The sequence below is a fragment of the Myodes glareolus genome, chromosome 3, assembly GCF_982192425.1.
Source record: "Myodes glareolus chromosome 3, mMyoGla1.1, whole genome shotgun sequence".
NCBI classification, from domain to species: Eukaryota; Metazoa; Chordata; class Mammalia; order Rodentia; family Cricetidae; genus Myodes; species Myodes glareolus.
The window spans coordinates 64613458-64684323 of record NC_142028.1 but is presented as its reverse complement, the minus strand read 5'-3'; the positions used below and the strand labels follow the sequence as shown (position 1 = coordinate 64684323).

At 48.1% G+C, this 70866-nt stretch overlaps 1 protein-coding gene and 2 long non-coding RNA genes across 3 annotated transcripts in view; 2 read left to right on the top strand and 1 right to left on the bottom strand.

Moving 5' to 3' along the window:
* The window catches only part of LOC146895189 (uncharacterized), a 20536-nt gene extending 5470 nt beyond the window's left edge, over positions 1 to 15066 (bottom strand). Inside the window, exon 1 of the long non-coding RNA XR_015000938.2 lies at positions 14717 to 15066. This is a non-coding gene — a long non-coding RNA (uncharacterized LOC146895189). The remainder of the gene's footprint in view (positions 1 to 14716) is intronic.
* Positions 15034 to 20947, top strand: LOC146895190 (uncharacterized). The gene is made up of 2 exons (XR_015000937.2): positions 15034 to 16934; positions 17064 to 20947. It is a non-coding gene; the product is annotated as an uncharacterized LOC146895190 (long non-coding RNA).
* A 19982-nt stretch (positions 20948 to 40929) lies between these two features.
* On the top strand, positions 40930 to 69409 carry Spocd1 (SPOC domain containing 1). Its single transcript, XM_085685918.2, has 14 exons — positions 40930 to 41691; positions 58898 to 58939; positions 59982 to 60125; positions 60545 to 60602; positions 60785 to 60863; positions 61591 to 61750; positions 61859 to 61975; positions 63676 to 63801; positions 65703 to 65886; positions 66027 to 66177; positions 66506 to 66641; positions 67079 to 67168; positions 67791 to 67977; positions 68677 to 69409. Exons 1-14 carry the CDS (start codon positions 40930 to 40932, stop codon positions 69312 to 69314), a joined length of 2874 nt encoding a protein of 957 aa, XP_085542044.2. The 3' UTR covers positions 69315 to 69409.
* The last annotated feature ends 1457 nt before the right edge of the window (positions 69410 to 70866 follow it).

Below are 70866 nucleotides of genomic sequence, written 5' to 3'. Positions count from 1 at the left end.
TTGCAGAGCAAGTGTAGATTTATTAGAGAAAAGCCCAAGTCTGGTAAAGAGCCAGCTGTGTAAGCTTTGGTCTACTGAGACCGATGGGAACTGGAGACCTCGTCTGTGGATGAGCATTCCCAGGGAGAATGGTGGGAATAGGTGTGGGGGGGGGCTCCCCGAGAAAGGAGAGATGCTAAGACTGGAGACCAGGAAGAAGCATGAAGCCAGAGGTGGGAAGCTGGAGGTGTGAGAAGCGGCAGAGACCAAGGGAAGGGCGCTTCCTGAGCCAGGAGGAGGGGGCCAGCTTCAAAGACTAAGCCATGTGCCTTGAGTTTGGAGGTCAGGCCAGAGCAGCTGTGCTGAGGGAGCAGCCACACAGGAAGCTGAGGAGCTAACAGGCCGGGGAAACTGGGAGCCGTGGAGGGAGCCCACTGACAGGCCTGGCTAGACTGGCTCATCTCTCCACCCCTTGCCAGTCCTGGATTCAGCCAATTTTTAAATGCTCCGCCTATCTCTCTCCATGGAAACCAGAGCCTTGAGCATGCTGGGTAAACACTGCCACCAAGCACCTACTAGCCCTCTTCCCATATTTGACAAATTGAAGTGGCTGTTATTTTATTTTTATCTTGCAGATTAGCAAATTTTGTGTGTGGAGGGTTGTTTGTTTTTGAGACAGAGTTTCATGTATCCCAGGCTAGCCTCCAACTCCCCACGTAGCTGAGGATAGCCATGATCCTCTGCCTCTACCTGCTGGGATGACGGGCATACACAGCCAAGCCTGGATTATATGGTACTGGGCACGGGACACGGGACCTTGCGCATACTAGGCAAGGATGTGACCAGCTGAGCTATGCCCCAGCCTTTGTTTTGGTATTTTTTGATATTTTTGACACCTTGGGGTTCTACCAAGTCCATGAGAAGTTGCCTATCCCAAGGCTGGCTATTTCCTCGCTCCTGAGATTTGTGTGGTCCCATGTAAACCAACCAGTTGGAAGCTGTAGAGTATCTAACATCCTAGGACCCACAAGCTCCCTGCCCCAAATTACCATAGGGCCTAGGATGGACAACTTAGGACCATCCCTGTAGCCAGCCACCTCTGAAGTTATTCAGACCATTCAATCCTAACCTGCTGGCTCTTTCCTGTCTCGCCCATTCCTTCCTGTGAAAACCGTAAGAAAGGCTGGAGACCAGGCTCTTCTCTTGTCCCTGAAGAACCTGCACGACCTCAGAACTTTCCTGTATGGCCTGCAGGGTGTGGTGGGTTTTTATCTCCAGGAGTCTGTACACCAAACTCTTTTCCCACACCTGTGTGTTTCCATACCCTAATCTTCCTCTGCCAGCTCTTCCTCCCTCCCTCCCTCCCTCCCTCCTTCTGTCCCTCCTTTCTTTCTTTCCTGAAGACCAGAATGCAAAACAGCCACACTAGTCAGCCATACAGGCCCGGCAGTGGTGGCACACACTGTTAATCCCAGCAGTCACACTAGTAAGTCACAGAGGCTGGGTAGTGGTTGAGCACAGTTTTAATTCCAGCACTAGAGAGGAATGAGACAGGAAATCTGAAGATTTCGTAGAGGTAAGTGTTTGGTCAAAAGTGACACCCCTATAGCCAAGGACTCTGGGATGTTTGATTGAAAGTGAGATCCCAGCCCTCTAACACCCCTATATCCAAAGAGTCTGGAATGTAATATTAAGTAGGAAGCGTCACCCTAGCCTCTGCTTTGGGGCACCAATGGAGTGCCAATGGAGCAAAAAAGCTCCATCTCAAGCCCCTCCCCTGGGATATTTGGTTCAAAGCATCACCCCAGCCCCTCCCCTTGGGAGTTGCCTTGGGCCGAACTCCACCTCTGGGAAAGACTGCCGAACGCTGACCCCTCCTCAGGGAGGGTCAGGACCACTCTCACAGGCTATTTAGAGTTTTGTGTGTCTCCCACTCTGTCTTCCCCTGCGTTGCTCCCATGCCCTCCCGGGAGTGTGGCATTTATTAAACGGTGGGCATTTTTGATTTGATCTAACCTGATCTAATTGGAATTACTTTCTTTCGGTGGAGAGGCTCTTCTTAAGATTTTTCCTGAGAGTAAGAGCTCTCCAGTGGCTTGGCTGCTTTGCTTCTCTGATCTTCAGGTTGAACCCTAATATCTGTCACTGGGTTTTTATTATTCTTGCTACATGTGTGCATGTGTGTATCATGTGTAGCTTGATGCTGATGTGTGGGTTCACGTGATTTTGTGAGATGAAGACTCAGACACATTGAGAATGAGCTTAACCACTGTGCTGCAGGGGGCTCAGTGCTTTCCCTTCACCTCTTGGCATCTTTATTTTTCCTGTATTTACACTTTAGCTTGTAGATTTCCACTTCTCAAAACAAACTGATTGAAGCTTCCCACAATACAATGCCAGGTGCAAATATCTGATTCATGAGGTGCCATGGTTTTCCAGGTTTCCTCTAAACCAAGTTTTGCATAGGCTTTGTATCCATGGGAAACTCACAGTCAAGATTCACATCGGGCAACAAAAGGTATTTGTAACACAAAGAAAGGACTGGAGGCTGCGTGAAAACTTCAGAGCCAGGCCAGGTATAACCCAGTGGGGTTTCATGGCTAGATGAGGTTGCTTACTATCCCTTTGGAACCAGGCCAGCGGGACATTATACCACATGTGTGCAAGCATATATATGTGTGTGTGCACTCATGCATGCACGTGTGTGGGCCTGAGTGCAAGCATGTGTGCATGTGTACAAACATGTGTGTGTATGTGCATGCACACACGCATTACATGTGTGCAGGCACTCGTCAGTGTTAACAGAGACTGCACTTTCATGTCCCTGCCACCCAGACCTGAATAATCACACAGAAACTATATTAATTACAACACCGTTTGACTCAGACGTATTCCTAGCTAGCTCTTACATCTTAAATTAACCCATAATTCTTGTCTATGTTTAGCCATGTGGCTTGGTACCTTTTATCAGTGAGGCATTCTCATCTTGCTTCCTTTGTGTCTAGTCGGTGACTACTTCTCTGCCTTTTCTCTTCCCAGAATTTTCTTAGTCAGGTTGCCTCACCTATACTTCCTACCTGGCTACTGACCAACCAGCGTTTTATTAAACCAATATGAGTGACAAATCTTTACAGGGTACAAGAACATTATCTCACAGCATATCAAGACCAAAAGAGGGTGTCAGGGCTCCTAGAGTTGGAGTTACAGGTGGTTGTGAGGAACCCTACATGGGTGCAAAGAATTGAACCCAGGTCCTCTGGAAGAGCAGCAAAAGCCCTCTCTCTGGTCCCTTTGACTTTTATTCCTACAGGTTTATTGTTCAAATTCTCTTTAGAATCACTTAGCCAGCTTCTAAGTTATGGCCTTTGGGAATTCTGAATATGACATTTGTTTGAAGGAGCTAGATTATGATTCTATTTTGTTTGAGACAAGATCTTACCTGGTTGGCCTGGAATTCACTATGTAAACCAGGATATCCTTGAACTCACAGAGATCAGCCTGCCTCTGTCTCATGAGTGCTGGGATAAAAAGCATGCACTAGCATGCCAAAATTTTGTTTTGTTTTTTGACACAAACCTCACATAGCCCAGACTGGCCTCAAATTCATTATGTGACCATGGATAGCTTTGAACTTTTTTGGTGGGAGTAGGGGGCAGGGGGCCAGTTGAGCTAGGGTTTCTCTGTGTAGCCCTGGCTCTCCTAGAACTCACTTTGTAGACCAGGCTGACCTTGAACACAGAGACTTGCCCAACCCTGCTTCCCAAGAGCTGGGATTAAAGGCCTGTGCCACCTCCGCCTGGCGAACTTGAACTTCTAATCTTCCTATCTCTACTTCCTAAATGCTAAGATTACAGGTCTGTGCCACAACCTGGTTTTATGTGGTGGTGCTGGGGATTGAACCCAGGTTTTTGTACCTGTTCAGCAAACACTCTACCAGCTGAGTACTTGACTAAGTTTAAGTGCCAAGCTGGCTATCTCCAAGTCTTCATGTCCCGCCACGGAATTTTTCCCTATAAATGCTTTGCACACTGTAGTAAGTTTATTTTCTTTTTTATAAACACATTTTTTTGTTTGTTTCTGTGTATATAGGTATTTTGCCTGCATGCATCTCTGTGTGTGATGAAGGAGGCAGAGGATGGGGCCAGATCTCTGTACCAGAGTTAGAAAGTCATATGCTGCCTGCCATGTAAGTGCTGGGAATTGAACCTCCTAATGGTTGAGGCATCTCTCCAGCACACACTTTTTTTTTTTTTACTTCCTTTATGCCTTTAAGATACTGTGAATGGACTCGTTCTGTCTCATATTTTCTAAGTACTTTTTATTGTTTGATTGGAATACTATTGATTTTTGTATATTTATTTTGAAATTGGCCAAGTTCCTGGACCCAGTTAATATATTTAATGGATTTCTGGGAGGGATTTCTAGATATTTAATCATACCAACTTTAAATAATGATTACTTTGCCTCCTCTTTTCTAATATTTATCTCTCTTTTCATGTATTTCTCTAATTAAATTAACTAGGACTTCTGGAACAATGTTAATTAAGAGCTGTGGTATGGAGATGGCAGGAGCATCATGTGTTTGAGGTCAGTTTGGACGATGAAATGAGATTTTGTTTTTAGAAAAGCTACTGTAAGCGCTCTTTCTTTCTCTCTCTCTTTCTTTCTTTCTTTCTTTCTTTTTCTCTTTTTGGTTTTTCAAGACAGGATTTCTCTGTATATCTTTGGCTGTTCTGGAACTAGCTTTGTAGACCAGGCTGGTCTTGAACTCACAGAAATCCGCCTGTCTCTGCCTCCCTAGTGCTGGGATTAAAGACATGCACCACCACGCCTGGGTGTAGGCGTTGTTGATTGTTTTTCACCTAGAAGAACTATTTGTATAGTATTTATATAGTTTTGTACACGCACACGTACACATACACACACATATATAAATACATATACATACATACAAGCATATACAAGTATATATGTATATATATGCATATATATGTATATATGTATATATATAGGCATATAAACACCATTTGATGTATATGCTTACAGCTACCTTGGTATGTTAGAAACTGTGTATCATGGTGCATGCCTGTAAACCAAGTAATCTGGGATGTAGTCACAAGAAGACCAGAATCTCAGGGTCATCCTCCGCACAGTAGAGACCAGAATCTCAGGGTCATCCTCCGCACAGTAGAGACCAGAATCTCAGGGTCATCCTCCGCACAGTGGAGGCCAGAATCTCAGGGTCATCCTCCACATAGTGGAGGCCAGAATCTCAGGGTCATCCTCCGCACAGTGGAGGCCAGAATCTCAGGGTCATCCTCCGCACAGTAGAGGCCAGAATCTCAGGGTCATCCTCCGCACAGTGGAGGCCAGTCTGAACTAGATATCCTGATTCATCAGATTCAGGATCAGTGAGGGCAGGTGGGATACCTCATGGGGAAGTTGCCAACTGGCAAGCCTGAAGACTTTGATCCCCAGGACCCAAATGGTCAAAGAAGAGAACCAACCCCCACAAGTTGTCCTCTGGCCTCCACAAATCATGTACACACACACACACACACTAAATATATAAATACTTAAGTGTAATAATTAAAATAGGTCTGGCAGGATGGTTCAGTGGGCAAATGTGCTTGATGTTAATTAAGCCTGATGACCTAAGGTTGACCCCTGGCACCCACAGGTGGAAGAGAGAACTGATTTCTGTGAGTTGTGCTTTGACCCCTGTAGGGCAGGCCTGTCCACACACACAAATAAGTATATGTAAAAACATTTTAATGTATAATTTAAAAGTGTCATTTTTATTTTGGTAAGAGTTTAGAAGCTTAGGACTACTTATATTTATCAAATATATTTTTATTATCTTTATAGAATGGTTTTCTTTTTCAAATTATAAATCAAATAAATTATATCAATAGATTTTTCTAATATTGATCTATGTTTTTATTCTTGTAATGCATGCCACTTGGCCTTGGTATATTTTTCTCTTAAACCATTACTGTAGTCTACTTTCTAGAATAAATTATATTAATCGATTTATTAATATTGAGCCATCCTAACATTCCTATAAGCGATACCTCTTTATCTGTGTATTTCTCTTCTCATACATTGAGGCTGTCCTGCTAATATTTTATATGAATGTGGTCTATAAAAATCATTTGTACAAGAAACCTCACATTCTCCTGTGGTTCTATTAGGAGTTTTGCACCAATATAAACCAATATAAGAATGGATGATTGGCCGGGCATTGATGATGTATGCCTTTAATCCCAGCACTCGGGAGGCAGAGGCAGTTCAATCTCTGTGAGTTTGAGGCCATCCTGGTCTTCAGAGCAAGTGCCAGGACAGCCAGGGCTACACAGAGAAATTCTCTCTCGAAAAGCCAAAAAACAAAAATTATTTTCATTATGGGCATGGGTGTTTTGCCTGCATATATGTCTGTGTCAGAACTTGGAGTTACAGACACTTGTGCGCGGCCGTGGTCCTCTGGAGGCGCAGTCAGTGCTCTTGACCACTGAGCCTTCTCCCCAGGCCAAGGGTTTTTTGACTTTGTTTTTGTTTTCAAGACAAACCCTGCCTGTCTGTTTGAAACTCGTTCTGTAGACTAGGCTGGCTCAGATCTGCCTGCATTTTTTGTTTTGTTTTGTTGTTGTTATTTTGAGAAAGGGTTTCTCTGTGTAACAGCTCTGGCTGGGATTAAAGGCATGCATGAGCCACCACTTCCTAGAGACAAAGTCTTTCTAAACATCATTAGAAATGCTTTTTCTTCTTTTTTCCTTTTTTTTTTTTTTTTGTCTGTTCTCTAGTGTAGTTGTCCACGCTAACCGATGAAACTATCCGAAATGTAGGCTGCATTATTCTCATCTGGCATCTGAACAGGATGAGACCCACATCTATCACTGTGGAGCCTGGGAGATGCACTTTGCTACTGAGGGGCAAGGCAGCTAATCTGGCTGGGTGTTTGCCTTAGCTGTCTGTGCTGTGCTCACAATACACTTGCCGGGTGTGGTGTCACACGCCCGCCTGCAATCCCAGCACTTGGGAAGCCGAGGAAGGAGAGCCTGGAATTCAAGGTCATCCTGGCTGTTTCCAAACTCAAGACTGGGTAACTTACAAGCGAAAGAAAGGAGGAGTGGGTGTCTGAGACACAGCCGTGGGTGTGTGGTTGACAGCCTGTTCCGTTTCTAATCTATATTCACACAGGACCGGAGGAGGAAAGGTCAGAGGGTTAGCTAGTTGATGAGATGCTGTGCCTATTGTGGAGTGCAGTGGGCTCATGACTCGATCACCTTCAGCTTCACCTCTTCAAACCATTGCCTTGAGGTTTCAGTTCACATACACGTATTCAAACCACACCAGTGGTTCAGTAGGGCTGTAGGGATAGGTTAATATGGCAAGTGAGCTGGTACGGGACATGGAACTATCAGGGAGCCTCCTGAAGTCCTCAGGAGCATCTCACAAGGCGGTGTGGAAAGGAAGAACAGGAATGTCTTGCCCATGGTAAATGTTAGAGAGACAGGCTTTGAGAACCAGCAGGGTACAAGACCAAACCAAGAGGCAGGTTAGTCAAGCGGGCATCAGGAAAAAAGAAAGACAGCCCCAGCGGTTCTCTTTCTGGGGGGAGGAAAGCCTCAGAATTCTAATCTGCTTGTGGCAGTACCTTCTGGATCCCGCACCCCTTGCCAGGCTAGAGATACGGGGGCCCCAAAGTCAGCTTTCTGCTTACCAATTTAGACTTGCCTAAACCTGGGTCCTATATACATCCCCTGGCCTGAGGCTGTATTGGAAGATTTGCTTAGCAGGGAGTCGGGGAAATTCATGTTTACACCGGTTTGTCTGTAATAATGTAAAAGTGGTTGTGAATTTTGAGAGGGTGGATAAAGCAGAACCTACTTACGGGAGAAACTGGACTCGCTGAACTCATAAGGTCCTCACAGTGTAGCTCTGATTGACCTGGAACTCGCTCTGTAGACCAGGTTGGCCTCAAATTCAGACAAATCAACCTGTCTCTGCTGGGATTAAAGACATGTACTACCATACCCAGTCTTTTTATCTAAGTTCTTAAGTTACAAATTTAGTTTATTTATTTTTAGCATTTTTTTTACAGTGAAATAATTTGAAGATGTAAATTAACTTCTGAATACTGATCATGCCTATGGATTCTATAGGTTTTATGTTATAAAGCATTTCCATTTTAATTAATGTGGTTATTTAAATTTCTTATATGTTTTCCTTTAAAAAATATCTTTAAATGGGGGAAGCTAAGGCAGTTCTCCACTACCACAAATCACGTGTTTGAATTTCCCAAATTTGAAGAAATTCAAGGGATCAGGACAGCCTGAGTGCACTGGAGAAGCCTCACTCTGGGAAAACCACCTTCTTGAAAGTAATATGGCCTTTGCTGCCACAGTGAGCTGGGCCTTCAGCTTAATTACAAATCAAGACCCTCTCCCTCCGACGTACCCATTGGCCAGTCTGGTCTGGGTACCTCTGGACTGAGACTCCTCTGCTCAGATGGCTCTAGGCTCTGTCAGGTTTTCAGCTAAAACTCAGTAGGCACCAAGGTTAGCTTTGAATATCTGGTTTCCTTGCTTTCACATCCCAAGTGCTGGGACTACAGGCATGTGCCCCTACATCCAGGACTACAGGCATGTGCCCCTACATCCAGGACTACAGGCATGTGCCACTACACCCAGTTTCTCACTGGGAACTGTAGAAGGAGCTGACACTTCTTAATGAGTATGTGACTATTTGTGTGATTATCTGTGTGATTATCACTCGAACTTCCTCCCCACACTGAGCTCTTGAACGAAAGGATCATGTCTCTCTTTTTCACTGTTACGCTTTTGGGAAATAGACAAGTGCCTGACACTTAGTAGGTATATGATATGTGTTTATTGAATGAATGGCTAAAAATGGTTGCTGTTGTAAATGTAAAATAGTACAGCTCACTTGAGGGGGGGACTTAAAATGTCCTAGAAGAGAGAGACAGTGTTACCTATGCATTTTCCCTTTGACGCAGTAACCCTACTTCCAGAGTTCTCAACTGAAGGGTCACTGGGAATGCAATACCAGAACGACTTCCACATGAGGTTGTTTGTTCTGAATTATTTGAAGCAGCAAAACATTGCAATAATCTAAATGCTCACCACTAGACGATTACTTGAGCAAACTGTTGTCTACTCTCACGATGGAAAGCTTTGAAAAGAGGCATGGAGGGTGCAGTGAAATACCATGGCTTCCAGGATGTTCTGAGAAGTGAAGTGCACAATGTGCAGGACTGAACACACAGCACGGTGTCCTATAAAACAGCAGGGACAGAGAATGCCAGCCTCCACCACTGTGACAAAATACCTGGGGCAAAAATACTTAAAGGAAAGAAAGATTTGTTTTGGCTCAGAAATTCCAGCCCATGGTTGCCAGCTCTGTTGCCTAGAGCCTGTGACGAGGTGGGACATTATAGTAGAGCATGTATGTAGAGCCTGTGACGAGGTGGGACATTACCGTAAAGCAAGTCGAGCCTGTGACGAGGCAGGACATTATAGTAGAGCATGTATGTAGAGCCTGTGACGAGGCAGAACATTTCAGCAGAGCGTGTATGTGGAGCCTACAGTTGCTTGCCTTGTGGGGACTTGTAAACTAAGAGAAGAAATATAGACGGATTTTTCTGTCCCGCCAGCTGGCTCTCAAATCCCCACACAGAGACTTAATACTGATTATAAATGTGCAGCTGATGGTGTAGGCTTGTTACTAACTAGCTCTTACAACTTTAATTAACCATATTTCTTTCTTTGTGGCTTGGTACCTTATCTTAGTGTGGCACACTTATCTCCTCCTTCCTCTACTCTCGCTCAGAGACTCCTCAGACCCCACCCTTCTTCTCCCAAGGTCTTCCTAGTCTGGCTCTCCTACCCAATCTCTTCCTGCCCAGCTATAGGCCAATCAGCTCTTTATTAACCAATGAGAATAATACATGTTTGCAGTATACTGAGATTGTTCCACAGCAAGGAAAGACCAGGGTTCCAATATCCCCAATAACCTAACTTCCTTCCAGAAGGCTCCACCTCCAAATGGCACATGCCCTGTGCCATCAGCTGGACACCAAGCCTTTAAAACATCAGCCTTTGAGGAACGTTTGCGACCCAACCCAGAGCAGAGGGCTATATCTGTGTACACAAATGATTTATATTCTCAAGAAAAAGGTCCTGTCAGGATAAACAATTGAGCAGAAAGCCATAAAAAGGATTGGTTACAAGGGAAGGAGCCGGGTGGCAGAGAGTGATGGAAAATGGAACTCTCTAGATACTTTTATGTGGTTTTGACTTTGGAATCATATAAATATTTAATAGATTCAAAATAACATTAAATCAAAAGGGAAGGAGGGGGAAAAAGCAGCCTCTATGGTCTGAAGACACTCTGAAATGTAAGCCCTTCAATGTACAGAGAGCGGGTGATGTAATCACCCGGCGCAAATAGCCGGCTTGAGTGACTTTACCTCACACGTCCTTAAAGAAACGTTTCTGAAGAGAAAAAGAGCTCCAAAGGAGTCTTAAAACTTTGTTTGAAATTCTTACTGTAAGAGAAAAAAAAATAGTGTTGCTATTTTTGAAATTTTATAAAAAAAATCACAGGGTAATATAAATAAGTAATTATGCTAATACTGAAATCCGAGCTCGTCAGTGTGCGAGAGAGGAGATCTGGGGAAAGATCAAAAAGACTAAATCAAACCTTGAAATGTTATATTTGACTTGGAGAGACCAGCAGGCATGCACCATCTTTTGGCTTTCTTGTTTGAAAGTGCATGGATTTGCTGTCTCCACCCACAACCTTGAGAAACAGTAAAAATCCAGTCATTGGGCACAGTCTAGGTCAGATTGTTCTCCAAACATCAGGAACCAGGGCTCCTCGGAGGAATGCCTGAGTCCAGGGCTGGGCCAGGAGGTAAGCTGTGGAAGCTTGAGATATCTCACTGGGCCAGAAAGTGAGGACACTGGTCAAGGTTGACAGAGCCACACGTTAAGGACAGAGGACCTAAGAAGGGATGCTCACTGGGGAGGACAGAGGACCTAAGGGAAGGGATGCCCCCTGGGGAAGGACAGAGGATCTAAGGGAAGCTGAGCCCATGTGGCAGGAAACAGTGTTGTGCCTAAACACACCCCTGCTGACCGGAAAGCAGAGTAGATCAGAGCCAAAGTTAGACTCTAACCTTCAAAGGCCTAGTCCTAGTGGCCTTCTCCTTTTTGTTCTAAATACTTATTGTTACTATTAGCATTAGCATTATTCTTACCATTGTATGTGTCTGTGCATATATGTGTGAAGGTCAGAGGTCAATTCCACGGGGTCAGTTTTCCCTTTCCACCTTCACTTGATGTATTGGTTAGTTTTGTCAGCTGCCCACACACTAAAGTCATACAAGAAGGGAAGCCTGTAGATAAGTCTGTGGGACATGTTCTCGGTTGATGATTGATGTGGAGGGCTCAGCTTACCACGGTGGGTAGTGCCACACCTGGGCAGGTGGTCCTGGGCAGGTGGTCCTAGGCAGGTGGTCTCTGGTTGTATCGAAAGCAGGCTGAGCAAGCTATGGAGAGCAAGCCAGTAATTATCATTCTTCCATGATTCCTGCACTGACTTTCATCAGTGATCAACTGTGATTGGAGCATGGGAGCCAGATTAACCCTTTCCTCTCCAGTTTCTTTTGATTGTGATGGTTCTCACAGCCACAGAAAGCAGACCAGGACGCTCGCTGGACCCCAGGGACTGAATTCGGTTTGTCAGGTTTGCCTGGCACTATAGTGTGAGCTCTCTTGCCAACTCCTCCCCTTCTTTGTGTGAGTTCATGCGTGAGAAGGTCCATGGCGGGTGGGGTACACATGACGTGTGAGCATGTGCATGTGAAGCCAAATGTCATTGCTTAGGGGCCATCCAGCTTGTTTAGTGAGACAAGTTCTCTCATGGACCTGGGGCTTTCAGGTTGTTCTAGACTGGTTGACTAGCCGAGGCCACCTGTCCCTGGGATTACAAGTATTGTCACAGTCCCAGACTTTTGTACATGGGTTCTGGGGACCGAACTTGGACCCTCATGCTTGTGAGACAAGCATTTTATGGACTGAGCCGTCTCTCTAGGCCTTTAGTGACATATCTCTACCAGTTAGGCCTCACCTTCTAAAAACTCCACTGCCTCCCAACGTTGAGCCACCAGCCAGGAAGCGAGCAGTCAGAACAGGAGCCTGGGGGCCACTTCAGATTCAAATCAGAACAATACTGATAGAAACATGATGTGGGGGGAGTGCCTCAAACATCAAATGTCATTATAAATACCACTGGAAGTAACTAGGGCATAGTTCCTCATCTTGAGAATTAGCTATGAGGAAAGAAAGAATCAGGCCTTTAGTCTGTCATTCCTTTACTATTTCATATCAACTTGAAAGTTCTGGCTTATGAGGGAAAGATATATCCCTGCTAATAAAAGCAAAAGGATTGATAGGATTGGAAAACCACTTTTTTATATCCTTTAATAAAATAATTGATTCAGTCAATAATCGCTGATGGATGGGCCAATTAATCAGAGAGGTTGATAAGCTGTGTCCTCTGATTGCATGGACATCTGAGAACTCTGTGTGCCCCTTGAGGTGCTGTGACACACAATGTAAAGAAAACACCTGTAAAGTGTTTTCTAAACAAGAGATCCTAGGGAGGGGATCTGGGTCCAAGCGGCTTATTGGAGAGATGCTCCTAAGACTGAAGGAGAGGGATGGTGTTGCCGGGGAGGACCAAAGCCAACAAAAGAATTACCAGGGCTGGGTGGCTCAGTCATAAAGGGCTCATTAAGAAGCGTGAGGCTCTGGGTTCAGATCGCCAGCACACATGTAAAGCCCGGTGCAATGGGATATACCTGTAATCACAGGTATATATACCTTTGCCTCACAGTAGAGGCAAAGACAGGGGACCCCAGGACCTCACCAGCAGTCAACCTAGCTATATGGGTGAGCTTTAGGTTTGGTGAGAGACTGTGATAGCAAATGAGGAAGACATCCTACATTGACCTCTGGTTCTACATGCTCTCACATGTACATACATACACACACACACACACACACACACACACACGAACACATATGCACACAAACATGGATACACACACAAAAGATTTAAAAAATTAACTATTGAGTGGGTCACACTCAGGGAACTGGAGCTCAGACTACAGAACATTCCAGAAGCCTCCCCTAGAGAGCTAAGGAGGCTGGGGATTTATCCTCTGGTTCCCACTCTGTCCTTATCTAAGTGTCCTCCACGGACGTTAACCTCCTAGTACTTCTCAGGGCCAGAGAATTCCCCTGAGTGGCAGGTTCAGAACACACAGGGAGAGTCTACTAGTGACCTCCAGGACTGGTCAAGGACGTGTGGCCAGGCAGTGCCAGCACCGCTATGGGGCCGAACCTCAGGAAAAATGGGAGGAGGGAGGAATAAAGTGAAGGGCACCATGAATAATGCAGTAGATGCATTCTGACGGGGGCATCTTACAGCACACAACAGGGTGTTCTCTGAGCTGTTCCCACTGAGAGTCCCTGGACTGGATCACAATGGGACCAAGCCTTCACAGGGTGGGAAAGCTGAGGCACCCCTCCAGGACTCCAGTTCAGGCCTCTACTTCCTGGATTTCCAAGCTGCGCCTACTCTGGGTTGAGTGGCTTCCTGGTGAAGCCTTGATACAGAAGAGGTGAGGGGAGCGGCAGGACATGGTCCAAGTGGAGCTCAGGCAAGGGGCAAGCGATGGTTTCCCCAGCATCTGCAGTGTCTTGACAGAGTTCCTCCCTTGGGGGTTTGAAACTCAGTTACTGCAGCCAGGTGCAGCACCTGTCCCCTGAACACCAGAGGGCCCTCACTAAACACAAGCGCTCGCTCCTTCCTTCCTTCCTTCCTTCCTTCCTTCCTTCCTTCCTTCCTTCCTTCCTTCCTTCCTTCCTTCCTTCCTTCTCCCTCCTCCTTCCTTCCTTTTTTGGTTTTTGTTTTTGTTTTTTCAAGACAGGATTTCTCTATGTAGCCCTGACTGTCCTGGAATTAGCTCTGAGACCAGGCTGGCTCACACTCACAGAGATCCACCTGCCTCTGCCTCTTGAGTGCTTGGATTAAAGGCATGGGCTACCATGACTGGCTCATAACTGATGTTTGTATTTTTTCTTTTAATATTAAGTTTTCCTTTCATTTCTTATGCTCATTTTTCTATTGGATTGAGGATCCTTTCATTGATTGGTAGGGGCCTTTTCTAAGTTGTGGAGCTATTTAACCAGGATAGATTTTACCAGGATCTACTACCCTGCACCTAGGTCCAGGCTGTGGGGAGATTTTCACTTCCATACTAGGACTTCTTCTGTGGATATCAACAACTCTGCTCTCTGCTCAGGGAGGCTGAGTGTTCACAGGCAGATGGGCCCCTCAGAAAAGCCTGAGTAGGTAGTTATCGCTCCGTAGATAGTGGAGGGCTCAGTGGTTAGTGTGGCTCGCCCGACAAGGTGGCCGCAGCCACAGCAGGTACGCCGGAAGTGGGAGGAGGGGTGGCCAGGATCCCAGAAGTTTCAGAAGCTCGTGGAGGGGTTTAGTGACCTCTGAGCACTGATGGCCCCACTTTGAAGTCCTGCAGTGCCCATGCCCTCCTCCCACATCCCTTGACCTCTCTCTGCCAAGGTCACTGCTCTTGCTCACTTCCCTTTTCTCTCCCTGCCCGGTGCCCCCACGCACTTACTTCCCCAGGGGCACACAGCCGGGTCTCCTCAAGTGCTGTCCGATCTCTAGTTAAGGCATACATTCATCTCCAGCTTTCCCCGGGGGCCTTCCCTTTTGATTTCAAGAACATTTTCTTCTCTCAGCCAAGCAGTCCTTCCGAATCAAAGGCTTCGCCTCTCTCGGGCGCGGTTTCTGATGTGGACTTCAGTGGACTGGCTGGGAAGTTACGGAAACAATGACACGGGAAGGCTGGCTGTTTCTCTCTTTTTTTTATCATCTCGCTGTAAAAGCTCTAATTCTCCTTGAGGTAAAGTGGAGCCTCTGATTGACGTGAGGAAGCGGGGAAAATGAAAGCCAAATTATTACTATTTCAAGTTGTGTTCTTGCAGCGTTCCCGAATGTCTGCGGCGGGTTCGTGTTCCCAATGTGTTTGTCATCTGTTAACGTTATTCAGACACCTCTGTCATTCGCAAGTGAACCATTTTTATGTAGTCAAGTCTAGATGTGTTTCATGTTTTTCTTCTAATGTTTTTTTTCTGGGGTTTTGTTTTTTACATTAGGCTCTTCGTATCAAAAGGACTTTGTATGGGTGTGGAGCGTGAGCTGGAGTTCAGATTTTGTACTTTTCAAATTGTAGGGCCGTTTAGCCTCATGGTTATTAAACAATAACTTCGCCAAGGGGTTGAAATCCTGCGCTTTCAGAACATAGGTGGATAGATGGAGTTCATCTTGTTTCACTGTCCTCTGAAGCTCTCTGCTTTATTTCTTCTTTATTCCCCCACACAGTCTCTCACACTTCTTTGAGGCAATCTCTCCCTGAGGCTAAACTTCACCTTTTTTTTTTTTTTTTTTTTGACTTCCAGCTAGTCTAGCTGGACAGCTATTCCCAGTTATCCTCCTGTCTCTGACACTCCCAGCCACTGGGATTATAGGCACACGTGGCCACTCCTACTTCTTCGTGTATGTGTGAGATCCTGACTCAAGTCTTCATGCTTTTATAGCGAGCACTCTTGCCTACTGCTGACCCATCTCTCCATCCCCAACTCATTTGCACTAAAAATAAAATGTTTTTGTTTTTGAGATGGGATTTCTTCACAGAGCCCTGGATTACCTGGAACTCATCACATAGACCAGGCTGGCCTGGAACTCACCATGGAGATCGACCTGCTTCTGCCTCCTGAGTGATTCACTCAGCTTCTTCCTTTGTGGGCCATGGAGGCGCATGCCTGCAATCCTGCCGCTCTGGAAGCTGGAGTAAGAGGTGTGCTGAAGAATTTGAGGTAGGTGCATATACTAGGGGCTAATTAGTGAGTCTGAGTCCAGTCTGGATTATGTGGCAAGCACTGTGTCAAAAACCACAAAAACAGGCGATAGCTCAGTGGGTAAGAGCACTTGTGTGAGGACTGGAATTCAAACCCTCAGAACCCACCTAGTCACTTTCTGCTGCCTGGGAGGAAAGGGTTTATTTGACTCATGTGCCCTTGTCACAGTCCTGATGTGGGATGTCTTTCTGTACACTGTGAATGTGTTGCTCTCATTGGTTGATAAATAAAGCTGCTTTGGCCTATGGCAAGTCAGGATAGAGCCAGGTGGGAAATCCAAACAGAGATACAGGAGAAGAAGGGCAGAGCCTGGGAGATGCCAGCAGCTGACCAAGGAGCAACATGCCAGGGCACCACTAGTAAGCTGCTGGCCACATGGAGATACACATATTCATAGAAATGGGTAAATGTAAATGTAAGAGCTAGCTAATAATAAGCCTGAGCCACTGATCAAGCATTTATAAGTAATATTAAGCTTCTGAATGGTTATTCGGGAACTGGTGGGCAGGAGAGAAATGTCTAGTTACCCAGTCCACTGAGCTAAGACAGGAGTTCAGGGCAGGAACCTGAGGCAGAAGCTGAAGCAGAGACCATGGAGGGGTGCTGCTTACTAGCTTGTTCCCATGGCTTGCTCAGCCTTCTTTCTTACAGAACTCAGGTTGGCCTGCCCAGAAGTGGTGCTTCCCACAGTGGGCTGGTCTCTCCCACATCAATCAGTCATCAGGGACAAGCTGATGGAGGTGATTCTTCCGTCTCCATTCCCTCTTCCCAGGTGACCCTAGTTCGTGTCAAGTTGATGAAAGTGACCAGCATGCCATCTGTAGTGTGTGACACACTCCTACAGCCAGACGGAGATGCTCAAGGGCAGTTAGACCCTGTGCACAGCCACAAGACAACCGTCGAACAAAGTGGGAGGTGAGGTCATCCTTTAACCTCCATGTGTGCCCGCATTCACACCCAAAAGTGCATACAAACACACGGACATGCATTCGACATACAAAAATAAATAAAAAGCACACAAAACAATTGTTTTCTTTCTTGCAGGAGGAGTATGGAACGGAAGTCAGTATGTAACAGGCATAGAGTTTTCATTTGGTTCTGGAGACGATGGTGCTGATGACCGGCCGCAAGGCATCTGGAATATGCTGAATGACACAGAGTCACACAGTTTAAAAGGTTAAAATGTGAATGTTATGTGTGTTTTCCTATAGCAGAGCGCTGTATTTTTAAATTTTTATTTATTTATTTTTTACATACCAATCCCAGTTCCCTCTTCCTCCTCTCCTCCCACTCCCCCTCTTCTCCTCACCCTGCTCCCCCATCCCCAGTCCTCAAAGAGGGTAAGGCCTCCCCTGGGAAGTCAACTAAGTCTGTCCCATCACCTTGTTGAGGAAGAACCAACCCCCTACATGCACCCACGCCTAGGCTGAGCAAGGTACCTCTCCATAGAGAATGGGCTTCACAAAGTCAGTTCATGCCTTAGAGTTAAATTCTGGTCCCACTGCCAGTGGCCCCATATACTGCCCAATCCACACCATTGTCACTTGCATTCAGGGGACCTAGTTCGGTCCTATGAGGCTCCCAGTTGTCAGTCCTAAGTCAGCGATGTCCCACTAGCTCAGGTCAGCTGATTCTGTGGGTCTTCTATCACGGTCTCCACCCTTTGTTCATATTATCGCTCCTCCCTCAGAATACTGTATATTTTCCTGGTGTGTTTTATTCTTGTGTAATCAGCTTTGTATTTTTTCCCCTTCCAGATTAACTTGAGAATCAGCTTGTCCCATTCTGTTCAAAGTCCCCTTTGACATCTTTACTGCAGTTACATCAAGTTTATAGATTGCTTTGGGGAGAGCTGACATTTTTATGGCCCTGAACCTTCCCCAAGGTAGAGCGCCTCCCATTGACTGGGATCTCTCTTTATGCCCTTCGGTAAAGCTGCACAGTTTTTTTCCCATCAGCATGTCCTTAGCTGTGTGACAGTTTTAGTTGTTTCTGTGATTTGAATCTTGGGTACAGCACAGGGGCTCTTGCTCCAGTGGCTTCAGCCCAGCCCGGGGACGCATGGCTGACTCCGCTAGCACCTGGGACAGGAAACTCACACTGCTTTTCACCAGGGCCTCCATGAAGGCAACAGGAGGGTCTGTGATGGTGTCATAACAAAGGGACAGTAGGGTTGGGCTCAGCTGAAGGAGCTGGCAAGGTCCAGCTGAGGGGCTTTCTGGAAGGATCTTCTAGGAAGAGGTCATGAAGAGGACAGGACTGAGGTAGGGGAGATTGGAGCTGTTGCTTGTTGGACAGGATGTCTCTCAAGCCGTGGAGCCATCGTGGCCTCGGAGCCAAGAGATCCTGCCATGCACTGAGTTTCTTGGTTTCTCAGATCCTTACTTTCCTCACCAGCAGATAAGGGTGGATTCTAGGAGCAGGTTTCACTGTCTGCATTGGGCTGTCACTGCCTGTGACAGGGACTCTGTCAGTTGGCTTCATTCCTGGCCAGGGTTCTTACCAGTCCCCAGTGGACAGAGATGGCTCTGAGTCCACAGTCTGGCAAACGATAGGCTGGCACTGTGTTCCTACTTACTCTTGGGCCAGGTACCTACCCAGCACCCAGTCTGTGCACCCCATGCTGAGCATACGATGATGTGTGGGCAATGTGCAAAAAAAAATGACTAGATATGGGTCTTTGGAGAAATAAACAAGGTCTTCCCCCTCCCCAAAGGGTCCTAATTTATGCTCCAAAGGAAGCCCCCTGCTTCCTTTTGTAGAACACCATGGAATCTTCCGAGTGTTCAGTTTGTTGACAGTAATTTCTGTCTTGCCCAGTCCTGCAGCCGTTCAGTCCCAAAGAAACACACAGAGGTCTACATTAGTTATAAACTGGTTGGCCTATTAGCTCAGGCTTCTTATTAACTCTTACATCCTACATTAACCCATAATTCTTGTCTGTGTTAGCTGTGTGGCTTGGTACCTTTTATCAGTGAGGCATTCTCATCTTGCTTCCTCTGCATCTGAGTGACAACTGCAGACTGAGCCTTTCGTTTTCCCAGAATTCTCCTGTTCTGGTTGCCCCACCTATACTTCCTGCCTGGAATAATAAATGCCTGGAAGCATTTTTATTCAACCAGTACAACAGACAAACCTTTACAGGGTTCAAGACCATCGCCCCACAGCACCAGTTCATCAATTTTCATTCTCCTTTCTTTTTATGAGGGGTCTCAGGTAGCCCAGGCTGGTCTCTAACTCACTGTTAGGTCTCAAACCTGGGACAAATGGCAGAGGTGCCTACTTAACATATCAAAGCAGACAGTGTCCGGCCAGGTTCTCCCTGTGTGCCTCAGTCCCCACCTATTACAGGGCCCTCCTGGCTGGCATATCCCACGCCCTACCCTAAACTTCTCTAGCCCAGGGGTTGGGCTGCCCTCCCCCAGCTGCCCTTCCCTATATAATCCAGCCATTTTGGTTACCTCTCTCCATTCCCCTCCCTCTCTCCTTATGTGGCCTAGCTCAGGCTGGTCATGCCCATTCTGGACTCTCAGAAATCTCTGCGTCTGGCTGTGCACTCCCTTTTATCTGTGATAAACTATTTCCCCCACATACCCAGGACCAGTTGTGTCCTTTCCTCTATTTCCTTTCTCATCTGCTCACTATATAACCAAGGATGGCCTTGAGCTTCTGAGCCTTCCAGCTTCTGTGGTGCTGGGGATGAAGCCCAGGACTCCATGCATGTTAAACCTGCAGCACTGGAGTTACAGACAAGTGTGAGCTGCCAGGGGGGTGCTGGGTATCGAACCTGGGTCCTCTGGAAGAGCAGACAGTGCTCTCAACCCCTGAACCATCTCTCCAAGCCCCCTATTTGTACAGAAGTTCGGGATGGCATGGGACCTCTGCAGGAATGGAGAAGTCGATGATCTGGGAGGATGGGTGCTCCTACTTACATTAGACTTGGGAGCATCCATGGCATGTTCTTCTTAAGTGAGATGGGAGTCCAGCTTGGTTAACAAAGCTTTGAACAGTCCAGAGACATGGTTATAAAGAGCACCCAGGGAGGGAGGCTGTATGAGACACATGCCCCCTACAGCTGTGGCTGGCAGCCTTGCTACATTGTCACAACAAGGTTGTATAGCCCAACCACCCATCCATACAAGTGTGCTGTCCAGCAGCCTATTGCTTGTCTGGCAAACCTGCCCGTGTTGCCCCCACACTACAGGCCAAGGCTGCCTCCTTTTAATGAAGTGTTTAATGCGGGTAGAGGTTGTCTGTCTTATTCCTTTTAGGAAAATATACCCCTATGCTTATGGCCCTATCTCGAAGGTCCTGTAAGTGATCCAATAGCAAAGTCAAAGAAGCTGTGCTTTGAGTCTGTCCCGTCACATCAGTCTTGTAGGTCAGAAAGAGGGAAAGAAGCCAGGTGTGGGGGTACATAGCTTTAATCACAGCCTTGGGGGGGCAGAGGCAGGCGGATTTCTGTGAGTGAGAAGCCAGCCTGGTCTTGTAGGAGCCAGCCACAATAAGCCAAATATGAACAGATCACTCAAAGGAAGTTCTTTTCTTCCAACCATTATCATCTGCCAGAGTAGGACTCAGTTTAATGGAGGCCTGAGTCTCAGTAGTTTACCCTGAAGCAATACCTGGTTGCAGGAAGGACCATAAGATTACCCGAGCACCACCCAAGAACAGATCATTCAAAGGAAATGCCTAACATTCCAACTGCTGTAGATAGGATCACCTGTCAGCACACACTCACAGGACACCCCTAGGCAAATGTCAGCCAATCAGAACCTCAGAACCCCTCATCCCCCCCCCACCTTAACTACCATAAAAACCCAACTCTAACTGAGCTGGGGCTCATTTATTCCAATACTTTGGACATACGGAGAGTTCGAGTTTGCAAACTTGCATAAAATAAAGACTCTTTGCTTTTACATATGGGACTCGGTCTCTTTGTTGTTTTTTTGGGGGGACTTCGCAGGTTTGGGCATAACATTTGGGGGCCTAACAGTCTACACAGTGAGTTCCAGGGCAACCAGGACTGTTTAGAGAGACACTGTCTCGAATAAAGAAACAACCAATAGAAGTAGAAAGAAAAGTCACAACTGAAAGACAAGGGGGTGCCAGGCCCTGAAGAGCAGAGAGGAGCATTCTAGGCTAGGGGACAAACAAGCAAAGAGGCCTGAGGCTGGATGGTGATTTTTGGTACCTTTGGAGAGCTGAACATTAGCCAGAGTGATTTGCCTTCCATAGAACTATCAGCAAACAGGTGTCCCTCAGGATTCCCGCAATGGTCCTGCCCTCCACGAGCATGGTGAGTGATAAGTTTTGAATTCCTGGTTAATGGGACTCCACTGCTGCCGATGCAATAAACCAATCAAACTGAATTAATAAAGCCAGGTTTAATCTGAGCAAAACACTCCTGGGTGACCCTCTGGAGGGTGGGAGAGGAATCACAAGGCAATTATGTCTACTATAGGTCTTAAGTAGCCTATAGGCATGGTCTTGATCAACCCCAAAGAGGGGCTGACTTTTGGTATACTTTCTTAGGGGCGGAGTTTGAAGAGGGCGGCTCCAGGGGAGGGGCCACGGCTTGGTGCCTGAGGGTGGGGTTTGGAGAAGGTAGCTCCAGGGGGGTGCTGCTCAGGGTGTTGAGGGCGGGGTCTGGAACTGGGCTCCAAGCTGGAGATTCCAAACACCCCAGATTTATTGGGTATGTATGGACGCCGGTAGGGCATCCACCTAAGCAGTGAGTTTAAAAGACCTGATACACACTGTGTTCCTGTTTTCCTTTCCCCAGCCTGTTTATGACATCCCACAGGTCAGGTGACAATCCCAGCTCCACCTGAGCTGCCTGTGAACCCTGTCAACTGGCCAGTCTCCTCCCCCATCTGTAACACGGAAGTAAGACTGGCGGCAACACCCATGAGTCGCTGAAAGATTCTGCCATCAGTAAGTGCAAGGACGGGGGCAGAAGAGCTTGACCAGGCATAAGGCACTTACTGTCACCTGTAAGGACCAAGTTCTACCCTCAGTCCCCCACACAAAAAGCTGGGCATGGTGGTGCCCACATGCAATCCCAGCACTGGGCAAGCGGTGACAGGGCCAGTCCTTAGAACTTGCAGACCAGTAGCTGAGCCTGATCAGTGAGCTCCAGGCCCAGTGAGAGCTCCTGACTCCAAAAATAGACTGCATGGCTTCTGAAGAAGGTTGACCTGTGGCCTCCATGTGTGCAAGCATGCACACACACACACACACACACAATAAATAAATAAATAAATAAATAAATAAATAAATAAATAAATAAATAAATAAATAACTTTGATATAAACAAAAGAAGCACCTGTCTGATACCTCCTTCCCTCCCTTTGTCAGATGGTCTCTTCACGGCCTGGCTATCCTTCCTCTCACCTCCTTCTTGGTCACAAGCCAACTCACCTTTCACCTTTGTAACACTTAGACACAGGACCCAGCACGTGCTCACATCTTCAAGCATCCATTGCAGAGATCCAGGGACGGACCTTGGACTAAAACTCAGGTCACCATAAGGAAGAAGCCGAGTTCTTCCATCAAAACCTCACCATACTGTTCCCCAGGCTCCAGGCTTCCTGCATACCTTTAAATGTTTTGCCTTTTGCTTTTATACTCAAACAACAGAACAACAGTTTGGCTGAAAATTAAGTATGCCTACATACACACATGCACACACACGCACACACACTCACATATGCATGCACACACACGCACACATACACACACTGACACATGTGTGAGCGCACACATGTGCGCGCACACACAGACACACTCACACGTGCATGTACACACATGCGTGCGCACACGTGTGTGCGTGCACGCACACACACAGACACGACTTTGTAGGTTTCACTCTATTGTTTTCTAACACGAGATGCTGCCATGACAGAATCCGAGGCCAGTCTGTGGTTTTCCTTCTTGTGTGTCACTTGTTCCTTTTGTTTAGGTGACCAAAGGATGATTTCTTAGCTTTACAACCTCATAACTTTTTATTACAACTGTTTTTCCAAGGTTTTAGTAACTTTTCAATATACCTCTCTTTTCTCTAAAACATGTTCTTTATGTCTTAGAATAATTATTTTATGTTATCTTCTTTGACTTCTTCAAAGGCTTCTTATGCATCTATGATCCATATTAAGTCTTTGCCACCGTAACAACATACCCAGTCCAGACTACTTTATAGAGAAAAGAGACTTATTTTTTTCCCAGTTATGATCAGCATGGCACAGACTCTGGTGAGGGTCCTCCTGGAATATGTCACAATGCTGATCTAGCTCTGCTTCTGTGTCACCTCTCTCCCTCTCCTTGTGAAGACACTCAGACCCAGGCACGGAATTTTACTCACATGACCTAGTCGGGTCCCTTGCCACAGGCCCCACCTCTGAACACATAGTCAGACTGAGTTTCCAACCCCTTACTAACCCACCACACTGTGGCTTCAACTCCTATGAGTTCATGAGCCTATTATTGTCTGTGTCCTGTGCCGCTGTAACAAAGCACATTATCTGGGTACAGTTTTAAAAAAAGTTGTTTTAGCTCACATTCTAAAGATCCAAGAACATGGCACTGGTGTCTGCTGGCTCTGGTGAAGGCTTCATGGTAGGTAACACCTCCATAGTCAAGCCTCTGTGCAGTGTGCGTTCCGAAACCTTGACTAGAGTCATTGTTGGAATGGAGAAAGGACAGAAATGTGCATGCGTGCGCGCACACACACAGACACACAGACACACAGACACACAGACACACACACACACACACACACACACACACACACGCAGGCACAGTAAAGCCCAGATCAGGTGGGGTTCTGCTGCGGCTACAACCTCAAAACCTCAGTGTCCTCTGTAGCTGAGCAGTCTCCGGCTGTAAACACTGGGAGGAGGAAGCTGCAGCTGCTAGTCTTTGCTCCCAAGAGTCAGTCATTTGTAAACATCAGCCTCTGAGTCCTGCCCTCCACAACCCAACTGCCACCCACTAAGCCCCACAGCACCCAACAGTGTTACACGGAGGGCCGGCCTCCAGCAGGTGTGCAACGTACTCAGAGCTCCCTGGCCACAGCAGTCGCTTTCTCTCTCATCAATTAAACTTAAAATGGTTCAACTTCCTTTTCCCTTCCCCTGAGGGCGGGGGATGGACCTCAGAGCCTCCCGCTGTGCAGGCCCTCTACCACTGTGCTCTCCTGCTCTCCTTCCAGCCCGCTTCCTCCTGGCTTTCCTGTTTTTCCCACCTCCTTTGCCCTGTGTTTTGGCAGTTTTATTTCGTGCTACTTTTTACGCTGACTTCCATTCTGCAGGCACTGTCATCTTCCTTCCGCCTTTTCCTGAGCCCCTTTGTTATCTTGTTATTATCTCGGTGAGCTCTCCCATCAAGCCCTTCAATCCAGGCTTTTGTTTTGTTCTTGCTCTGGCATCCCGTGTTTATTTGGTTGGTTGGTTCCTTTTTCCACCTCCTTGCTTGTCCTTGCCCTCCTTGGCTCTCCTATCTGCAGTCAGATCCGTAGGTGGTTGGCTGTTGATGGCTAATATTTGTGTGATGTGAACTTTCTCTGGGCAAGCGTTGGCAAGAGGTCGTGGTGGGGAGCAGCCAGGTCTATTTTGGGATAGGAGAATTTTCCCTTGCTGTGTGAATTACTTGAGCCTTTGCTTCTCCACACGTAATGATTGCTTGCAACTGAGAACTTCCTCCTCCCCAAGCCTCAATTGTCTCGGTGTGATATTTAATTTATTTTTTTAAGATTAAGTAAATTTAAACTCTCTCTGTGTGGGTGTATGAGTGTGTGTGTGTGTGTGTGTGTGTGTGTGTGTGTGTGTATTTGAGCGCACGTCTATGTCTGGTGTGGATTTGTGCATGTTAGTGCTATGCCCATGGAGGCCAGAAGAGGGTATGGATCCTCTGGAGTTATAGGAGATTTTGAGGCACTCGACATGGTTTCTGGAAACCAAACTTGGTCCCCTTGTAAGATCAGTGTGAGCTCTTCACCCTCAAGCCAGGTCTCTAGCCCTTAGACATGTTCCTTTAGATGCATGTGGATATGTGTGTGCATGTGTGTGTGTGTGTGTGTGTGTGTGTACGTACAGGCGTGTGCAGGTGAGAGAACCTTAGATGTCTTCCTCAGGAATGTTGTGCATCTTATTTTTTCAGACGGAGTCTCTTGTTGGTCTGGAGCTCACCAATGAGGCTAGACCAACTGGCCAGTGAGCCGCGAGGAGTCTCCTGTCCCCACCTCCCAACTACCGCAATTATAAGCAAGCGCTGCCATGTCTTGTGTTTTACTGACAGGGCTGTCCTCAATCATGCACACACACGCGCAGTGACAGCTTTGTGGAGTCAGTTTTCTTCTCCCACGTGTACATGGATTCCAGGGATCAGTATTGGGTCGTTGGGTTTGCCAAGGGCCTTTACCCATTGAGCCATCTTTCTTCCTCCTCCTCCTCCTCCTCCTCCTCCTCCTTCTCCTCCTCATCATCATCTTCTTCTTCTTCTTCTTCTTCATTTTGTTTTTTCAAGACAGGGTTTCTCTATGTTGTCCTGGCTGACCTTGAATTTACAACAATCCTCCTGCCTCAGACTTCTGAGTGCTGGGATTACAGGTGTGTGCTATCTTGCCCGGAATGTGGATGGTTCCTAATTCAGCTGTAGTTCCTCTGTTTGAAAACTGATCAGATCCTGGGAAGCCCCCACACCCGAGGTGGGCCTGCGCTTTGTGCAGCCAGGTCCCCTCCCATCCTGCTCTGAGAGGGGAATTCCCCACCCCGCTCTGTTTCCTTCTGTGGCTTCCCATTGTCTTCCTTGGGGCTACATGACTGCACTCTGTGGACTTCTCTGGCCTCATTTTCTATGGGCTGCACACTGTCCACACTGACTGACAGCCTTCCCTTCACTTCCTGCCTTTATACAGTGCCTCTTCCTGCTTTATCTGGCTGATTCGCTTAGATTCCAGGCCTCAGCTGAGAAGGTGGAGGGGTGGGGTGGGGTGGGAGACAGAGGCTCCCAGCAAGACTCAGCCACCTGCCAATGTCTCAGGACTACACAGACAGGACACGCAGGGCTCTGTGTCCACCTAGTAAGTGACAGGCCTCTTCGCTGTGGTGTTCAGCGTGCACGGCCACTGTCCACCAACAGTAGCCTTGGGAGTCCCACAGTCAGTTCTTGACACAGAAGGAGAGTGTTCCTGAGTAGATGAGGGCACGAAGCAAACATTGCCAGGTCTCCCACAGGTTTTAGTTTCTTTTTTTGTTCCTTTTCTTTCTTTTTTAGGAACAGGGTCTTATAATGTAGCCCAGGCTAGTTCGAACTCATGGTCTCTCTACCTCAGTTTCCCTGTTTCCTGAGGGCTGTGAGTCAATGAAGAGGGACAGAGGATAACACGGGACTGCCTCAGAGTATAGTTCTGGCCTAATTGCGGGTGTTGGAAATGGCAGGCTATGGCTGTGGTGGTCCTGGGAGATCTCTGAGGGAAGAGGGGGACATGGCAGTCTAAAGATGGCATCGGTTTGTTTTTTATTTATTTAGAATTGTGTTTTCATTGTGCGAATGGTATTCAGGCAGCAAATGGCCGCGGTTAAGAAGCAGCAAAAGCCATTGTCCCTCCCCCACCATCTTCTATATCTGATGTGTTGGGAGGAGCCTCGGACCTGGAGTCTAGTACCAAGACTGTCACCCCTCTGCCGGTTCCTGCCTGGCCACCTCTGGCAGGCTTTACCGTCCATCTCCGTGCCTTGCTGCTCCCTGTCTGACTTCACAAAGATATAAGCGAGCTGAGGGAATTACCTGAGATAGTACATTTGTGAGCCCTGGGCGGAGAGTTCAGCCGAGGGTGGGCACTCACTCGGTACTCTTTCTTTCTTTCTTTCTTTCTTTCTTTCTTTCTTTCTTTTTTCTTTTCTTTTTTTTTTTTAACCAAGGTCACTGTTGTCATTTTTCTCCTATTTCCTGCCAAGCTTTCATCAAGTCCAGGTGAAGATTTTCCACACCGTGGCCATGCTTTAAACGTAGCTTCGCCGTTTATCCTTGCTTATAACCAAGGCAATAGCTTCGACATTTTCATAATTATTTCGAGGTGGAATAGCGTGCCCCTGGATTGATCCTGCCTTATTTATGCAGCCGTTCTTTCGCTCTGGACTTTCCTGGTGTTGTAAATATTCTGTGCTGAGGGCTGCACTCTGTGTTTGCAAAGCTTCCGTTTGTACCGCTTGTACGTCTTCTCCTGAAGCTGGACTATTCTGCCCTTCCTAGTTGCTGCTTCTGTCTACTTTCTGGAATTGTCTGCTCATGGCCTTGGGGGGGGACATATTTTAGCAACTCAGATTTTTCCTCTCTCTCTCTCTCTCTCTCTCTCTCTCTCTTTCTCTCGGTGTATAGAATCTCTCTGTAATACAAATGCTCAGGTAAATTTTCATTTTAGGGCTTTTTTTTGCTCTGTATTTTGAAACAGGATTTCTCTGCGTAGCCTTGGTTGTCCTGGAACTTGCTCTGTAGACCACGACTCAGAGATCTCTGTAGACGAACTCAGAGATCCACCCGCTCTGCACCTCAGGTGTTGGGATTAAAAGAATGCTACACCACTGCCCAGCCAAAACTGTTCTTTAAATGTCACCCAATCTCAGACAATTTGTAGACCAGGCTGACCTCACAGAGATCCGCCTGCCTCTGCCTCCTGAGTGCTGGGATAGCAGGTGTCTGCTCCCGTACCCTTCCACCCTTTCTCTCCCTCCTTCTCTCTTCCCTAGTCCTCTCCTCTCTTTCTTTTTGGGTCTTGTTGATCCCACACTGGCTTCAAACTTGCAGTGTGGCTGAAGGTGACCTTGAACTTCTGATCCTCTCACTTCTATCTGCTGAGGGCTCCTATGAAGGGAGTGCACCCACTACACTTGGTTCACGCAGGGCTGGGGCCTGGGCCCAGGACTCTGTGCTGTAAAGATGAACACTCTACTAACTGAGCTACACCTACACCCCAGGCCTAGCTTATGGTTGCGTTTATTGAGTTTATCCAACAGACATTGTGCAGACTTCTGATCTGTGTGGCAGGTGCATGAAGAGGGATGGGGTGACAGACAGGGCAGGTTCTGCTTTGCGGAAGGCTGGGGTACAGCCGTGGAAACCACTGCTGTGCATCCTGACAAACAGATCCAGAAGAGCAGCAGCGGGGGTTGTGGGACTCTGCCAGCCTCCCCCTAAGAGCTGGCAGGTGCTAGCTCCCCTAAACCTCACGGAAATCTTGTGACTGAACAGTAATTATTATTTTTTAAGCCCATTTTTGTCTATGAGAAAAAATGAAAATGGTTACATGGCTTCCCTAAACGCCAAACGTCACAGCTAAGCCAATAGCATTTGAAATCACATAGGGGGACTTCAGAGCATGTTTTCTTTACCAGCTCACCAGCAAGGACGGGCAGCCAGGGGCAGTGGTGGCAGTGGCAAGAGGGCCTCTGGCTGGGACAGCCTCTAGGGAGCGGTGGAGAAGGGAAAATAAAAGAGAGCGTCACAGCAGGCAAGGGACGGGGAGGAGCGGTATTACCTAAACCCGGAGTGCCATCAGAAGGCATGGAGAGCCTTCCTTTGGGACGCCGAGTGGCCAGAGGCACAGGATCCCGTCAGCTCTACCATGGCCCACCTTTCAGTTACTGTTGACTCAGCACAGGTCCTGTGAGAGCTACTAGGGACATGGAGGTGAGCAAGACACTAAAGTCCCTGCCTGCCTGTGTAGAGTTCACAGTCCAACGTTGGAAGAGGCCAGAAGGAAGATGTTTAGGATACTTTTCAATTTATAAATGCTCAATAAACTCTAAGAGTCCTTCCTGGGGCGAGACAGGGCTCAGCAGTTAAGAGTACTGAATACTCTTCCAGAGGACCTGAGGGAGTTTGATTCCCAGCACCCACATGGTGGCTCACAACAGTCTGTAACTCCACTCCCAGACCAGATCTGCAGGCATGTATGTGCACATGGAACACAGACGTGCATGCAGGCAGAAAGTCATTACACATGAAATTTTAAAAGATTTTTTTTAAATATTTAAAAAAGATTTCTTCCTGTATTGTGAATTGTTCCTGGGAACTTGAATTCCCCCTTACCAAAGCCCACGCGAGCCTCCCTTGCAGCTGTGTGCAGGTGTGTGACCTAGACTCCTCCAGTCCCGCCACCCTCCTGCGATGTTTTCGGTGTGGATGGTAGGCTGGCATCTTGGCTGTGGAATCAGCAGTGGCTCTCCCTTGAGTCCCTGCAGTGTTCGTCTCGGAGAGATTCTCCAAAGCTGCATGTCGAGCCTGTTACTCTTAACGCCCCCAGAACATTCTGCTCAAACCAGCTGCCTAGAAGCACAAGGAATAAGTGCGAAGAAAGAAGGCATCCGTTTAGATTCTCAGGGGAAGGGAGGGGTTGAGAGCTAAGAGCCTGGTCCCACCCACAGAACCCAAACCCACTAGAATGCAGAGAACCGGTGTTCACACCCTGGTGCTGCCGGGTGGACACTCTGGTGTGCTCGGTCCAGCCTCCCACCCTGGTGCTGCCGGGTGGACACTCTCCTGGTGCTGTCGGGTGGACGCTCTCCTGGTGCTGCCGGGTGGACGCTCTCCTGGTGTGCTCGGTTCAGCCTCCCACCCTGGTGCTGCCGGGTGGACGCTCTCCTGGTGTGCTCGGTCCAGCCTCCCACCCTAAGTTGATCATGGGATCTCCCTTCTTTGATGCTCATTGTGATTGGACAGAACAGGGCTTCCCTCTTCCCTTTCGAGGCCCTCAGGCTGCCGCTGGCTGAGAGGAGCCTCTGCTCGTGGGTGCTCAGGCCCAAGCAAGGCTCTGGAACTTTCGCAGGGACTGCTGTTGAGGGGGTGTTGTCATGTGATCCTGTATCCAGGTCAAGGATCAGAAATGAATGAGGGGCTGGGGTTTGAAGCCTGACGAACCTGGCCCAGGAAGAAAGGACGAGTAGGGTCAGTACAAGGCTGTGACCCTGAGCTGAGGCTGTCAGCTCTAGCTTGCCTTGGTGCAGGCTGACTCAGCGCCCCTGGGAGCCAGACCTGCGCCCTTGACATCGCTGTGCTGATCAGCCACGGGGAGATAAAGAGGGCCCCACCCACCATTCTGGCTCTGTTTTAATGAAATCGTATCCACATCCTGGGGGATAAAGAACTAGGAGCCTGTCAGGGAAGTCCATTGCACAGACGGCCTGTTAGCGGCCTGGGATGCAAGGCTTTTTCTGTCGGTTATATTTCTCTGCATTCCCTAAGGCTGGTGGATCAATAGCTACAAACAGCCAAAAAAAATTTCTGTCTGTTTCCCATGTACTCGAATGGAAGGATGGAAAGCTAGAAAATTCAGGCTCAGATCGGGCGCTATGACTGCACACAGATCGGCACCCTGGTGCACAGCACTTTACAGGCTAGGGCTCAGGTACTCCCTTCCTTCCTTCCTTCCTTCCTTCCTTCCTTCCTTCCTTCCTTCCTTCCTTCCTTCCTTTCTTCTTTTCTTCCATTTCCCTCCCTCCCTCTCTTCTTTTTTCTTTCTTTGCTTCTTCCTTCCTCCCTCTTTTTTTTTTTTTTTTTTTTTTTTGAGACAGCATTTCTCTGTGTAGAATTGGCTGTCCTGGAACCAGCTCTTGTAGACCAGGCTGGCCTCAAACTCACAGAGATTCATCTGCCTCTGCCTCCCAAGTGCTGGGATTAAAGACTTGTGCCACCACCACCCAGCTTCCGGTTTCAAAGACATGGAAACTGAGGCTAGGAGAGGAGGTACCTGCACCCACTCTGCAGGCCTCGTTCTGAGCATTGGCAGTGTCTGCAACTGGACGCCACAGCTGTCTCCCGGGAAGGGAAGCTCTCTGTTCAAGGTCATACAGCAGGGCTGGGCAGAAGCCAGACCGTGGATTGAAGTACCCTTTGCCTGGAAAGTTTGTCCTCCTGGGCAATTTGGTCTTGGTACTCAGACTGGGGAATCAGTGGGGGAGAAGCTGGAATTATCCTAGAAGTCTCTGGAGGAAGGAGGAGGCTCCTTCTGGCTGCAGCACCAAGGGTGTGGATGGTGTCAGTTTCAGACTTTGGAAGGACCTGATCCCCACGGTGACTGCTCTATTTTTAGCCTCAAATCCATCAATAAATGGAGTCTGGTTGAGCCAGCTACTCCAGGCTGCGTGCTACCAAGAAGAGGGAGGGGATCATTTATTAAGTGCTACCCGAGGGACATCATGTGGTGTCTCATGAACTATCAGCTTCTGTCTGTACAACCTTGTTGTAGTCACCACAATAACCCCCATCATTCTGTACACGTAAGGAACATCGTGATAACGCCCATCATTCTGTACAAAGAGTTGGTGAAGTTGCTGGATACCGTGTACCTTATACAGTGAGCCACGATTCAAATGCAGACCACGCTCAGGCCTGTGGGCTCCGAGTCCCACGGTCCTCATCATTACCCCAATGAAATAGGCCCTGGCTAGTGGCAGCCTGGTCTGTGAATAGTCACAGTTCTTAGACAGTCCTGTCACACAGGAGGAGGCACTAGCTGGTTAGGAAGAGTTTCTAACTGACCTGAACCTTGGAGTCCCCAGATGGAGGGAGCCTGGTGGTACGAGGCAGGAGAATACAGCAAAGGCAAAGACGAGGTAAGACCTGCCAACACGTAACAGAAACAGGGAATAATCCAGTGAGATTGGGGAAGCAGGGAGCAGGCCACGACAAGACTGAGAGAGATTCCCCAAGCGGTGGTGGTGCACGCCTTGGGACTCAGGGAGTCCCTGAGTTCCAGCACTCAGGGAGGCAGAGGCAGGTGGATCTCTGTGAGCTGGAGGTCTACAGAGTGAGTTCCAAGATAGTTAAAGCTACACTAAGAAACCCTGTCTCAAATAAAATAAAATAGAGAGAGAGGAATAAAAAAAAAAAGAGAGAGAGAGAGATTGAGCAAGATCTTGAAGACAGACCTGGGAAGACAGCTGCTGGACCTGAGTTCAGATACCTGGAGCTCACTGGTCAGTGAATCTAGCTGAACTGGGGAGCTTCTGGGTTGGCAAGAGACCCTGTCTCAAAGAATATGATGGAGAATGATTCAGGAAGACACCTGACTTCTCTATAGGAACAGCACACACATGCACATGAGCACACACACACATATATACACAGACGATCTTGAACACAAGGCATCTATCATCTCTGCTCTTTATGTGGAGTGTCGGTAGGGGAGGGGTTTGAGGGAAAGACAGGAGAGAAGTTAGGACTTCCGGGAGTGACAACAACAGCAGTTTACTAACAACCTACTGTGTGCTGTGAGCATCGTACTAGGGGTGTTCCAGAAACAGTTTGCTAACGACCTACTGTGTGCTGTGGGCATCGTGCTAGGGGTGTTCCAGAAACAGTTTGCTAACAACCTACTATGTGCTGTGGGCATCATGCTAGGAGTGTTCCCGAAGTTATCCCCGACTCCCAAAGCAGGTGCTCAACCAACATGAGCTCTTTGGAGACCGTTGTTATCCTCATTGATGGATAAGGAAACTGAGGCCTTGAGAGAGCAAGTGATGCTCTGACCCCACAGTGGATTTCTAGTCTGGATGCCTCCAGAGATGCGGCTCTGTCAAGTGGCTAGAGTGTGTGACAGATGTCCTCAAGGGACATCCAGGAAGGGATGTGTGACAGGTGACAGATGTCCTCAAGGGACATCCAGGAAGGGGGGCAACAGAGCAGGCGTCAGAAGTGACTGAGAGGCCAACTCTGCTATCTACCTTCTACTGTTCTCTCTCTCTCTCTCTCTTTCTCTCTCTCTCTCTCTCTCCCCCAAGGCAGACTCTCACAAAGCCCAGGTTTGCCTCTAGCTCTTGTATAGCCAAGGGTGACCTTGAACTCCTGACCCTCCTCACGCCACTTCCTGTGCTACCACACACAATTTGCGCGGGGCTGGGGATAAGACTCAGGGCGTCACGCATGCTAGGTGAGCACTCCACCCACTGGGCCACACCACCAGCTCTTGTTTCATGCCCTCAGAGGGAGGCAGTTACAAGAGGGGCTGGGATAGAGGAAAGAAAGACTCAGCAGGAGAAAGGGGCCATTTCTGCAGGGGTGAGGAGGAGGGGAAAGGACAGGGTCCACAGTCCCAGCTCTGAAGTCCACTGAGATACAGCCAGGGGGCAGGAATCAGAGCCAATGGCAGTGGGTAGAGAAGCATTCTTTTTCTCAACTGTGTTCAAGATGAGGGGGACATCGAAGGTCTCTATGAAGGTAGGGAATCCCGCTCTGTCCCTGCCTCTCTCTCACACACACACTGGCTGTGCACAAATGTCAGAGATTAGGCTCAGCAAAACAGAATTTTTTTTATTTGCTTTGTTTTTTGAAACAATTTATATAGCCCACGCTGGCCTCAAACCTACTATGTTGCTGAGGATGACCTTGAATGTCTGAGCCTCCGGCCTCCTCCTGGGTGTTGGGCTTGCAGGCATGAACCATTATAACCAATTTATGAAGTGCTAGAGAGCAAACTCCAAGCATCATGCCTGCTAGGCAAACCCTGTGCTCTGCCAACTGAGCTATAGCTCCAGCCCCAAAACTGGATTACTTTCAACACAAAGTACGGTAGTATCTCGAGTCCACACTGAAATAAATCACTGAATGATGTAACCAAAGAATTGGGCTAGAATTTGCCTGTGAAATTCCAAATGATATATGGAGCTTCTTCACCTGTGGGAAGTGGGACACAGATCTCCGTTGTGGAAGACTGTGGCCTTGTATGACGGCTTCCCCATCAGAGTTCACAGTGGCCAGGGGCAGGAGAAGTGGAGCAGGCTGGCAAGGTGATCCAGGTCACTGTCAACAGTGATGTCCTGGGGGCTGGAGAGATGGCTCAGCGGTTAAGAGCACTGACTGCTCTTCCAGAGGACCTGGGTTCAATTCCCAGCACCCACATGGCAGCTCACAACTGTCTGAAAATCCAGTTCCAGGGGATCTGACACTTTCACACCAATGCACATATTTATGATAAATAAATCATAAAAAAAAATTAAAAAAAAAAAACAGTGATGTCCTGCTGATGTCAAGTGTGTCCTTGTCAGCCTTGGTCAGGGTGCCAGCAGCACTTGGCAGTCTTGGAAAAGGGCCACTTGTCATGTGCGTTCACATAGCCACCTGCAGTACCTTCTGCTGACTGTGACTGTCGATGCCCTTGCAGGATGAGGACCCCCCAAGTCCCTGGTTGTGTCCTCACTTGCTATAAACCCAGAGATACAATACAAAGAGTCCAGTCCCTTCACTGCTGCCCAGGACAGAGGCGCAGCCATGTGTGTGACCTCTTCAAAGGGCCCTGCTAAGAGGACAGCATTGCCCTGTGATCTGTAATTATGGGGTTTGCAGTGTCCAGTTGCAGCTGGTGTGACCCTGAGTGCAAAGGAACCACTGTGTCTAGAAGAGTTCCCAAGAAGTTAGAAGGACAGTGCCATTTAGTCTCAGAGGTTCCTGGGTGCAGTTATGTCCGATTCGAAGTAGAGAGCTGAGCCTCGGGATACAGAACCTTCGGAAAGGGGCTTCCAAGGTCTGTTTTTGGTTTTCTAGTTCATGAGTTTGACCACTGTGAACACATCTGTCAGCAACTGAGGGAGCCTGGGAGTGTGGCCATCTCACTCACATCTGGGGTTTCTGCCTGTGGTGGTATGAATAAGAATGCACCCCCACAGGCTCACAGATGTGTGGCCTTGCTGGAGGAAGTGTGTTACTGGGGGTGTGTGTTGAGGCTTCAAATGCCCACACTCAGGCCCAGGCCTCGGCCCAGACCCAGAATCGGTCTCTCTCTCTCTCTCTCTCTCTCTGCCTGTGGCTCAGGAGGTGGCTCTCAGCTACTGCTCCAGGGCCATGCTTGCTACTGTGCCCCCTGCCATGATAATGGCTCTGAACTGTAAGCAAGTCCTCAATTAAATGCTTTTCTTCATAAGAAAGGTCATGGCGTCCTTTTGCAGCAACAGAACAGTCTCTAAGACAGAAGTGGATTATTGACGTGGCAGGGCTGGCCATGTTGTTGTTAAAATACAGACTTCAACTTAGGAAAGCAGCTGAACACTTTAAGCAGGTGGAAAAGGTCATACTAGTAGAAGCCCGGAAGACAGAAGTCCTCCATGGAGATTACATAAATCATGACAGCCTAGATCAAGAAGTTTCATAGGGGGAGAATATCAGTAAGTGTTCTAGTGATCTTTCTTGTGATATTTTGGCCAAGATGTGGAAGTAGTTTCATAGGGGAAGAATGTTAGTAAGGGTTCTAGAGATCTTTCTTGTGATATTTTGGCCAAGAATGTGGCTGCTTTCTGCCCTTGTCAAAAAAAAAAAAATCTGCCAGAGGCTAAATTGAAGAGTTTTTAATGATTGCATTGGCAGAGGAGATTTCAAGACAGCTTAGTATTGACTCTCGTGTGGTTATTAGTATCACACTTAGGCAGATCTATAATGAAAAGGAGCAAGCTGGACAAAAAGAAACACAAAATGTGCAATTTGAGGAGAAAAAGAGCTCCAGGAAGTGTTTTAAGTGTAAGTGAATCAATCCTGTGGTCAGGGTGATAGGAAGTTTGAGGAAAACCTTGAAGCTAAATGGACTAAAAGGAGGTGATCTCAGGGCAAGACCCCACCCAGCTAAGGTTCAAACCTGTGAGAAGGAGTTAAGGGGAAGCTTAAGTGGTGGAGGACACCATCAACAACAGAAAGCTGGTGCAGATGTAATTTAAGGAGGGGGCCAAGTTCCAGCCCCATCAAGCCACTTTAGCCAATGATTTAGGCTCAAGAATACAAGAAAGGAATTGTGGGATCCTCCTCCATGGCTAAGGAAAGCAGCTAAGGACAGGCATGTGTCAGCGGGTGTGTGTCCCTTCATGTGTCCCGGAGAGGCCACTGCATGGAGCTGTGAAGGTGAAAGCGGACTGTGATAGAGATCCTAGGATGTTAGAGTAGCTGGAGCCGTGGGATACCCGCCGAGGAGCGCTGCAAATGCGGTGTGGAACCACAAGAGACAGAGGTGTATTGCAGTCAACAAAGCTGAGAGGAGTTGGGGATCTGAAGAGCACTTTGACATCAGACACAAAAGTGCAGTTGGAGCTTGCCCTGCTAGATCTCAGACTAGCTTTGGTTCAGTGTCTCCTCTCTCTGCTCCCTCCCCTCGCTTTAGAGTGGTAATGTCTATTCTGCGCCATTGTATGTTGGAAGTGTGTGATCTGCTCTTTGATTTTGATTTATGGGGGATACGGTTAAGGGATTTTCTTGAGTCTCAGAAGAAACGTTGAACCTTGAAGCAGCCTTGAGACTGAACGCTATGGGGACTTTATAGCAGCACTGAATATACTTTACATTACGGTATGGCTCCAGGCCTGTGGGGATCAGGGGTCGAATGTGGTGGTTTGAATAAGAATGCTCCTGTAGGCTCATGCAGGTGTGGCCTTGTTGAAAGAAGTATGTCTTTGGGGGTGGGTTCTGAGGTTTCGAAAGCTCACACCCAACCCCAGGCCCAGGCTCAGGCTCAGGCTCAGTCTGTCTGTCTGTCTGTGTGCTCTCTCCCTCTCTCTGTCTGTGAATTGGGGTACAGCTCTCTGCCACAGCACCATGTGTGCTGCCGTGCTTCCTGTCATGATGATAACGGACTAACCTCTGAAGCTGTAAGCCAGCCCTGATTAAGTGCTTTCTTTTATATGGGTTGCCTTGACTATGATGTCCTTTCATAGCAACAGAACACCGACTGAGACACTGCCCTTGGGGTGTGAATGAATTCTGAACTGTTTTCTGACAGTCACCTCTTTGTGCCCTTCTCATTCCTTTCTCTACCAAGCCTTTGGCTTGCACCCCACATTTCCCCTCAATTCTCTGATGTTCCAGTCTTCCTGACCTGCCCGGCTCTTTTCCTACAGTCACCAATAAGCTAGGACCTCAGGATGAGACCGTCCTTAGTCTTTACTTCCAGGTCCTTAATGCCACCATGTTATTTAATAGAAACGAAGACAGGCATGGTGGCACTCACCTTTACTCCCACCACTCAGAAGGCAGAGGCAGGCAAATCTCTGTGAGGCCAGCCTGGTCTATGGAGTGAGTTCCAGAATAGTTAGATCTACATAGTAAGATCCTGTCTCAGAACAATATTTGTTTAATTTCTACTTCTAAATTTAAAAGAAATACAGTAAAAAAAAAAAGTAAGAGGTGTTTATGGCAGGAGAGGAAGAGGTAGAAAGAGAAAGAGGGGTTTTGTAGAAGGAGAGAGAGAGAGAACGCACCGAATACGCCAGATATAATGTAAGCCTGGGGATGCCAGGGGTCCAGAAGGTGTGCACTCCCTGCTGATAGAGTGCAAATTGGCACAGCCATTTGAGAGCAGAGTTGGGTTTTAGTGAGGTCAACCATTTGCCTCTGGAGCCAGTGTTGCCCTCCCTCATCTCCCCTATAGTTTAAGCAGTTAAGAGCATGTGCTGTTCTTTCAGAGGACCTGAGTTTGATTCCCAGCACTCATGTCTGGCAGTTCCCACCCACCTCTAACTCCAGCTTGAGGGGATCTGACATTCTTATGGCACACACACACACACACACACACACACACACACTGCAGACACAGAGACACAAATATATATATATATATATATTTGAAAATAAAGTAAATCTTTTTTTAAAAATTTTTTATTTATTTATTTATTTATTTATTTATTTATTATGTATACAATATTCTGTCTGCATGTGTGCCTGCAGGCCAGAAGAGGGCACCAGATCTCATTACAGATGGTTGTGAGCCATCATGTGGTTGCTGGGAATTGAACTCAGGACCTTTGGAAGAGCAGGCAATGCTCTTAACCTCTGAGCCATCTCTCCAGCCCCAAATAAAGTAAATCTTAAAAAATATTTTTTATCTAATATGCCTGCACAGCAGAAGAAGCATCAGATCCCATTATATATGGTTGTGAGCCACCATATGGTTTCTGGGAATTAAACTCAGGACCTCGGGAAGAACAATCAGCGCTCTTAACCTCTGAACCATTTCTCCATCCCCAAAAATGAAGTAAGTAGTAATGAAAGAAAGGAAGAAAGAAGGAAGGAAGGAAAGAAGGAAGGAAGAAAGATTTGCTAAGGGAGGTGGCACATGCCTTTAATTCCAGCACTCAGGAAGTAGAGGTACAAAGAACTTTGTGATTTCAAGAGCAGCCTGGTTTATGCAGTGAGTTCTAGGATAGCAAGGGCTATGTAGATATTCTGTTTCAAAATAACTAAATAAAAATTAATCAATCAGAATAAATTTTAAAAATTTTATGTCATATGTATCAATTGTGGAACAATGGAAAATACAAAAAGCAAAGGCAGAATCTTAGAAAGAGCCGGGCAGCAGGAGCCATCTGTCCATCCGGACACGGCCTTCCGCTGCTTCCCTGTGTTTCACATCACAGAATGCCACTTGAAACAGCCTTTGAAATCCTACCCCTCTCATCTTAATACTCTTAAAATAGTAACTTGGCTGTGACCAAGTCTGGAAAACACTCTATCCGTGATGAAGGTTAATGCACTGGTAGCTGTCACACGCCCCAGGAGGACGTGACAGAAGACACCTCCCCTCAGCAGCACTCCGAAAACGGCCTAACATCAACTTAAGCAGAAGAAAGCCATTAGAGGAACCCCAGCTGATAAGCACTGGACAGGGGTACCCTGTCAAAAACTGTCATGATCGTGAGAAAAGGAGGGATGACTGGGGCACTTCAGAACAGGAGAGAGAAGGAGATTAAGTCACTCTGCTGCCTTGCACGTGCTGGAGCCTGGGACCCAAAGGACAGAGGGGGTTCAGAGCTAGCAGATTGCTCTCCACCGTGGCTGGCCGCTTAGCTGTGGCCTGTGTTCCCCCATAACACATGCTGCAGGGGAGCAGGCAAGGCGTGCACGGAGCGTCCAGAAATATATACATTTGCACATTTTCCTCTTCCAACCTGGAAATCATGCTGAAATATATAAGCTTTTAGGACAAATAATATCCTTGGGTTCCACATTTTTTTAAAAAGTATGGTTTTGTATGCTTCTAAAAAACGGTTATGAAATACCTAAAGCAAGAATTTACAAACATAAATTCACAATTTTAATGTGAGATTTAAAAGTACCCCCCCCCCCAATTAACGTGGGATATTTTTAACCCATGACTGATATTTAAAAATACCCCACTGAGGGCCTAGAGAGAGCACTTGCCTAGCACGCCTGAAACCCGGGCTCCGTGCCTAGTGCTGCATAAACCTAGGTGTGATGTTCCAGACCTGGGATCCCTGCACCCTGGAGATTAGAAACTTCAAGTTACCCCTGGCTACTCACTGATTTCTAGGCCCAGCCTGAGATTCATGAGACTCTGTCTCAAACAAACAAACAAGCAAACAAAAAATACGACGAGAGAGAAATTGATAGACAAATTAGATGAAAATTATTTTCAAATATTTCTTCCATTCTCCTGCCCAGCGTGCTGTCCCACTCTCTCCCAAGGATGGGACGTGGGAGTGGCTTCCCAGAGTCCCTTGCAGCTGATATTTTATTTATTCGTATCTATTTCATTTGGGATAGGGCTTCATAGATAGGCTGTCCTCTGAACTCAAAGGCTTCTTGAGCTGCCTTCACGCTTTCTTTCTTCTATTTTAAAAAAATTTTTGAGACAGGTCTTCCCACGTAGGCTTAGCTGTCCTGGGACCTACAGTGAAGCCAGGCTAACTACGAAGCCCCAGAGATCTGCCTGCCTCTGCCTCCTGGGATTAAAAGTGTGTGCCACCACGCCCAATAAATGCAATTTTTAAAAATTAAAAAATACACACAAAAAAAGAGGGCCGGGGGTGGGGGGAAGAATGGTAGATGCCACCACCGCAAGTGGGAACAAACACTATTAAAATTCAGAAACCAAGTGATAATGGTAATGAGACTGTTGCCCAGTTAGGAAATTAGGCAAAATATCGACCACAAAGAAAACCCCCAAAGTTCCCCAGAGTGGAGGGCTGAGAAAAGAGAGGAAGTTAAAGTCTTTCTATTTCTAGGTGTTCTATTGGACTGGAAGGCACACGTGCATCTAGATATGTTGTATTCCAGACAACATTAAAATAACTAACTAGGAAAATTAGCAGCTTTGAGTCTAACAACCCCTTAGGTCTCTGACACCTCCCCCACTCTGTTTACGTTCTCAGACAGCTTTCAAGATCCAGGGGGCCTGGGACGCCTTTGCCCACGCACCAGGCCACGTTGCTGGGAGTCAGAATGATTGGCACCTCCTCCCAGAAGCCCTCGACGAGGAGCGAGTGCCCCCTGCTGGAAAACAACGCCAGCACCCCTAGCGAGCTGCAGCTGCTCACCACCAGGCCCCGCCCCGCTCCCCACCCCACCCCCACCCCTACCCCAGCCTGAGATCAAGGACCCGCTCCCCCGCATCACGTGCTCCCCTTCATCGCCCCCCGCCCCCCAGGAGTGGGTGGAGAGGGAGCTCTCACACTCCAAATTTGAGCGGTCGGAGTTTTAGGCCTGGCGGATTCAGGTTGAGGTCTATAGGAGTCGGATGTAGGGGCGATGGGTTTTTGCTCCATTGTCGAGTTTTGAACTAGATTTTTCAGGGAGAATCCCCTCTTTTGTGCTGTGTGCTCTTCGGCAGTCTCTGAATTAGGTAGGATGAAGCAAGATACAAAACAGTGTCATCGATAAGTAGTGATTTTTACCCTATCCCGTTTAAGCAGATGTGGAGAAACCTCCGAGGAACTGGTCGCCCTATCTGAGGGTCACCTTCTCCTCCTGGATTCCTTCCCTCCTGCAGGGCGGTGAGGTGGGGCACTTCTAAGAGGACCCTGTTCAGGCTCCAGGTCTCTCTGCACTTCTTGGCTACCGGAAGCTTCAGAAATCTTTGCCATCACTGATCTTCCCAGATAGCGTGGTGGTCTGCACCCAGGGGCCAGCAGGGATGGAAGGGGCCATGGTTGAAGGAATGGGTTCCCCAGAGGATGATGGAAGAGTCCCTACACTCATCAGGGAGGAGTACAGTGGAAGGGGCCCGCACCCTCGGAGGGTCCGGAGGAAACCCAAGAAGTGTGACATCTGTCCCCCGGATGAAGAGGAGGTCGACTTTTTCTTCAGGCTTGGTCAGAGCCTTGATGGGTACTGTCGGTCCATACAAGGTCCTCCCCAGAGTGCGTCTCTGGAGTCGTTTGCAGGACCCCAAAAGCTTATTTCTTTTAAGGACACCGGGCCTGGAGAGAGTTGGGTAGACTGCACCCAAGAGGCTGAGCTTGAATGCATGCTCTTTCCTAAGAATGCAGCTCAGCCAGGCAGCCTCGATCACTTGTTTGGATTCCAAGGGCTCTTTGGAGATGAGTCCCTAAGTCTGCTCACACAGGACCCTCCCCAGAGTCCAGCCCTATACCCAGGGGTGCTGACCGAGGATTCTACAGAGCAGCAGGAAACACAGCCCATGTCTGTGGTTGGCATCTCTGACACTTCACCTGACCTGGAGGGGCCCGAGGTCAAGGCCCTGCCAGTGTCTGGGCTGGGACTGGGACAGGGACAGGAACATGCTGCTGCAGCTGAGCTCTTGGATGGTCTCAGTGGTGCATCCTGGGAGCAGAGAAGACCCGAGCACGTGAGAAAACGGCGATTGATGGGTCCAGTGCCCTGTGCCCAAAAGCCACGTATGGATGGCTCTAGCCAGGGTCACCTGGAGAGAGGTTGCCCCGGAGTGGTAAGTTGAGCCAGAGAATTTAGGATAGGCTATGTCCTGTTCTGTCTGCTAGGCCATAATACTTAACAGAGATAAACTCTATTGTTTCTTAGTGAACATTTTCTCTCATATTGGTGCTGTTTAGTTTGCTAAAGATTGAATCCAGGACCTCAGACACACTAGGCAGACATTCTACGTATGACTAAGCTGTATTCCCACCCCCCCTTTACATTTTAGTTTGATAGAGGATCTCACCAAATTACCTAGGCTGGCTTTGAACTCACTGTAGCCTCCACCAGCTTTGAACTTTGGATGCTAATGCTTCAGTCTCTCAAGTTCTGGGATTACAGGTGTGTGCCCAGCTTTCCCGATGGTGCAAACTGAAATTCTGGAGTCAGGAAAGGAAAAAAATAAACTATATTACTGAGTTCCTATGAGAGCCATTATCTTTTGGAGGCAACAAGTCCAGGGTTCTAATCCTGCTTCAGCCTACGTCCTGGAGGTCTCACCTTCCACCAGTTTTCATACATTTTCTCTCATTTAAAGATAGGAACCATGATACTCTGGGTGAGTGGGTCGTCATAATTAGGGTTTCCTCTTGCTGTGAAGAGACACCACCCATGACCATGGCAACTCTTATAAAGAAAACATTTCATTGAAGTGGCTCACTTAACAGTTTCAGAGGTTCTGTCCATTATGATCATGACGGGAAGCATGGCGGTGTGCAGGCAGACAGTGCTGGAGCCCAGAGTGCTGCGTCTTGCAGGCAACAGGAAGTCAACAGACTGTCACATTGAGGGAAGCTTGAGCAAAAGAGGCCTCAAAGCCCAGCCCCACAGGGATACATTTCTTCCAACAAGGCCACACCTCCTAATAGTGCCGCTCCCTTTGAGGGCCATTAGAGATAGGAATTAGCCCCACTTTACCAGATGGGGAAGTTGAGGCTCAGGGAAGTTTAACACACTTCTCCAGATGCACACTGTGATGGACGGTGCTCAACCGTGTTCCCTCTGTTCACTGTTTCTCTTTGTATGCATTGTCTGTTTAATTATGATACTAATTTTGCTAATAATTATGTCTAATGTCTAAAACCCAGGGGTGGAGATGGCAATTTTTTTCCCACATAGTTGATGGTTTTTACATTTACTGAATGTGTATTATGTGCTGAGTGTTTTTGAAATAATTATATGAAGCATAGAGAGGGAAGGAAATGACCGGTGGGTCACAAACCCAGGCAGCTTGAGGTGCTGCCTGCTCCTGCTCTTCCGGTATTACCACCCTGGGTGCTGAGGGCTGAGTACCTGGTCTACAGGTCTACAGTCTTTGTAACAACCTTGGAGGCAGACAGAGATGCTATATACCCATTACACTGATGTGCTCACAAAGGCTTTAAGGGATCAAATGACTGATCAGGCTCAAATGGCTCATTACTAAGATCGAGACAGGAGGCAATGAGCTGCCTGTGTGTTTCTCCCTATTTGTACAGTAATTGGATCCCAACACTATGACATTTTTCATGCTGGCCTCCTATTTTGGCATTTGTGATAGTAAACCAAGGTCTTACTTCAGGCTAGCCTCAAACTCCCTGTGTAGCCAAGGCTAGCCTGAATTCCTGACCTTCTAACCTTCACCTACTGCTTGGTGGGATTGTAGGCATGTTTCACTATACCTGAATCCAAACCACTGATCTATTTTGTTGTTGTTTAGACTATTTTATTCTTTACTTTGCATATGTGTCTGTGTAAGGGTGTGTGCACATGAGCGTAGGAGCCAAAGGAGGCCAGAAGAGACCTTTGGATTCTGGAGCTGGTGTTACAAGTAGTTGTGAACTTTGAAATGGGTGCTGGGAACCAAACTTAGGTCCTCTGAAGAACAGCAAGCACCCTCGTCTACCAGGTACAAAGTTCTAGGTTCACCACTGGGGAGCACTGCATAAATAGCGTGTAGTGGGGTACACCTGTAATTCCAGTACCTGGGAGGTTGTGGGAGGAGAATCCGGAGTTGAAGGTTATCCTTGGCTGCAGGGTGAGTTGGAAGCCAGCCTGGGAAATGTGAGAGACCTTGTTTCAAACAACAAAACCAAGCCCAGAGCTGGAGAAATGGCTCAGCAGGTGAGAACCCTGCTGTGCGCTGTGGGGATGGGCAGGAGGCTCACTGGGGCTTGCTGGGGACTGTAGCCTACTTCCAGGTCCAGGGGGAGACCTCATCTCAGGAATAAGGTGCAGGGGTGATGGAGGGCGATGTTCTGCACCCTCCTCTGGCCCCTGAGGGTGCAGATGCTCACCCCCCACACACACATACGTGCACATACTACACACAGAAAATTCATACTGAACATTGTAGTAGAGTCAGAAGTTTCTTTGGGTGCCTCTGAGACCAGACACCGTTGTTGGGAAGTGACGACTGCTTGAGGCTTGTGTCCTTCAGGCTCCTTTTACTGGGTGTCTGTCCAGATGTGAACATTTGGTATCGACCCTCTGGTGTGTGAGCAGGAGCTCAGACTGCGTGGTGTGGGTTTGGCTTTGTTTTGAACCCGAGCCTTTCCAGGCTGGTGCACACTGTTCTGCAGGAGTTCTGCTTTTCCGGACCCTGCGTCAGAGCCATCTATAGCTCTGTCACGGCCGTGGTCACTGAGATGAGAGGATGGGTCGGGACTTCCTTTTCTCATCTCCAGCCACTGGAGGGTACTGAGAGCTGCCACTCAGCCCCGCTTTGCCCGATGACCCAAGCAAGTGCCTGCGGCTTCCGGGATGTCACTCTTCTATTTGGAGACCGTGGATATTAATAATACTTACCTTGTGGGGTGGTGGCGAGGAGTCAGTGTGATGACACATTTGGCATTTAACTCGACGCTTGTCACCAGAAAGCTGTTCCAGGGTGTTCCTGAAATACGCAGTTCTGTTGTGCCGCAAGGGATGCTGGGGTGAGGGCTTCTCCGCGCGTCAGACAACTTGCTTGGATTGGACTCCAGGATTGGCATGGCTAGGGCTCCAGTGCTTCCAGGGCAGCTTGTTGGAACGCAGCAGCGTAACCAGGTCTCCTGCCTGGCTGGGTACAGCCCACAACGGCGGCGTGATGCTCCAAGCACCATCCTTGATCCTGCGGCATAGCCTGTCATCCCACAGCTGCCCAAACAACCCGTTTCCATGGAAACTGGTGCCAGCTGCAGGAGAAGAATTGGGGCTGGGTTGTGACAGGGACAGGCAGTGGGTGGTTGAGGACAAGGCTGAGTGGGGGGGGGGGGGTGGACAAGCATGGGCGCAGAGCCCAGCGAGTCATCTGCCAGAGCCCCTGGGGGACCCAGAACTTTCTCCTGGAGGTTGCCTGGGTGGAAGCAGGGGCAGACTGAAGAGTTCAAGGTCAGGCTCTCAGTACACAGAAACTCCAGGTGGAGACTTTCCTGAGTTATAGTTTCCTTCTCTGCGAGAGAGATCCATCCCCTCAGCCTGAAGACCACTGAGCCCTGACAGGAGAGTTAGGCCATGTTGTATTCTGCCTTGATACTGAAAGGCTTGGAGGGGGCAGGGACAGGGAGGAGGGTGTCAGGGTGCCATTCTCCTCTCAGTTTGGAGCTCTGCAGTCTCCAGAGCGGTCAGGAGCTGCTCTGGGGATGGAGTAGAAGGAGATATGAGGAGGGCGGCCCCGCCAGTTTGTCCTCGTCCCTTGGGATGCTCACCATAGCTCCTCTGGCCTGACCCAGACACCCTCACACAAGGGGCAGTCCAGAGATGCCAAGTGTCAGGAGGCAGGGAGGGAGGAGAGAGCGTTCCCAGCAGACCTAAGAATAGCTTGTTTATCTGGGAATGTGGCTCAGGGGTAGAGCCCTGGTCTAGCGTACACAGGGCCCTGGGTTCAATTCCCAGTTCTGCAGTCAACCAACGACCAATTTCCCTCTCCCTTCCTCAGCTCAGCTTCTTGTGTGTGTTTGTGATACAGAGCCTCATGTATGGTATCCTAGGCTGGCCTCAAATACGCTGTGGAGCCAAGGATGACTTTGAACTTCTGAGCCTCCTGCTTCTACTTCCTACATGCTGGGATTACAGGCCTGTGTACCAAGTCTGGTTTGTCAGGTGCTGTGGACTGAACCTAAGGCTTTTTGGAAGCTGAGCAAACACTCTACCAGCCAAGCTGCTCCCCGGCCCCCAGTTCTTTTTATTAGTGAATTTCTTTGCTCTGCCAGGAGCTTCTCTCGCGTCTTCTCATTTAATCCTCACAGGAGCTTGAGAAGCCACTGCTAATCTTCCCATTCAACTGGCAGAGGAAGATTGGCTCTCAGAGGTTATTGACTCCCTCAGGCTTACCTGGCCATAAGGGGTGGAGCCTGTGTAAGGTCAGAAGCTGGCAAAGGCCTGGATCAGGGTTTGGATGTCTAAGGGATTTTATTGTAATTTGTAGAATGATTGAAGCAGAGTGGAGGTGGGGTGGCATGGGCGTGTTCCTGCCTGGATCCTGAAGTCTAGTGGATGCCACAGACAGGGTAATCAGAAAGTTGAAGTTCAGAAGACCATGGATGCCCAGAGGGCGGAGTAGGGCAGAGGACCAGCCTGTCAGAGCTGGGTCTGGACAGGAAAGTAGATGCTCTTGGCACACAGGAGAGGTAGGAGGACTATGGCGGGACCAGAGCAGGGTATGCATAGCAGCCCTGAGCCGGGCAGCTGGGGTGTCACAGGGTAGAGCAGTAGGTCTGCCCGGGGAGGGGTGAGGAAGATCTGCAGAGAAGTTGCTGTTTGGAAGAAGTGGAGAGGTGCATGTCAGGAGGGAGTCCTTCTGAGGCAGGAGCCGAGGAACCTACGGCATCAATGTTGGTAGAGAAAGCTTGACTTGTCTTAAGGTTGTCATTCCTGCATCAGCACTGTGAGGCAGAGGCTGGTGGTGTGTCCATTTTGATGATGGGAAAACTGAGGCGCAGAAAGACTAACTAGCTTTCTGAAGATCGCACAGATCGTAAATGGTAGCAGCGGGTCCTCGCCGCACGCATATGGCACAGTTATAGTTACAGCATTTGGGACTTTGTCGTGTGGTGGGGGTTTTGTTGTTGTTGTTTTGTTTTTATCACACGTGGAGATGCTGCGCACAGCGTCTGCTCTTTTGGCATAGCTGACCAAGAGTATCTTCAGAGGGCACGGTCTCTGGAGTTGGATTTCCAGGTACTCCCCAAAGTGGCTGAGGTCAGGTGTGTTCAGGGTGCTGGGGCCGTACAGTGATTGAAACAGTGTGCACCCCACCAGTGTAGACACGTTCCAGTCATTCCACATCTTTACTGACACCTGCTGCAGTCAGTCTTTAATTTTTGCCAAAGCAGAGATAGATAGCCTGTCTCTGTGGTCTTGGTTTTATCTTCATGTTAATTCCCTAATACAAGAAATCTTTCACCTGTTTTAGCCATCCCTGTTAAAACTTTCTCTAAAAAATGTTTTTTTTTTTTGGTGTTAGTTAACTTTTTGTGAACACGTAGAAATTTTTCATATATTCTGGATACAATTCCTTTTCAGTTATTATTTACACATATATTCTCGAAGGGTGAAACCTCATGATTTCACTTAAAGAGAAAGGTTTATTTTATTTCTTTTGTGGGTGTGTGTGGGTTTGTGCACATGGGAGTGGGTGCACATGAGAAAAGGTCAGAAGAGGGCATCATATCCCCAGGAGCAAGAGTTACAGGATGTGATTCATGTGGGTGCTGGGAACTGAACTCAACTCCTTTATGAGAATAGCAAGCTCTCTTAACCTCTGAGCCAAGGACTCTCCAGCCCACAATTTTGCTTTTCTTACAGTATCTGTTAAGGAATGAAATTCTTAAATTTGTGTATGTGTGTGTGTAAAATACACACAACTGTCAAGTGGTGCTGGTGCACGTCTTTAATCCCAACACTCAGGAAGCAGAAGTAGGAGGATCTTTTTGAGTTTGAGGCCAGCCTGGTTTATAGAGTGAGTTCCAGGACAGCCAGGGCTACACATAGAAATCCTGTCTTGAAAAACAAAACAAAACAACAACAACAAAAACACACACAATAGAAAGTTTGGGTGTTAATCATTTTTTAAGTATACAGGTCAGTGGCATTCAGTACATTTATATAACTATCAGAACCTTTATATACATGTGCACACGCACGTGCACACACATGCATCCCACAACTGAATCTCTCTACCTATCAAACAGTAATTTCCCATTCCTGTTTACCCCCAGGCCCTGGTAACCACATTTTACCTACTTTTATTTTTTCTGAGATGGGGTTTCTCGGTATTCTTGGCCGTCCCTAGAACTTGCTCTGTAGACCTGGCTGGCCTTGTACTCAGAGATCAGCCTGCCTCTGCCTCCCGAGTGCTGGGATTAAAGGTGTGTGCCACCACTGCCCGGCATATTTTACTTCCAGTCTCCATGAATCTGTTTCCAGTAGACACCTCATTCTTGCTTGGAAGCTGGCCTACTTCACTTTGCAGAACATACAGGACAAACACACTGCTGTGAGTATGGCCTGCGTTTTGTTTGGCAGTGGTAATCTATCCGAAACTGAGTTTTGACTGGCATGGGCTAGGGATCCAGGTAAACGCAGCCATCCCAGCACCATCTGCTGGTCGAGCCGGTCCTTCCTTGCTTACAGCTGTGTCAGCGCCATCACAGATTAAGCTGCTGTGCCTATGTGGGACTGGAGTTCCAGTTTCACCATGCTGCCCCACCTATGTTACGTTGGCTCTTTCTTATCCGTATTAGAATTTGTTGTCCGTTTACAGCCTCCCCGAGCCTGGTGAGACTTCAGTTGGTGCTGTATTGAACTGTCAGTCAACTTGAGGAGGAATAACATCTCCATAGTACCAGGTCTCTGAACATGGTGCACCTCTGTGATTGTTTGATTTTTCTGGAATCTCTTTTAGTACAGTTTTGTTTTGTTTTTTCTTTAAATTTTATACATCAATTTTCCCCAGGGTTATTCCTAAATAAAACATTTTAGCTATCTTTTTATTATGAAAAATTAATACATATAAACATAGGTTGTAAGTGGTGCCCGGCTGATATGTTTTGGTTCATGAATTGGCTGTGCCACCTGGCATGTAAGTTACCATGGCTGTATGTTTTTGAATTGCTTGTGGTGGCGTGTCAGAGTTGAGCAGTTCAGACAAGGACTGTATAGCCAACATCAAAGACTTTTTTTTTTAAATCTGGTGCTGGTTAGGTGGTCAGCACAGATTTTTGTCAGGGATGGCTAGTTCGGTAGAAGGAAGTGTGTAGTGTATACTGAGCTCAACTTCCTGTACAGAAACAACGGTGAGTTTTAAAGAGGACAAGGGACGGGGCAGGCAGGGACTTGGTCAGGGAAGTGAAAATCCCAGAGTGCTGGTTGGTATAGATGTCCACAGAGTAATTTTTCTTGTAGATGACAGATATCAAGTATAGGAGCCCTTCAGATATTGGCAGGGATAAACCGTGAACTTGAGGGGCGCTCTTGGGTTTCCTCAGACAGATAATTTAAGTCTAGGGCCATCTTAGGGATATAGTCCTGAGCTTTTAAGTCCTTATAGACATAAGTTTGAGACCTAGTTCAGAGGAGCACTCGAAGGCCCCTGCATAGAGTTTGGTCAACGAGACACAATCTTTGTCGCTGGCTGTGTTTTCTCTGTAGCCCTTGACAGAAGATGATTTCTGAAACCCTGTGTGCTCTCACCCAACCAGAGCCACCAAGTGTCACTTTACCTTTAATCTGGCAACAATTCTATCAGTATTAACAATTGAATGTTCATTCAGTACCAGCCTTCTAGTAGATGGTCATTTGTTCTATCTAATTAATTAATTAATATTATTTTCAGACATGGTTTTATTTATCTGGGTTGGCCTAGAGCCGTTAATGAAACAGAATATTTTGAGACAAGGGTCTCGTGTAGCCCTGACTGGTCTGAATCTCAGTCTGTAGATGAGGATGACATTGAACTCCTGAAGCTCCTAAGAGCTGGGATTACAGGAGTGAACCACTGTGCCTGGCTTATGTGCTGGGGATGGAACCCAGGGCTTTGTGCATGTTAGGTGAGTAGTCTACCTACTGACTTACACCCCCAGCTCCTAATTCTAATGTGTGTTTATGTATGCATATATACCATAACATATATTATTTTTGAGATAGGGTCTCCCTGTGTAGACCAGGCTAGCCTCAAGCTCATCTTCCACCAGCCTCTGCCTCCTTAGTGCTAGGATAAAGGTGAAGCATGCTCCACCATGTCTGTTCCTGATTATCTTTATAGTTTGCCTTTTAACGTTGGGTCCAAACAAAGTCTGGACCTTTTAGGTGATTGGTAAGCCCTTCAGGTTTCCTCTAACCCACATCTCTTGTCTTGTTTTCTTGCAAGCCGAAGAAATGAGGTTGTTTATTCTATAATTGATTGAGTTCCTGTTCCATAGTTAAACATGGCCCTTATGTGTGCTTTCCCATCGCTGTGAAAAAAACTCAGGAGAAGAGCCACCCCATGGAGGATTTATTTTGGCATGGGACTTCAGAGGTTTTCATCCACCATGGCAGGGAGGTCAGGGTGGAGCAGAGTGGGCACACGGTGGCCAGGAATTGGATGGATCACCCTTGCTACAGACTTCCTCTTACCCTTTTGTTCCATCTAGGCTTCCAGCCAACGGGATGGTGCTGGCCACAATTAGGATGGTCCTCCCGCCATGCGTTCATCTTTCACAGGTCTCTCGGAAGTGTGCTTTACATGCTGTTCCGGTGTCTCTCAGTACAGTCAGGCTGCGGACAACCAACTCCCTCCCTCTTCCATTCCCCATCGTCCCTGCAAAATGGTGTTCAAATCAGTTCAGCGAGAACCTGATGCCACTTCCTGGTGGTGGTGTGCGCTTTCTGTCAGAGGCCCACACTGTCCACTTTCGATGCTTTTCTGATGTGGTAACTTTAAAAATTACAATGTCTGACTGTTGCTGGCATTAAAAAAAAAAACGTGATTGATTTTCGCTTATTGATTTTGTATGTAGGAATCTTGCTGAACTCTTACTAATTCATGTAATTTATCTGTTTGGCTGTTTCTGTGTTCCATGTGGACAAATGGCAGTGGTGTTTCTTCCTTTACAGTCCTTTGTGCCGTCCCTTCCCCCTCCTCACCTGCTGCATTAATGTAACCCCGGGGAAAGCTGGTTGTGGGGATTTTGATTTGTTCTGAGCGTTAAATGAAATTGTTCATGGTTTCATGTCTGAAGTGTTTTCCTTCTGATGCTCTTTAGCGGGCTGGGGAAGCTTTTTTCTGTTCCCAGATTGCTAATTATTCTGGATGCACAGTGCATTTGGGGAGATAATCATATGACTTTTACCCCCTAATTTATTAATGTAGGAGAGTTAATGAGTTTTTAAATGTTAAGCCTATTTTGCCTTACTGAAACAAACACAACTTGATAATGTCCTGGTGGGTATTTGTGTGTGTGTGTGTGTGTGTGTGTGTGTGTGTGTGTGTGTTTCCTATTTTCCAAGATCTCGTTAATAATTTGCTTGCAATCTTTTGCCACTTCAGTTGACGAGCTAACTGCCCTGAAATGACTGATCTGTGGGTCGTGTTGTCCTCGGGAGTAAAGTCGATGAAACTGGAATTATTCGATTTTTGGACGTTGTGGGAATAGAGCATTGGTTTAAAGCAAACAGGGCTGGAGAGACGGCTCAGGTGTTAAGAGCACTGACTGCTCTTGCAGAGGACCAGGGTTCGATTCCCAGCAACCACATGGCAACTTACGACTGTCTATAGCTTCAGTGCCCGGGGCTCCAACTCCTTCTCACCAATGCATATAAAACAAATCTAAATAAATTATTTAAACAAACAAACAAACAAACAAAACCCCTAGAATGGTAGTTCCTTCAGGAGAAATGCTTCCTTCCTGTGGATTGGGTGTGCCCTATGGTTGCAGTTGTGTTATGAGTCAGCTCGCTGGCTGGTCTTTCTTTCTATCCAGATAGAAATGGTGAGTCTCTTGAAAAATCGAAAAATAAATGGTGGGTCAAGTGCTGGCCTCTGGAGGCAGTAGGCAGGTGGGAGCCACAGCAAGAGATACCTCCTACCCGAGGTTCTTCTGTAGGCCTCAGGTATCAGCCTTTTTCTCCTATGAGGTAATGGTTCCTGGATGGGCCTAAGAAGTTGGAATTCTTCTGCCCTTGCTTGCAAATGGCTTTGCAACTTTCAGACAGGTCTAGGTATTGAGATTCCTCAGCGTTTTACAGCCGCACCGTAGCCTAGGGAGGCAGGATTCCTTGGACATTAACACCCCCAGCAGCCAGTGTTAGAGTTCTCAGTCTTGGGTCTGAGGCCCTTGGGCCTAATACAGCTTTGTTTGGCAGCTTCATGGAATTCTTCTGGCAACCAGGGCCTGTAGTGACTCTTCTCCGGGTCTTTACAGTATTTTCTTTTCCTGCAGCCTCAGCTTTCAGAGTTTTCTCTTGTCCCTTTGCCTTGATGGTCCTGTTCTTTCTCGACTGGTTCCTCTTGAGCTGTTACCACCTGCCGCTGTTGCTGCTGCAACTTCTGTTGTGTTACCAGTTTGGCCCATGCTCCTGAAGGTGGACATGAAAAGCCCATTTGAGAGACGCCTTTATTGGGTCTAATGTTACAGCATCAGAGAGGCAGCGTAGGCTAGTGTCTCGCAGCCATTTCTCTGGGGACTGCATGGCTGACTTCTATAGAATCTACAGCCTGAGAAAGGGTGTTTGGATCAATCACAAACATTTCTTTCTTTCTTCTTTTCTTTTTCTTTTTCTTTTTTTTAAAAAAAAATTATTTATTTATTTATTTATTATGTATACAATATTCTTTCTGCGTGTGTGCCTGTAGGCCAGAAGAGGGCACCAGACCTCATCACAGATGGTTGTGAGCCACCATGTGGTTGCCGGGAATTGAACTCAGGACCTTTGGAAGAGCAGGCAATGCTCTTAACCACTGAGCCATCTCTCCAGCCCCCCCCCTTTTTTTTTAAATTCATAGTTGAGACTTTTAACACCAACCACAATCATTAAGACTTTTGGGAGGACCAATCACAGCTGTTTGTTTTGGACCAATCACAGTCATTTGTTTGGGCCAATCCCAGACTTTCTTAGTGCCAGTCACAACCTTCCTTCTGATGGCACACTGGGAAAATTGCTCCCTGTTGGCCTTCGTGGCCATAGTTACAGGGTGGTCTGGAGTTCACTGGGATGTGTGCTCGCGTCTGATAGAGGCTGTCTTTCAGGGCCTCAGCGATGAGCTGCTATAGCCTGTAGTTTGTTTGTTTTAAAGATTTATTCATTTTTGAAAATGTGTGTGGTGCTTTGCTTGCATATATGTCTGTGCTCTATGTGCATACATGATACTCATAGAGGCCAGAAGAGAACATCAGACCCCTGGAACTGAAGTTATAGGTGCTTGTGAGCCACTCTGGGTGCTTGGAATCAAACCACGTCCTCTGAAAGAGCATTTGGTGTTCTTGCCTGCTGACCTCTCTCCAGAACATCCTGTAGGGCTTTTCTTTTTCTTTTTTTTTAAAGAAAGGATATTCGTGGAGTATTCTGGTACCGATAAGAGACAGTCAGGCTGCCTGTTGGACTAACAGTCTGTTTGCTCAAGGCAGCAAGTGAGAGTCCAGCGGCTGTTAACCAGGGCGTCGGGTCGCCTCATCACCAGCATCTTAATAAGAGGAAGGTGAACTTCAGAAGAGGTACTTAGAGTACAAACTTACAGAAGATGGGGCCAGTAATATGGCTTAGTAAGTCAAGGTGCTTGCCACCAAACTTGGGGGACCTGAGTTTGATCCCCAAAATCCAAATGATGGAGGAGATAATACTCATGAGCTGCTATCACCTCCACAGCATGCCCCTCTAAATAAGTAGACGTAATAAACCCCCCCCGACTTATCACTAACAGTGACTTGGTAACTCGAGCAGATTTTAACAACACCTTAGCATTCTGCTTACCGCTGCCCAATGTCCAGGAAGAGGGAGCCAGTCTTTCCTGCATCTCCATTGTACTAATTATGCAGAGTCGCTTTTGTTGAGTTGTGTTTTTCCAGACATGTGTCCATGTTATCTGCGTTTACAGATTCGCTGGCGCATTGGCATGAGTATTTCACAATGGCGTCTTGCCTTTTCATTGCTGTGTGTTCATAATTGCTCATTCCAGCTCTGTCCAGTGGTTCTCTCCCTCTTCTGGGATCATCCTGGCCAGGGAACTGTTTTCTTCAGACAGTCCGTGTTTGCTTTTGTTGATCTGTTTTCCGTTTCCAGCACTGTCTTTCTCCGGCACATTATTTCATAATGCCTTAAAATGGTACTTAGTTCATAATTTCCTTTTTATCCAATAAAGTCACTTAGAGCCTAAATGAACCTTTTAAAGATCGCTTTTGCAGCACCCACAGGCTTTCGCCTTTTCCTCAGCCTCAATATTGTATAACTTTATTATAAAGTGTCTTTGTGTCATATAAAGTCAGGGTTCCATTCTTCCCTTATTCTCCTTTTCCCTCATCTTCTGTTTTAAAATGTTTGTTTTGTGTGCCTGAGTGTTTTGCTGCATTGTTTGTAGGCGTGCCGTGTGGGTGCAGTCTCTTCAGAGTGCAGAAGAGGGCAGCAGACATTAGAATGAGAGTTACACACAGTTGAGAGCCGTCATGTGGCCAGAGTCAAAAGTGCTCTAACTATTGAGCCCTCTCCAGCCCTTAATTACTTTTCTGTTGCTGTGAGAAAACAGCATGGTCAACGTAACTGACAGAATAAAGTGTTACTTTTGGTCTGTGGTTTCAGAGACTTCAGAGTCTATAGAAGTTCAAAGGTCTACAGAGAAAGTTCCAGGACAGCCAGAGCTACACAGAGAAACCCTGTCTCAAAAAACCAACCAACCAACCAAACCAAAAATCTGATGATGGAGCAAAGGAACAGTTGAGAGCCCACAACTTGATCTACAACCAGGAGACAGAGACACGCAGAATCCCACAGTCTTTTGAAACCTCAAAGCTGGTCCCCAGTGACACACCCCCTCCAACAAGGCCACACCTTCTAATCCTTCCCAAACAGTTCCACCAATTGGAGACCAAGTACTCAAACATATGACCCTATGGGGGCATTCTCATTCAAACCACCACAGATGATTTAGTGTTAAGAGCACTTGCTGCTCATGCAGAGGATCCAGGTTCAGTTCTGGATCCACAGGGGGGTTATGGCTACCTGTTAACTCTAGTTCTAGGAGATCCAGCGCCCTCTTCTGGCCATCTTGAGCAATAGGCACACACATGGCTCTCTTACATGCAGGCAAATCCTCATTAAATAAATAATACCAATCTTTTGAAATTTGCTAATCTTTGGTTTTTGGCCTAGCTGTGCAGCGTAATTATGTATGTTGCATGCATATTTGAAAAGAATGTGTGCCCTGTAGTTGTTAGGGGCGGTATTGTCTATGTACGTTAAAGCAGTTGGTTATTTGTTTCATCAAATCTTTTTTGTTCCTGCCCGTTGTTCAGTCAGCTTGATTCAGAGATACCTGCTTGTGGTAATGGTGAATTTGCCTTTTACCTGTAGTTCTGTCAGCGTTCGCTTCCTAGCTTTTGAGACTGTTATTTGATGCTCAGAAGTTCCAAGCTGTAGCTCTGTGGACCTGCTTATCGCTGAGTCGCGAAGCCTTTGGCGCGAAGCCTTTGGTTTATATGATTCTGGCTCTGAAGTCTCTTATTGGCTGTTAATATCGCTCCAGTACTTTGTAGTGCTTGGCACATGCCTGATCTCAAGTTACTCCATTTTGTCTCTTGGCTTTTTGACTTTTTTCATCATTATATTTTAGAAATAACACTTATGCTTCATGACTGGACTTCCTTCCTCTCTCCCTTCCTTCCTTCCTTTCTTTTTTTTTTTTTCTTGGTTTTGTTTTGGTTTTTTGAGACAGGGTTTCTCTGTGTTGCTTTGGAGCCTGTCCTGGAACTAGCTTTTGTAGACCAGGCTGGCCTTGAATTCACAGAGATCCGCCTGTCTCTGCCTCCTGAGTGCCACCACGGCCTGGCTCTTTTTTTCGTTTTTGGAGGCAGGGTTTCTCTGGACTTAGCCTGGACAGTCCTGGAACTCATTCTGTAAACAAGGCTGGCCTTGAACTCACAGAGTTCCGCCTCCCTCTGCCTGCTGGAATTAAAGGTGTGCACCATCCAGCTGTATTTTCTTTCTTTTTCTACCCTGTCCAGAAATGGAGCAAATTTGCACACCTCGCAATGGAGTAAATAAACATCTTTTCTAATAAGTGAATAAATAATTAAAACCTGATAATTTTTGTAATTGTCTGAAATATTAATTCATTTTTGTATTACTTTTTTCATTTGAGATATGATTTTATATAGCCCAAACTGGCCTCTAACTCGTGGTCCTCTTGCCTCAGTGTCTGAGATTGCAGCACTTGCTACCATACCACGGTGCGTTCTTACAGCTGCTGGTTTATCTGTATCTGTTCTGTCCACCTCACTGTGCCCTGCTGTGCCCTCTCAGTGGCCCTCAGGGAATTTTAAGACTATTAATTTAGTCACCAGAGGCTGCATCTTCCTCTGAGTGGTAGAGAGGCCTTGAGATGGTTTAATTCTAAGCACGCGCCATCCAGTTTGTGGACTATAGTTATCCAGTAAATTGGTCCTTTCTTATGCTTTTAATCCCCCAAATTACACACCATCATTGTAATTCTAGACAATGTTTAGGTTCAACACAACATTTTTTTTTTCTCTTGGCACAAAGTTCCTCATTGCAGCTCGTCTTTCCTATGTGGGATAATTTGTCTTTCCTTCCAACTCAGGTTCATCCTTGAGCATTTTTAAATTTTTGGTCTTTTTGGTTCATTTTGCCTTAAGTACTTTCTTTTCCCAAGTAACATACAATTATATAGAAAAGCAGCTTCTGTTTCCCTCTATGCTGCATTTTCTCATTTTATGCTCCAAAAAGGTCGACAGTGGACTGTTGATGATTGCTTTATTTGAGCACCTTGGAAAGAATCTCCTGCTGTCTTCTGCTTTTCCTTCTTAACCCTGGGGGTTTGGCTAAGTGTCCGCCCCCTTCATAGGCACAGTGTCGTTTAGTGAGTGTTGTAGCACGGTGAGTGACGGTGGGGCCTTCTAGAATCAGACTGGCTGGGTCTTTGGTTTGCTGGCTAGTTAAACTTCTGTGCCTCGGTTTCTTCTTGTGTTGGATGCGTTAATGACAGTATTGGTGCAGCCTTGAGGCTGGTGAAGGGAGTTTAGAGCTCCAACACTGTTCTCCACAGTAGCCGACTGTTTTAACGTTCTTGTGGGCAATTATTTTTTCTTTCTGATTTTAAGAATTATATACTTATGTTTTAAAGATTGATGTGTCCGTATGTGCACTGTATGTGTCTAGATACCCTGTGGATGTAGGTACCTGTGTAGCCAGAAAGGGTGTCAGGTCCCTTGGAATTGGAGTTATAGGTGGTTGGTGAGTTGCTTAATGTGGGTGCTGGGAACTGAACCCCAGTCCTCTGCAAGAACTTTAAGTACTCTTAATCCCCGAGCCATCTCACCAGCAACCCCCTTTTAAACTGTGTGTGTGTGTGTGTGTGTGTGTGTGTGTGTGCGTGTGTGTGTGTGTGCTCGAGAACATTTGGAGGCCAGTGAGGTCACTGGCTCTCCTTGGACCTGGAGTTGCAGGCAGTTGGGAGCCATTAGGCATGGATGCTGGGCACAGAACTTCTGGTCCTCTGGAAGAGATTTTGAACAACCTCCCCAGCCCCTCTCCTGGTGCTTTCTGAATTCCCTGATTACTGGGGATTGATGTCTGTAGGTGTGAGATTCCTTTAATTTTCCTGTTTGAACTCCACAGGACTTTTTAAACCTGTGAATTGTTGTCTTTCATCCGTTCTGGAAAAACTCTTCGCTGTGTACCTTCAAGTGTTGCTTCCACCAGATTTTCTTCCCTCTCTCCTAATTAGTTAGATTAATTAGTCCCGCTCACTCCTATCATTTGCATCTTCTTGACTTTGCTCCACAGTCTCTGCGCTATGACTATTCTGGATAATTTCTTGAAATCTATCTCCCAGCTCATTAATTGGCTTCAGCTGTGTCTAATATGCTATTAAACCTATACCCTGAGTTTTTAATTTTAATTATGTTTTTATTTCCAGAAATTGTGTTTGGTTCCCTACGGAATCTGATTGTTTTCATCTTTTCCCTTTTGCTCTTCTCTTGCTTTAACAATATTATACACCCATCCTGTTCTGTTTCCGTCTGCTGCATTGAGAGACCAAGCCTCGTGGGACTCGTGGAAGGGACCCCTGAGTCCAGAGACCAGCCAGAGGCTTTCAACTATGAAGGAAAGCCTGGCCTAATACCTCTGCTGCCTCCCCGCACCCAGGTCCCTTTTTCTCAACTATTTTTTTTTAAGGCTGATTCATCTCATGGTTTGAAAAAGAAACCAAGGGCAGAGTCTCTCTCCCCACACCCAGTGCCTTTTCCGCCAGCAGCCAGGACTATTAGGATCTGCAGAGACTTCCAGATATATTTTATGTGTAGTCAAGCAAATACACATTTAAAAATTCATTCTCTCTGGAACGCAAACGGTGGCATGCTACGTATATTGTTCTGCACTTGCTTTTTAATAAAAAATATGTTTCTGGTTATGAGAGAAATACGTGCTCATTTTGAATAACATCAATTCCCAAGTGTTCACATGTAGAAAGTGAAAGTCTCCCTGGAATTCATTCTCTGGAGATAACATCTATTTTGCATCTATAAATATATATTTACATAAATGGGCTTATGCAACAGACACTGTTTTCTAACCTATTTTCCCCCCTTTTCTCCCAATAACACATCACGACATCATTCCATGAATCTTTCCACAGCTCCACGTTGCCCCACAGTGTAGGGCAGGGCCTGCGGAATCAGGGAGAATTAAGTTCCAGCACTAACTGCCCAGCTCAGTAAGTAGCGTAGGACTTTTTACAGCTGGTCGAAGCCTCGGTTTCCTCCTCTGTGAGGTGGTATCAGAGCGTATCACTCCTCGCGGTCTGGGGCAACAAGTGAGTCCTTGCAGGGGGCCCCCTCCAGGCCCCCAGGAGCACAATTTTTAAACAGCTCCCTCCCCTGTTCAGTGATCACACAGAGCTTACAGTCTGGATGCAACATAAGTACTAGCAGTGCCCCCATAAGAAGTGCCAGCCCGGCCAACCGCCATTCCTGTGAATTCTCGGGGGTGGGGGGTTCATGGTCCTCTGGGTTCTAATTTCTATGCTCTCTTTATTTTTTTTCTTTAAGGAAGCGTTGAGAGTCCCCTGCGGAGTGAAGCTCGTGTACTACGTAGGTCCTTTCCCATCATCACCACCCTGCATCCTCCTTCCCTCTGGGATGGGAGTGGCCTGTCCCCCTCAGCAGAGGCTCTGAGCCCTCTCCCCCGACCCTCCCCTTACCTCAGTGATGTCGAAGCTTAGACTTCGGTTTCTCTCCAACCTTTCAGCCCAACTCACACACACACACACACACGTGTGCATACAAATGCATGCATGCATGCATGCACATACACACACATGCTTCCAACACAATTCTCGTGATTTGTAACATACTAAAAAGATTTAAAATGCACTTTTTAAAGAGACAAAAGTCCAAAGGAAGCAAGGAAAGGAGGAAGCATTGACTGTCTTGTACAACAACCCACTCACCCTCTATCTACCACCAATCCTGAGAAGGCACACTTCTAGGTGCCAAAGAATCTCTGTTTCCTGGGAGTAGTGGTAAAAAGGGACCAATATGTCAGGCACTCTGTGTAGTCCTGACTGTCCTGGAACTCACTCTGTAGATCAGGCTGGCCTTGAACTCACAGATACTTGCCTGCCTCTTCCTCTCGAGTGCTGGGATTAAAGGCGTGGGCCACCACTGCCTGGCTACTCACCACTTTAAATAGCCATGAAGAGATTCCTCTCAGGGACAATACATAGGTGGTAGTGGCTTTAGTTTTACAGTGAGTCTCTGATAGAGGCACGGGAGATCTTTGAGCAGGAAGAGGTGGAGTCAGGATAGGTGTGTCCTTTCTGATGGAGGGTCAGGAGGAGGGTGACCAGGGTCCTAATGTAGTGCCTGTTGGTTCTGAACGGGGCTGGGAAGTTAGGGGGAGGTGAAGAGAGTCAGTGCAGGGACAGATGGCTTTTTCTGGAACAGAGGCTGGCCAGACAGCAGACACTTAGCGAGCCCTACTGTATCCCAGGTCTTTGTGGACTTTGGGGGTGTAGTAGCACTGACTCTGTCTTATGAAGGTCACTGGCTAGTGGAGGCCAGTGGCAATAAACAACCGAAGCCAGGGCAGGGACTATTTTGGTCAGAGCATTGACGGACTCTGTCCCTGCAGGTCTGCTCTGGGCCGGTGATCCAGCTCCTGGGAGCCTTCAACAACAGCCAGCCAGGGGGGCAGCTTGAAACTCTGGAGGACTTGGCGGTCAGCTCAGCCAGGAGGCAGAGGAGGCCCATGGCTTCCCACTCTGCCAGTTGTCAGGTACAGAACTAGCTAGGGTCTAGTGATTAATCTTGCCTCCATGGCTACCTTCCACATGATGTCGCTGAGGCCCAGGATGGGGTGACTTGGCTGAGGTCTCACAGATTAGTGTTTCGAGGTAGGTTAGCCCCACTTGGCTGCTGGCCTGGGCTCTGTGGGAGTTTGGGGACATAGGGATCTGGGTTTCCATTGTGTCTGGAAAGGCTCTAATGTGATCTTGGCTGACCCCACAAGTCCTGCTGCACCAGGGTTCCCAGCCATCTATTGGATATAGGACCAGAGAGTGCCTCCTTCATTCCAAAGCTCCTTAGGGATCTCTCCGTAGAGGCTGAGGGGCCATGAGTAAGTGCAGCTCCTGTGGGGCACAAGGCAGCTTTGGCTGGAGTGGACTTCTCCACTACGCTTCTCTCTCTCCATAGTGTGACCTCCCAGAAATGGAGAATGAGGAACCTCTTCAGCCGGGGACCGAGGACGCAGGTGATGGTCCACGGAGCTTGTGGGAGGATGCTCATCCCGACTCCTGTCACTATCAGCCCAAAGTTCTCCCCCCAAAGAACTGGGATCCTAGGTCCTTGAGGGGAATCTAAGCCCCCTAAAGTCTGCCCCTCCTCATGCTTCTTGAAGTCTCTGGGATCACATGACACATTCCCCTACCCCAGGTGAGCAGGAGACTATGCCTCTGGATGTTGGAGTGCGAGCCACCGTGGTCCGTACAATGCAGGAGGTGTTATGGACTCGGTAAGGCTCTGCTCCCTACCTCCCAGCTGTGCTGACAGCTGTTCTGTGTAACTCTGGGCAGGGCCACATTTGAGTGTGTGTGTGTGTGTGTGTGCGTGTGTGTGTGTGTGTGTGTGTGTGTGAAAACACATTTGGTACCGGGAGGTCACTGACTCACACAGCTAGTGGCGAGCTGAAATGTGAACCATGTGTCTGTAAGCAGTGAGCCTCTGGGCTGGGAGGGTCTAAAGGTCTGAGCCCTTTGAGGTCCTCACGCACAGATGGCAAGAGCAAGCACAGAGAGGGCAGGAACTGGCAAAGGCTACACAGCAACTCAGTAGTAGATCAGGGTTATGTCTGTCCATCCCTTGGTCCCTTGGTTGGTGTTTCATTGTTCCCACCCCAGTTGGGTTCTTTGCTTTGGTTGATTCCTTAACCCCCAACCTCAGGCTTAATCCTTTCCACACAGACCCAGCTCCTCTAGCAGGACCCAGGAGCCTGGCTTTGACACATGTATTCTCACTGGTCCATTGTGTAGCCTTAGGATGAGCCCTGAACTCTGAGTGCTCTCTATGTAAATGGAAGATACACCATTTCTTTCCAGGGCTGGGGTGGGAGTTACCGGGTCCATGGGGAAATACCCACAGTAGAGAGGAGGTAGACCAGCCCCTGTCCCCTACCCCTGCATTTCCTCCTGGGGTTAAATGAGTGGACAGCTTCCCTGCTAAAGGCTTGCTTGTCTTCATAGTGTCCAGGAGCTTCCAGACCTGCTGCTGAGGGAAGAGGAGGTAGCAGGCATTGCGGAGGACATTGAGGCGGCCCTCTTCCACCTGACCCAGGACACCAACCTCCGCTACAAGACCAAGTACCGCAGCCTGCTCTTCAACCTGAAAGATCCTCGAAACTCCGTGAGCTGGGGGAGGTGCAGCCTGCCCAGTCCTCCCTTGGGGACACCACGAGCAGTGGGTTGGAGTGGGTGCTTTCAGGGTGAAATGGTGCATTTTCTTCCCCAACAGGACCTGTTTCTCAAAGTGGCGCACTGTGATGTCAGCCCTCATGACCTGGTGCAGATGAGTTCAATCCAGCTGGCCCCCAAGGAGCTGTCCCGCTGGCGGGACCAGGAGGAAAGAAGGGTGAGCTGCCGCACAGATGAGCCAGAGAGGTGGGAGGGCCCTGTTGGGGGTGGCCCTGCAGTGGAAGGTGGGAACAGAGGGAGCAGGACAGACGGACGGACAGTCAGGATTGAGAAGAAGCTGGAGGAAACAGAAAGCAGGCCGGAGGGAGAGTCTTCAGGATAAAGGTAGGAAAAGAGGCCACACTCGTGTTTCTCTGTGGAGTTGGGTTGTATGGGGGTGGGAGGACTTTCGTGAGGAAGTTGCCAGTGGTCTTCTTCCCATCCTAACCTCAGGTTTGGGAGAGGGGGTCCCACAGCTCCACCCTCCTCCGTTAAATCCTCCTGTACCCTGCCTGGCCCATGATCTCACCCTACATGGAACACTGGAAGCAGAAAAGATAGGGCATTGAGCTGGCTTTTGGCCTGCTGCATGTTAGCCAGAGGCTGACCAGACTGGTCCAGAGTTGAGGTGCTGAGGAGGAAAGTGATTCCATTTTCTCAGCTAAGTTTCTGTTCAGCTCTGGTGGTGTCATAGGATGGGAACAGCTGTGTGGTTTGAGGTCAGCGAGGCCTCTGTGAAACAACCATGAAGAACTCCAGGGTGAGTGGGGCGGTGGTGGAGCGCCTTTAATTTCAGCATTCGGGAGGCAGAGGCAGGAGAATCTCACTGAGTTCGAGACCAGCCTGGTCTACAGAGCAAGTTCCAGGACCGTCAGGGCTACATAGAGAAACCCTGTCTGGAAAAACCAAACCAAACCAAATCAAACCAAAATAATTCCAGGGTGGGGAGCTGGGAAGGGAGCTCAGCCAGCGGAGTGCTTGCCACACATGCATGAAGCCCCGAGTTCGAGCTCCAGTATTCATGTAAAAAAATCCAGCATGGCGGCATGCATTTGTAATCCCAGTGTTGGCTGGGGAGGTGGAGATGGACGGATCCTGGGACTTGCTAGCAAGCCTCGCCTAGAGAGACCTTGTCTCAAAAAGCAAGGCGGATGGCTCCTGAGGAAGGACATCAAAGATAATCTCTGGCTTCCATGGGCGCATGTACACACATCCACATGCATCCAGCCATCCGCTAACATGCATGCCCACATGTGAAGAATTTTAAGGTAACGAACACAGAGCCTGAATCAAGTGGGGGCCTTTTTGGGTACAGGGCTCATGTCATCATGGAGCCCACCTGCCTGGGTGTGGAGGTGCAGGACCCCCATCTTCCTGCGCCATTAGGAAAGGAGAGACAGGCCTCCAGTTCAGGTGACACCGATAACAACAGTGGCAGCCAGCTAGGGGTGACTGTGAGCCTTGGACTAGGCTGGGCCTTCTCCGTATGCTGTTTAATACTGTGTTCTTAATCCCCAGAGAATAGATAAACTGAACTTTAGGGAAACTAAATGGTGGCCCAAAGTCAAACTAATCCTTACATCTTTATTAGTGGCCCATCTGGGACTCAGTTTGTTCCAGACACCACAGCCTCCTCAGGGTGGAGGTGGGTGGGGCATCCAGAGGCATTAATTGACTTGGGTGAAGACTTCCTAGAGGAGGGGGGACTTCAGTGAGTGGCACCTGGAGGGGTGGGGCTGAGGGGCAGACTTTCTCGGTGTACAGAGCCAGGCTTGAAAAGGAGGGGAGCTGCCAAGGGAGGAACCTTGAAGCGGGGAAGGGAGTGACTGGGAGCTCGGTGGGCCGATGCCCTGGCTGAGTTTGCCATGCCCTCTGCAGGGCCTGGACATCATTGAGCAACAACAGAAGGAGCTGTATAGACTTCCCACCTCCAAGCTGACTCACAAGGGTGAGGTAGAGATCCCACGGGACTCAGACCAGATGCTGACCCTGGAGGACCTGATGGTAAGGGACAACCTGACTTAGGCACAGGTACCCCACTCCTGTGGGTCCCTGAGCAAGATCACTGCTTACTCCATGGACCCCATGTTCTAGGTTTAGTAGGGTCTGTGACCCTGGCTGTTCATGCTCAAAGCATGAGAACGGGTGGTGGCAATTGGCCTGGGGCTGGTCTCCCTTCTTTCCACCTAACTCCAGAACACTTGCAGGAGGGGCACTAAGGCTGGTCATTGCAGTCACCCGAACCCCAGCCATTCTGACTTCAGGCAGTGACTTTTCTAGATGTGAAAGATAGAGACTTGTTTTATTCGTGGGTTTATTTGCTTGGAGTTGCCACAGGCAGGGAATGACCCCACACCCTGGGCAGTCTAGACAGAGGACCTTCTCACCTTGTCCTTGTACCTGGAGGAGGCCTAACATCTATGCCTCTCATTGATGGGTCAACTTCATTCCCTGGCGCATCCTTTACCATTCCACAGCGGAGCCCCTCCATTTTGCCCAGAGCCTGTTAGTATAGTACCTTCTCTGCTCCAGAAAGCTTGGTTAGCCGGCATCTCAATGTTCTGTGACCTTTGCCTTACATTCATCACCCTCAGAAGGCCACTCTGGCTTGACTGGGGTCTCCATAGATTAGTTATCTCCTGGTTGTGTGTGTTTCTGATCAGGAGACTGGCAGAAGGCAGGCAAATCCCTTCGCTTGTGTTCATTTCCTCAGTACAGAGTTGTTAAAACCCCTCTTGGGTGCTAGGCCTTGGGGGGACATGGCAGAGGGCATGACAAGACAAAATAGAGGCCCCCCACTTTGCACTCCCCCCCCACGCCTCATATCCAGGCCAAGAAGAATGAGTGCCCGTGCAGAGAGGAGCCCTCAGGGGGAGCAGCTGCTCCCCAGCCCACCCCAAGTCACATTCCCTCAAGAGGCTGAGTGTCAACACTGGAGAGGGACTGGAACCATGCAGAGAAGAGCTTCAGGGGAAGGGAGAGAGAGGAGATGGCGGAGGAGAAGGGGAAGGTGACAGAGAAGAGCAATCTTTACTCCATATTGAGTACCTGCCATGTGCCCCTCTTACAAACGGCACCTCATTTGAGCACGGCAATCACTGACACAGTCCGTGCCTTTCTGAAACCCAAGCCATTGACTAAGCTTAGTGTACTGGCCAGGAGTGGAGCAGAGATGTGAACCTGGCAACATTTCGAGGATCCCTCCAAAACCTCTGGACGCAGCCTGCGTCTGTACTGAAAAGGATTTCTATTACGAGGGGAACAGTGATTCAAAGGTTTGCTCCTCTGGGTTCTGTCACCTGCTTCTGAGAACTTGACCTAAGGAAAGGATGCAGAATTTTGGGAAGCACTTTGTGCGTGAAGACAGACGCTTTCAGGGTTCCTGATTGGTGACTGGCAGTGCAGGTGACAGTCTGCCCCACAGTCTGTCCACAGGGTCTAGAGAAGGGGGCAAATGTCTCTATTGCAATTAATGGGCAAAATGAGAGAACAAAGAATACTTGACCCCAGCTATTATAGAAAGGACCTCCAGACTGTCTGCGTAGAAAAACTATGATAAGGAGTGCCCGGCATCTCAACAGTTGTCTGAACAGGACAGGGTTTCTCTGTGTAGCCCTAGCTGTCCTGGAACTAGCTTTGTAGACCAGGGTGGTCTCGAACTCACAGAATTCCACCTGCCTCTGCCTTTCAAGTGATAGGATTAAAGTTGTGCTCCACCACCGCCTGGCAGTTTTTCAGTTTTTTGATTTCCCAAGTTTTCTTTACGAATTTCCAGTGTCTTAGAATATTAAAAAAGCATATTTAGAAAAATAAACCACATATTCCTGAAGCTCTCTACCCGTAGAGGACTGCTGGCCTCCCTGGCCACATTGCCATCTGTCCCTCTCTGGCCCCGTGCTTTCCAGGAACCCATGATGCCCCGAGAGTACAGCCCACCGGCCCTGACGACCCTACTGGAGGACACTGCAGATCAGCATCAGCACCACTTCTGGGACTCAAACTGCCACATCTGCAAGGACAGGAAGGAAGGCCGGAGGGGCATCAATAGTAGCTGTCTGGAGCCACATGTGGGCGTCAGCCACAGCATGGGTGGGTAGCCCAGTTCACAGGAGGCAGAATGGGGTTGCCTGTGCTACAGGTCACCTTGGCATGAAGCTGGCTCGTCTTGGCTGTCAGGCTGTGGGCTGTTTTCTGTCTCTGCCTGCTCACAGCAATTGTTGCTTCTGCAGATTGGAAATCCTCAACTAAACTGCCAGACTCCTCCAGAGCCATCATGAATAAGGAGGAAAATGCCATCCAGAACGCCCCAAGTCTAGCTCCTGTGTCCTCTCCAGAGATGCTCAAGGCTGGGGAGACATCTTCCAAGGAACCACAGGATGGGTAGGGGACTGGGAACCTTCAGGGCTCTGTGCTAGTGACAGGGGAGGTGAGCGGCTCAGCAGCATGGGTGGGAGAGGCCACCAGCTGAAGCAATAACATATACACGCTGCAGGAGCTTTCTTCCTTCATGACCTTAAGTCTTTCCGGGTTCGTGAGCCTGTTTTTCTATCTGTGAAATGGAACTCATGCGGTCTCCTGGCTCCCTCTGCACAAGGCTCAGTGCACAGGTCTCCGCAGTGAGAATGCAGTACTGACTCTGCAGAGGAAGGGGTGCTGGGGACATCCTGATGAATGACTCTGCTGGTCCCTGCCCTGTCCCTCCTTCTAGGCTCCAGATACCTGCTGAGCCCAAAGATGTTCCTCCCAGCCCTCCGCCCTGGGAAGGCTCACTAGACATGTTCTCTATCAAGCCATTCCGGGCCAAGGCCCAGCTGATTTCAGGACACAGTTGCCAGCTTCTCCAGGTACTCCACTTCTGCTTACAAAGGACCCCCTCACACACCGCTCAGCCCCGTTGGTAATTCATCCATCGCTTCTACAGATCACCAGTGAGCTATGGGCTAGCTCTTCATGAGGGCGTCGACACACTGAATGTGATAGCTCTCTCACCCTCAAGGCCTAAGGCAAGGGGGGCTCTGGGAGAGCATCCTGGAGCCCCTCAGGTCGCAAGAGGGTTTCAGAGTGATGGTTGAATAACTGGCTGATTAACAGTGAGGGAGGACCTTTTAGACTTTGGCCAGGACAACCTGTAGGTCTTCAGGGGCCGTAGAGCTCTCTGGGAGAGTCCCTGAGGGTTCAGATACTTTGTCTACACTTCTCATCAGGCTTTGCTTGAGGTAATGGGAAATAAAACTGCCTAAAAGGGTGGGAAGCTGGGTGCTGACCGACCACCTGCCCCCAGGCTCTGCCGGAGGTCATTCGCTCAGCAGGCTGCCTCCCTCCAAATGACCTTTGGGATCTTCTGGACAGCACGTGCGCAGCCAAAACAAAGGTAACCTATCTGCTCTTAGGAACCCTCTCTTTTTGCCTCTCCTTCTTAGCTCCTTCCTCCCCTCCCCCCCTAGTTCCCAGACTCACTAGTGACCCTGTGCAAGTTCCCCCCTCTCTGGCTTCTTCCTAGAGCAGTGGTTCTCAACCTGTGGGTTGCCACCGCCAGGGAGGCCGCATATGAGATATCCTGCATAATCAGATGTTTACATTCTGATTCATAGCAGTTGCAAAACTCACAGCTATGAAGTAGCAACAGAAATAATCTTATGGGACTGGAGAGATGGCTCGGAGATTAAGAACACTGGCTGCTCTTCCAGAGGTCCTGAGTTCAGTTCCCAGCAACCACTTGGTGGCTCACAACCCTCTGTAATGAGATCTGGTGCCCTCTTCTGGCCTGCAGGCACACATACAGACAAAGCACTGTATACATAATAAATAAATACATAAATAAACCTTTTTTAAAAAAAATAATTTTATGGCTGGAGGGCGGTCACCACAACATGAGGAACTGTATTAAAGGGTCTCAGTTTTAGGAAGGTTGAGAACTGTTGTCCTGTTGAGTCTAAGTATGCCTGCAGGCCAAGAGGATGAGGTCTTCTTTGCCACTTCCTTTTGTATCCCAGGATATTTGCGTGGCCAGACTGTGTCCCCATGGGTCTCAGGACATCCACAACTACCGCGTGCTCTACTCCTACCTCAACAACAAACAACGCCACTGCCTGGCGACTGTGCAGCATGTGAAGATGGTCCTGCTACCTCTGCCCGCCTTTCAGCCTCTGCCAGCCAGACTGCGCCCTCTAGGGGGCCCAGGTGAGAACTGAGTATACACCCGAATAGGGCTACAGAGCAGCCAGGCTTGACCCAGGTTTAGCAGGACAGAGGCAGATGCAGACAAAGCCGGGAGGAATAGGTGTGACTCTGCAGCCGCATTAGCCAGGCCTGGCTTCAGGGCAAGGATCAGTCTAGACGTGGCCCTAGGAAAGCACCTATGGAAGAGGACTCTAGGGACTCAGAACAGCTTTAACACCTTTCTGAGCTGCAATTCCCAGTATTGGAGGCAGAATGACATAGTCTCCATGAGGCGGTTCTGGGCAAAAGCCCAGCTTGTCTTGGGACATAGTTGCCAGCTAGTCCAGGTACACCTTCTGCGTTCGCAAGGTCTCCCCCTATGATACTGCCCAGCCCACAGCCATTCAACTCTCGTTCATTCGTTGTACAATAAGTAATTGCTTGGCTTTGTAGTAGGCACAAAGACAGATGATACACCACCTTCCGGGGTGGCATAGACTGTTAAGCCTTGAGGTCAAGCCATCCCCGCTCCACTCTCTGCTAGGTAACCCTTGATCACCTAGGCCAAGCCTTCTGAGCCAGTCTTGCTTGTCTGCTTGCTTTCCCCCAATCTCACTGCCAGGAGGTTCTCATGAACAACCTTGCAGATCCACTGCAGCTTTTGGGGAATTCATGCTGACTTCCTCCAGGTCTTGGGACCCTTCCTTCGCCTCTTCTTAGGTCTTGAAACCACTCACCCGAGCCTGTTACTAGCTGTGTTGTTCCCTAAGGATGGACTTCCGGACATAGCCATGTCCAGCCCTCTGTGGAACAAGGTTCCAAAGACTGTCTCCTTCAGCAAAAGAGTGGAGAAGAGATGCTACCAGCCAGAGGACAGTATTTCAGAGGCCACCCTGAGAGGATCACCTTCCCACGAGGAGGCCCCAAAGCAGAGCTTGGCCAAGGGCAGCCTGACTCCAAGGAATGTTTGTGCCTGGCAGAGCCTCCCCAGAGTCAGGGGGAGGCAACAACCTAGGTGGGAACAGCAGTCCCCAGAAGCAAGCTGGAGCCACCCCCAACATCCCAATTCAGGTAGACCAGTTTTCCCTGGTGTTGGTCATGGACAACCCCTCCATAGGGCCTCCTGTTTCCACCAAGACATACTCCAGCACCTCAATATCTTAGTGAGCATGAGCCACCAGTTCCAGGCTTCGCTGTGGCCCCCAGGCCAAGAGCCCCTACTCCCATCTTCTGCAGTATCTGCAGTTCCAGACCCCCATGAGCCAATCCCAGACCCTCCTGTGGGCCCTGTGGATGGAACTGGCTCTGACCCTTCGGATCCATCAGAACAGGAGTGTTCGTTCCCTTACCAGTGCTGAATGAGAGAGAGGTGAGTCAGCCCCGCTTCCTCCTGCCCAGTTTGTATCTGCTCTGCAACCTGTTTGATGTTGATTTTTGGTTCTATAAAAACTTGGCAAAATAAAAATGGTGTCTGATGGTTGTGTAGGAGCATCTCTAGTCCCATCCAGGTGTGGCTTGAAGTATCTTTGAAAATGTATATATTTTTTTTACCACAAAGGCATGACCTCCCCCATTGCTGATCAGGGGTCCTGAACCATCATCAGTTTGTCCCAGGACAAAGGTTTTGCTATGTGGCTTCTGGAGGCATTTAAAAAATACTCTGAGTCAGGTGTGGGTGTGCACACATTTAATCCCAGTACTCTGGAGGCAGGGACAGGTAGAGAGATCTCTTGAGTTGGAGTCCAGATTGTTCTACATAGCGAGTTCCAGGCCAGCCCGAGTTCCGGGCCAGCCCGAGTTCCACAGTGAGATCCTGTCAGTGATGGCTATTTTATTTTGTTCATTTTTGGTTTTTGGAGACAAGGTTTCTCTGTGTAACCCTGGTCCCCTGGAAACTTGCTCTGTAGACCAGGTTGGTCTTGAACTCAGGGATCCACCTGACTCTGTCTCCTGAGTGCTGGGGTTAAAGGTGTACACCACCACCGCCCAGCCCTTGATGTCTATTCTTGCCTGTCAGCTTGATCACATCTGGAATTAACTAAAATCCAAATGGCTGAGCACACCTTGTAAGGATTTTTTTTTATTAATTAAATCATTTGAAGTGGGAAGACTCACTTCTAATCCGGATCTTTGAGGTAGAAAGTCCACCTTTAATCTGGGCCACACCTTCAGCCTGTGTAAAGGATGTGGAAGAAGGAAGTTTGCTTTCTGCCTGCTTGCTTTCACTAGTGAGTTCAGTCCTTCACTGGCATTAGAGCCTACTTCTTAGGGATTTGGCGTACACTGAAGACCAGCTGAGACATCCCCTCGCCTTGTAGAATGAGCAACGACTGGATTCTTGGACTCTGCATTGGTAGGCAGCTGTTGTTAGACTAGCTGGGCCTCAGCTTGGAAGCCGTTCTAATAAGTGTATTATGTGTGTGTGTGTGTGTGTGTGTGTGTGTGTGTGTGTGTGTATAATTCTACAAGTTCTGTACCCCTAGAGAACCCTAGCTAAAACACCGTCTCAAAAAAAAAAATTCCGAATTAAGGGAAAGAGTCAGTGTTGGGAGAGAAGACAGACTGGGGTTAGAGGAGAAACCGACAGACAGAGGGTCCAAGGAGGTAGAGGTGTTTGTTAGGAAAATGAAAGCAGTGGCTTTGTTCTGTTCAGTTGCGAGCGTATCCGTGAGTCAAGGAGGTCAGAGCAGAGCTTTGGCGTCCTCCTCTCTCCCTGTCCTCTCTTTGACACAGGATCTCTCCCTGAACCAGAAGCTCACCATTTTGACTAGGTTACCAGCGAGCTTTGCAAATTAGCTAGCGCTGTCCCCCTCCCTCTAATGCTAGGGTTAATAGGCTCTGAGCCATCTGGGCCTTCTCTCCAGCTCCAGGAGTGATTTTAACATTTCTGATGTTAATTTTTCTCTTGGG

Excerpts from the sequence above, each read along its gene's own strand:
- Spocd1 (XM_085685918.2), top strand. The coding sequence starts at position 40,930 with ATGGTTGAAGGAATGGGTTCCCCAGAGGATGATGGAAGAGTCCCTACA. Across the intron at positions 60,603-60,784 it reads GCCGGGGACCGAGGACGCAG|GTGAGCAGGAGACTATGCCT; the intron begins GTGATGGTCCAC and ends CCCCTACCCCAG. Across the intron at positions 67,169-67,790 it reads CGTGCGCAGCCAAAACAAAG|GATATTTGCGTGGCCAGACT; the intron begins GTAACCTATCTG and ends TTTGTATCCCAG.